The sequence below is a fragment of the Pipistrellus kuhlii genome, unplaced genomic scaffold, assembly GCF_014108245.1.
Source record: "Pipistrellus kuhlii isolate mPipKuh1 unplaced genomic scaffold, mPipKuh1.p scaffold_m20_p_4, whole genome shotgun sequence".
In the NCBI taxonomy this organism is placed as follows: Eukaryota; Metazoa; Chordata; class Mammalia; order Chiroptera; family Vespertilionidae; genus Pipistrellus; species Pipistrellus kuhlii.
This window is the reverse complement of record NW_023425540.1, coordinates 14,882,370-14,954,458: the sequence shown is the minus strand read 5'-3', so window position 1 is coordinate 14,954,458 and position 72,089 is coordinate 14,882,370. Positions and strand designations below refer to the sequence as shown.

Here is a 72,089-nt window from a genome sequence, read left to right as displayed (position 1 = left end):
ATTGGTATCTCCCCAGGAAAAAGATCAAGTAAAATTGTGTCATTTGCAGTCACTCACATAATTAAATTCATGTAAAATTAAAACCAAAATGAAATATTCCTCTTCATGTTCAAAGTAGTTCCTTTAAGTAGACCATGTACAACTGGCTACTTTCTCAGCACATTATTAAATGATTTAAAAGATTCATTTTATCACAAATTACAGTTTGGGTGATTATTATGCCAGCATTAAGCATCAAACACACTATGTGCCTCAGAGGAAGCTGATGGTTGCTGGACAGAGGGAAAGAACAGAATCATCTTGTTTGCCTAAGGCAGTACAATGGGTTTCTTATTCCTTGAGTCAGCTTGCAGCATGCATGTGTGTTTTTAAATCATGAAATATTAAGAGAGCACCCTTTTCAGGAAGTGAGAGTCTGAACTTGATAGACATATAATCTCATTGCGTATGACAACTGCCACAGGTATGTATTTTCATAATTTGTAATAATCAGCCACATGCATGCCAAAGCATTCTCTACCAAGCTAACAGCAGCAGACCCATCTTCTGCCCACAGCCTTTTCTACTAAACCCAGATCCATAATCAAATGCTAAGAAAATGTATGCCCTAAACTCTGCAACAACAATATGAATGCAAAGGATAAGGAAGTAGAGTTCACCCCAAGCAGATATGTGTAAATCGAGTTTGCATATGGAAATTGAGGTGGCTTTGCTTCCTTGCACAACAATATGACAAAACAAAAGTTAGCAGTCTTGGTCATGTGGCTCAGTTGGTTGGGTATCATTCCTGTAGAAAAGTGTTGCTGTTTTGATCACTCCCTTTCTCACCTTCTTCTCTCTCTAAAAATCAGTAAGATATATAACAAGCTCTTTGACCCTGAGTTCCACTAGCAGATAGGAAACCATCAATGGCACACTACTCTCAGACCTGGCCCAAAGAGAAGGTGATGGAGATGAAGTAAGATGATAAAGGAACAAAGGGTTTAGAGCAGCAGTGAGCAAATTCTTGCTGAAAAGGGTCAGATAGTAAATTCTTGCTGAAAGAGTCAGATAGTTGATGGGCCATTTGGTCACTGTTGCAACTACCCAGCTCTGCATTTATTTATTTTGCAATATGAAAGCAGCCACAGGCAATCTGCAAGTAAAAGGGCATGACTATGTTAGGATAAAACTGTGTTTATAGATAGACAATGAAATTTAAATGCTAGGTAATTTTTATATGTCACAAAATAGTATTCACTTTTAACCATTTATAAATATGTAAACCATTGTCTGCTCATCAGCTGTGCAATATCAGGCAACAGGCCAGACCTGGCCCCAGGAACATAGTTTGAAGACTTCTATGTTGCAGACACAGCATTAATTTTCAAACTTAAGCAGTATCAAAATCACCTGGAAGATGAACAAAACACTGATCCTGGGCCCCACCCCAGAGTTTCTGATTCCCAAAACAAAAACTACACACAGTTCTAATGTGCATTGAAAACCAATTTATTTTAAAGGGATTTTTTGCTGTTGTCCACCTTTCATATGTTGGTGGCCCTGTATTAGAGTGCTTGGATATTGAGAAAAAGAAAATATACTTTCCAGTACCTCATATTGTTTGGTCTGGGTTAGAGCTGTTTCCTTAGTCCAAGGAAAGATTTCATTAAAAACAGCTTGCACTGTGTAAACATAAATGTACAGCATTTCCTTCAGAATGTATTCACTCTGACACAGAAGCATGAAATAGCATATTCATAGTGCTCTGCACAAACACACATGAGCTTTCAGTCAAACACACCAGAGGATGGGGCAACCGTTATCAATCTTAAGAGTAGTAAAATTCCAGGGCAAATATATTAACTCTTTCCCTCCATCTGGGTAGCACTATTTTAGCTGGGAGTAAATCTCATGGAGGAGTGAATCAGAAAGAGGTTAACCTGAAAGAGTTCATTTGCTTTCAGGCCCTGTCAGTCCTTAAAACTGCAGAATTCTTTGGAATTGAACATATTTCAACTAATAGGGGTGAGGACACTACAATGGACTACACAAGCAGCCAGGCTTACCACATGAGCTAATGTAATGTTCTCAGGAACTTGGTTTCATGAGGAGGCCGTGTAACCTTTCTAAGGAACCACCCCATTTCTGATTGTGTCACATCAGTATGTGTACTGTTCTCAAATGGCAATGGCAATCTCAAGTGTTGCTTGTCACCACTCAGCTCCGAATCCTTCACTTCCATTCAAAAGCTGTTCAGTAGGAACTCTCTTATCTTTCCACTTACAACTTCTCAAAGAATCATGATCAGAGCAAACATGACTTCAATGAAGGTGATTGTGTTTGAGGGTTTTGAGGGTTGTCAGAGGTTTTCTAGCAGTTTCTTCTAAACCATCTTGCTCTCTGTTTAGTGTCACTCAAGATCTTCCAGTGATGTGGCAGTTTTGTTTCAGAAATCACATAGACAGTGGGTATAGCTTGGTCTCCAATTCAACCTCCAGTGGAAATTATCCCCTTTGTCAATCTCCAAACAGATGGGCTGAAGTCTCTGGATTAGTCCAATTCATCAGTTTAATCTTAGGGAGTATTCAACCTAGCAAGCAGGCGTCTTTAATGCCTTTATTACTGAATAACATGCAAAATGCTGCCCAGTTAAACATTTTATCTTAGGCTGCCTCAGGCCTGTAATTAATCCATGACCTCTATTACAATCTTTTAGATACATTTTGCATGTTCATGCAACTGAGTAAACATTCAATGTATGCTAATATAGGGTCAACTTAATAGACTGTCACCCCTCAGCCATCTGTGCCATATTGCCATTATTCTTTCTGACAACTCAACCAGGGATTCCAGCAATGAATCTAAGAGGTTACTTTTTCATATTTTACTGCCTATAAATTTTATAGAAAGGGAAATTGAGGCCTAGAGAATTTCACTAACATGCACAATTTAACAATAGTTGCAAGAATTATATAACCCAGTTCACACTCTCACTCTGCTTATTTGATCAAATTGAAGAACCATATCGAATATTCAGTCAGATTTCACATTGGTGGGAGATGTGAGAGAGTGGGGAGTAGATTCTAGTCCTGGGGAGAGAGGGAATTTATATATATATATTATTGTAAATAGTATGAAACAAATTATAAAAGTTAAAAGGTGGTGAAAATTATGTATATCTTAAAGAATGCAGAAAGATGAAACAAAATTACATTCTATATGAAAATAAGGCAAAAAATGTTTCTTAAAGGGAGAAAAAAGAACTAAGAACAAGAAATTAGTCATATGCTCATTGTATTTATACAACAATATTTAGACTTCTAAAAAATCCAACCTCATCTTTGTTTTTATTGCAAAACAACATGTGTCCCAGAGTATGTACTCCATAATGTTTGTTGAATTGAACTTGAATTACTTTAATTTGGCAAGATTATCTATTTTTCACAGTGCTCTGAGGGGGAAAAATCATTAAATGGATTTTTATCCAGCCTTTCATAAATGTCTCTACAATGCAGCCCCAGTTCAGGTTTTTCTTTTGCAAGATTATGTTTTGCTTTTTATCTGTTGTAACTCCCTTCTCTGCTCTTGTACTAAAACTGAAAATAAGAGAGAACTGCCGGGTTCCTATTGTCAAATTTCAAAAATTTCAGCAAACACGTTAAATGTTTTAAAGCCAAACAGTGTCTTCAAGGAGCCAGCGGAACCCTGACTTTTATTTTCATAATATTTCTGTTGCTGTTACATTTAAGCACTTGACACAGAGAAGAACAGAACTTTTGCTTGAACTTGAATTCCATGTTTGCATTTATTTAGAGTTTGCAAATGCTTTGTACATTGTTATAAACAAGATAAATCTTTGGGTAATTTCAGTAGTTTAGTTGAACAAATCATTGCAATGACATGTTTCACTGCTGAGTTAGATGTAAAGGTCCATTTAAGATCCTAACAACCTTGAGAAATTTTTTTTAATGGAGTGTTAAATGCCTTTGAAAAGTTTACATCAGTAAGTCAAACTTCATGAACTCTCTACTTTTCTAAATAAGGATTATTGGAAATAATCCGAAGGCTTAGACTATGTCTCCAAACTCCTTCTCACCCACCTTTCACAAAATTATAACTAAGCTACACTATTTCACTTTGGAAAGAGGTTTTTTCAGCTTTCTTCTTTAGACCTGTCATGGGATCAGGGTGTGGGGAGAGTAGCTGAAGTGATAACTGTCCCTTTTAGGGCAATTTTCCATTTAGTTAAGTGCACAGCACTTGTTACCTCTGTCACACATACAATGCGCATAATAATTAAAGTTTAAAATGGGTAGGAGAGGTCATCTGACCCCACCTTCTAAATTTACTGACAAGAAAATTGTGGCCCAGAGAGATTAAAATGCTCTCCTGAGAGAGGGGAAAAGCCAGAACTAGAAATAAAATTTAATTACTCCCAGATGATTTTTTTCCTCCACTGTAGCATCATATTGTGCTTCTGCATTGTCATTTAACTTTTGGTTCACCTATGTCTCATCTTGCCTACCAGGTTGTCTTTAGTTCCAAAACTACCCAATGAGCATCATCTCTGTTCTAGGTGTCATCCTAGATATTGGAAGTAAAAGATAATGATACCTACCCTCCCCCCATGAATCTGATGCTTTTGCGGAAACCCAAATGTTGAAGAAAATCAGGAATCAATACTGATGTTAGTTCATGTGTTTATTTGCCAAAAGTATATAATCTCTCCTTCAAATATGTGTTATTTTTACTTCTTTTTCCTGTCCCAGGCATTGTTCTAGATACAACAGCAAATAAAAATAATAAAATTCCTGCTCTTATAGAGATAACATTCAATCTAGAGGAGAAGCAGAAAAAATTAACAAGTATATGCCAGTTGGTAAAAAGTGCTATACAAACAAAAGGTAAAGGAGATAAAAATGATAAAGGCACTGTTACAGCTGGGCCAGAAAGGCCTTTCTGATAAGGTGATCTTGACCTTTGAACCAAGGCTGGAAGTAAATGAAACCAACCCAACTGCTCAGCTCATTTCCAGTGGACCTGTCAGAAGTGCTGAGAATTGGGAATGAAAAGATGTGAGAACAAGTGCTATAGGAAATTAGATTCCTTTGGCTTAATTTTGGTTTAGTCTTTTGAAGTTATTATTAGTGAGATGAAATTCACATAACATATTAATGTGTACAGTTGAGTAGTATTTTGTGCAATGACAGTGTTATGCAACCACCATTTATACCTAGTTCTAAAAGATTACCACCACCCCAAAAGAAACCCCACACCCAGTAGCAGTCACCCCATTCCCATCTCCCACAGCATCGCCACTGGTAACCACTGACTTGCCTTTTGTTTCAATGGATTTATCTACTCTGAATATTTCATATAAATGAAATCAAACAATATGTGAAACCTTTTGCATTGGATTTCTTTCACTTTCAAAGTTCATTAACATTGTGGCAAATAGCAGTACTTCATTCTTTCCATGGTTGGATAATATTCTATTGTTTGTAAAAATCTCAGTTTATTGATTCATTCATTGATCAACATTGGCCTGTCTCCACCTTTTGACTATTGTGAATAAATGCTCCGATGGATATTTATACAATTGTTTGAGGACCTGTTTTCAAATTTAATTTTTCTTAATCCCCATCTAAACCTGTTCACAAGTCATATTTGAAACTTTGAAAAATGTTTCAAAGGACCCCACAGTGATAAAGAACCAAATTTATGTAAGCCTTTAAATGATGCCTGCCACAAAAAAAAAGCCTAAACAAATGGTAGTTGTTATTATCAATAATAATTACAAGAACACTATACCAGCACACAGCTAAATGCAAACTTCATAGAGCATTAGTCCAATCTGCAGGGCAGGACAGAGCAAAGGACCACATTCTTACAAGGAACCAAGCATTTCCCAGTCTGCCCTAAACTCTTCATCTCCTCAGAACACTTCCCTGTGGTTGGAGAGAATGTCTGGAATTGTTCCCAGCGTTCATGTCTTTTATCTGCCATGCTATAAAATATTCACTAGTCCTCAGATTTGACAGGGGACCTGCTCTGGGTTTTGCCCTGAAGTTACACAAACCTTGTTGTGAAAAGCAAATGGAAAGAGATTGTTGGTTTCTGATTATGTACTTGGCATTAAACAAATCTCTTATTTATTTATTTAACATACTACTGCTGACATCACTGACTGAAGCAGTGTCAGGCAGGTCTGATCCCAGCTTGTTTGCCACCCAAAGTCAACACCATTTCAATGAATTGTGACAATAAAAATTTCATTTTTATCTGGAGCCAAATATTTGATCCTTGGTGATCATTCACAGTGTTAGGATGTTTAGAGATGCCCTGACCAGAGGTAGGATTATTTGAGATATTCCTCTTCTTTCTGTGACTTGTTCTGTGACCTCAGAGAGCACACTCCCTCCATCATTCTACTTCCCCATTATATTAAGGTTATTTTTATCTGACCCTGTGTACCTCGCCAAAGGTTGTAAGACTTATCCTGTATTTATGTTTACTTAATCTGATCAATTGCATCCAAGTGGCTATGAGTTGTACAAGAAATGAAGGAAATAAGGAAGGAAGAAAATAAGGAAGGAAAGAAGAGGAATGTTGATAGATCTGGGGTTCATTGAACTGTCATAAATAAGGCAAGGCGGGCTCTACTTACTTAAAATTTCTGAGAAGGGTTTATTGACACATGGATGACATGGCATGGATATAGGGACATTTGCTTTAACAATGTCTGACCTGCTCGGCTGGCATAGCTCAGTGGTTGAGCATCAACCTATAAACCAGGTCATGATTTGATTCCCAGTCAGGGCACATGCCCAAGTTGTGGGCTTGATCCCAAGTGACATGCAGGAGGCAGTTAATCAATGATTTTCTCTTATCAGTGATGTTTCTGTCTCTCTCTTCTTCCTTTCCTCTCTTTAATCAATAAAAATATATTAAAAACAAAAACAAAAACAAAAAAAAACAACAACAATGTCTGACCAAATTTGACAGTTCCTAAAAAGGGGAATGATTAAATAAATTATACCAGTATTCCTTAAAAGCACGAGACAACCCAACATGCCCTCATATGGTATGATCTCCAAGATGTATTGTTAAATGTAAGATAACTGTGATGCATTTCAACCTGCACAGTATCAACCCAAGGCCCCAAGGGTGTGAGCATCTCAATCAAGGAAGGAAAGGTTGTACGGTCTCTTCTATGACTCCCTGCAATCCAAGGCTCTTCTGCCCCGCCCTCCAGCCCAGGGAGGGCACAGGGCCGTAACAATCATTCCGGAGTGCTCTCAGAGCAGCTCTCTGCAGGAGTCTGGGCTAAATCTCCAGTGTGAGAAGCCCTCTGCATAGAATTTCTATGTAGGAGGAGCCCAAAAAGAGTATGCTTCTCCAGGGAACAGTTTACTCCAGGTAAATACCATAGAGCAGTGACAATAAAAGAGGACTCCTCAGCAAGAAGAGCTTGCTGCAACAATCCAGTGTTGTAAGACTGAACAGAGAAAAGTAGGTTTCATATCAGAATTTTTTTGGATTTATGCTTATGCTCATGAGTTTTCATTAGCCTGACCTTCACCCCTAGCTAAGAGGGGTATACTAATGCATTTACAAATTGTGCTATTTGAACTTCACAAAATATACTTATAATATTTTACTGGTTTTTTTGTTTGTTTGTTTGTTTGTTTGTTTGTTTGTTTTTTAAAGAAAGCATTTCTTTAGAACAAAAAGCTAATTTTTACTTTTGGAAATGTGCATGGGTATGGCTACTGAAGTGCTTCAGTTCTTAACTGTTTATGATTTTAACTCGGAATGTCTACTTATGAAGGATTTTTCCTCCAGCTATGAGTGATCCAAGATTACAAATACATTTTTCTCAATAGCTAGAAAATTTATAATAAAAACAACTTTGGGAGGTCTAATCTTGTTTCCATTCTTAGCGCTACTCTAGTTTTATGGAAAATATGCACAAACTCTTTCAGAAATTACCTTGAGTATAGCAATAATGCTTATTCTCCGCCCTTTCAGGAGATGTCACTCCTGTGCTGCACTGAATGTCATTCAACCCTTTCACAAGACCACTGATGCTTGGTGTTTATTGTCCATTCCTCCAACCTGTTTGTTTTCCACTCCCTATATGTACTTACATTCACATGCAAATGTACTTACAGAGATGTGCTCTCCACCAACTGCCACCTGTTTGTCCACTTATGTACTTAAAATAACCTAAAGGTTGAGTCTAAATATGCAATGCCTCAGTTCCATGGTTGGCAAACTGCAGCTCATGAGCCACATGGGGCTCTTTGGCCCCTTGAGTATGGCTCTTCCACAAAATACCATGGCCTGGGTGAGTCTATTTTGAAGAAGTGGCAATAGAAGAGATTAAATTTAAAAGTTTGGCTCGCAAAAGAAATTTCAATCGTTGTACTGTTGATATTTGAATCTGTTGACTAATGAGTTTGCTGACCACTGCCTCAGTCCAATTTTTATTTGCTCTTCCTATCTCTAATAAATATGGTGTATTAGCCATGCCCTTATCTGGATCCATTATCTATAAATAATAGCCCCTCCCAAACCACATTAGTACTTCTCCAGTAATGTTACCCTGTTAGAGGTCTGATTAACTCTACACCTGGAACTTCAGCCATATTTCTAGCACACACATACAAATAACCTTTTGTTTTAAGTTATGATTTTTTTTTCAGTTAAAACAGTGAATATATAAACCTTTGATGACCAAAGCATAATTCCTCAAGGCAATAATTGAGTAGCATCTCTTTTGCTCTGTAAGTCAGACTTGAAAAATCTAGCCTCTTAAACACATATATGAAAGCAGAAATAAAATATGCAATAGTGGAAAAATCCAGACTAGCAAGTCAGAAAGTATGCCTCACATTGTTCTCACTTACCAGCTGCTTGCTGAGTGGGCACCACACATGCTTATGCCCAGTACTCAATGCTTTCCCCTTGCACTAATTCAGACAAGAGGAAAAATTACTTTAAAATAAAATGGCAGCCCTAACAGGTTTGGCTCAGTGGATAGAGCATCATCCCACGGACTGAAAGGTCCCAAGTTCAATTCCGGTGAAGGGCATGTACCTTGGTTGCGGGCGCATCCCAAATAGATGATGTGCAGGAGGCAGCTGATCGATATTTCTCTCCTATTGATGTCTCTAACTCTCTATCCCTTTCCTTTCCTCTTTGTAAAACAATCAATTAAAATATATATATATAAAATGGCAATTTAACCAAAAACAAGTAAGATTTTAGGGCAGATTAAACTAAAATGCTATCCATAAACCCACAGATAATTAGGGATATTAGAAAATAGCATTATGAAAATTGAGATTTCTATAAAGTAATTTTTTTAAAAAAAGCAAAAATGTAAACAACTCTTACCAAAGGCCTGGCACTATAAACTGGTTCATCCCCACAAGAACCCCCCTTTTACAGATGAAGCATAGGGTAAGTCAGTCAGGATTATCCACAATTAAAGTCAGAACTCCATCTCAAACCCAATGAGTGAAACCCCAGCATCTATCATCAATCACAAGATACAACATCTGCTTTCAAAGCAGGAGAAATATCGCCTTTTCTTTTCGTCTGACAATGTGTTTTTTGTGGGGTTTTTTGCAAGGACTTTAAAATGTTAAAATATGGCATGCAGTGCCTTCCTAAAATCACATCTGGCCTTCTGTCTAAGAATTTATATTTTACGTGCAGGCCAGCTTCCCTCTGGTGTTTAAGCACACAAGCTGACTAATTATCATCAGGCAAAGATGTCTGCCATCCCTGCTATAGGATTGTAGCATCTCCACTTCCCAAGTATCTCTCCCATTCACCAATGACAGCGCCTAACATTGCACTCCCGGAACCCTGTGGGAATAGCCACATGTTCACAGTGTGAGGTAGATGTGTCTTCAGATTGATTTCTCCCATCCCAACTATTCCACAGCAAAGGGCACCAGAATGATGGGATGTTGTGGTGGTGGTGAATCCTAGATGGTCGTTTGATCACCCCTCTGTACCCCACTGCTAAGGAAGGGATTCCCACCCCAGTGTTATGGGGATGGCACCCAGCACTGGACAGATAAGACCAACAACAGTGTCTTAGTCACACATACCCTCAGCCGAAGGGAGGAGGACACTGCTGCTTGCAGGGCCACACGGGAGTTGAACTTGAAAGCAGAGAGAACAGCAGAGGCTGTGGGAGGTAAGCTTTGTCGCAGCAGGCGGATGAGGTGGTACCCATGGGAGGATGTGATGGGCTTGTTTGAACAGATCCACGGGCAGGCAGGGAAGTGAGCAGGACCAATGTCTGGTCCTCATGAGAAGAGGATAGAGCAGAAAGAGAGGAAAGCATGCTGCTAGGCCATTCAAGACTCCTCTCCCCATTTTCCCTTAGATGTTGAGGCAACACATAGTATTGGGCCCAATTTCCTTCCTTGCCCCAGATTTGGCTGAGCTCCCCTTCCACTGTCCAGATGCTGCCATGTGTGCTCTGGAACCATTGTCACCTTCTACCTCTGCTTTGCATCCTAGCTGCCTGTCCAAATTCCCAAATAACCACTTCTCTTTTATCTCCTTGGTATTCACCTAATCCTTCTCAATTGATTCCTTTACATTGATGTATACACTGGGCCAAATATCTCCCATCTAAACAGAGAAACCAAAAACTTCTTTTCTTTCTTGAAAAGGAAAAAAAAAAATCTCTCCATCCTATTGCTTTTCTCCATTCAAACTCAGACTTTCAGAAGAGTTTCTAGAAAAAGAGATTCAATCTCCTCACATCCAAACTCTTTCCTTGGGTTCCTATCATCTGGTTTCAGCCTCTATCCCTCTAACCTGACAACCTCTATTAAAGTTCCCAATGTTGCATTTTTTTTGTCATTTTATTTGACATCATAGCAACTTTTGTTATTTTTTTTCATCCTCTTTTCCTGAAACGTCTGTTCCTGATACTCTGTTGTCCAATGCTCTCTCAGCTTCCCTCCTTCGCTCATACAACTTCCCAGTCTTTGCAGGCTTGGGATCCTTCATCTGATCATCAACTAAAAGGCTCAGTCCAGGGTGCACTTCTCATTTCATTATCTCCTTGGTCCCTGCATAGGTGATATCAATCAGGCTCACATCGGTGTCAATTACCTTCTACTATTATAGTAAAGGATATAGACTTGCATTTCTGGTCCAGCTCCATCCTTTGAGATCCATGTGGCTACTCAGTCTGTCAACTTCTATGTCTATAAAACACCTCAAATGGAATATATTGAAGTATAAAGTCTTGATTTTTCCCTCTCAATCCTGATTATTTTTTCACTCCCAGGGAGTGGTGACAATAAAGGTTGGGAAACATTAGGGTATGATGTATAATGGAGGGTTGAGAGAGAGAGTTTCTCTTAGTTTCTGACTCGTCAAAATGAATGGGCAACCTTACTTGTTATTCTTACAGATAATACAGCATGGGGGGTGGGGATAGAGATAAGCAAAGTATGAGTACATTTCAGATAAATTACATTTGTTCTTCCTGAACAAATACTGGTAAATAAGAAGAGTTCTGCAAAGTCAGAAAGAACAGTACACTTAAAGGGTATTTACAAACTGCACATCAAAGTTTGTAGTTTTCCTAGTTCTGGTTTGGTATAAGCTGTTTTGCCTCAGTGTGAAGGTGATGGAAGGGAGAAAAGAAGGCAAAAAGACAGAAGGGAGATTATCACTTTAAAATTTAATTAACTGACCAAAAAATAGAAGACTTGATGGGAAAGACAAAATGCGGAGGAAACAGAATAAGGAAGGAAGGAAACAAAAGACAAAAACATTGTATAATAAAGTTCCACTAACATCAGAAATGTAAGCAGGCATTTTCTGAGGGACTCTAATTAGTTTGCCTCCTAATTATATTATTTTTGTTTTTGTACTTTCACTATGTTGTGTGTGTTTTATTTTGAAAAGGTAGAATGTGCCCGGACCGATTTGGCTCAGTGGATAGAGCGTCGGCTTGGAGACTGAAGGGTCCCGGGTTCGATTCTGGTCAAGGGCATGTACCTTGGCTGCGGGCATATCCCCAGTAGGGGGTGTGCAAGAGGCAGCTGGTCGATGACTCTCTCTCATCGATGTTTCAAACTCTCTATCTCTCTCCCTTCCTCTCTGTATAAAATCAATAAAATATTTTTTTTTTTAAAGAAGAAAAAAAAAGAAAAGGTAGAATGTGCTCTGAATATCAGGGCAAGTTCAGCTCCTGCAAGTGAAGGCAGCTGAATAGGTAGCAAGCAAAATATAGTCTCTATTCCTACACACACACACACACACACTACCCAGTGGGGAATTTGCATACTAGTCAGACTTGGTGTGCTGCCGGGGGCGGTTCCAGCCCAGAGGCAGCTCTATTCTTAGCCTGTGTCAGGCAGAGTAGGCTGAACACTGTTCGCTGCTGCTCCAGGACCTTCTCCTCAGCAATTTAAATGTGGTTCATCTGTCAGATCAAATCACCCAGCCCTGCGTAACAGGCTCTTATGATCAGACATGCCAGCCCCTTCTTTTCATGGCAAATCTCAGAACAGAGCTCTTTCTGTCAGGAATGTGCCGACATGTAGTCTTTCCCTTCCGTTAAGGGGATTGCTGTCCTTTTTAGGGTGGAGGGTTTTAGTTTCCATTTTCTTCCCCATTCTTTTTGTTCTCAAAAGTGTATTCGAAGTGGATATATTTTCCCCAAGCTTAGTCTCTTAAAGCCTAGACTATACAAGCAAAAGCGTATGTGAAGAAAGCAAATACATATATCTCTAACTCTAAATTTGTGCGTGTAGCTCCATCATTTTGTCCTTTGACCATTTACCTCAGTTAAAACAAAAGAAATGATACATTATATAAGGCCAATTAATTTATAAGTGAATGCTGTTAAAGGTGAAATTCCCTGATCTCAGGGGGAAACTCGGAGGAAACAAAAAACCACCTTTAAAGAAAAATGAGGAACAAATGTGATATTTGGCCTTGGGAAAATCTGAAGGTCAAGTGTAGAAAAGATAGAGGTAAATGACATTGTTATTTAATTTTTCTATTTCAATGTGTACAGGTAAACTGAGTATTCTTTTTCAAGGTCATAGGTCTTTTTCAAAAAATATTCGCTCTAGGAATTAGGTGCTGAAATATGTATGTGAATGGAAGTGTACAGCTTCAGAATGCAAATTGCTCTTAAAATAAAGACTGAGAAAACATGGAGAAATGTATGGGACTCATGGTTCCTGGAGATATCATACACTAACATTTATATCATTAAAAAGATATGAAATATATAAGCTTATGATAAGGAATAGCTTTTTAAAAAAATCAAAGACCCTAGTCAAAAGCTTCCTATATTGCCCTTTTTACATTTCCATTAGCAGAAGGTAAAAAAAAAAAAAAAAATCCTCCTGCACACACCCCATCACCACCATCACCACCCCCACTGGGGATTGAGCCCACAACCCAGGCATGTGCCCTTAACTGGAATCAAACCTGAAACTCTTTAGTCCACAGGCTGACGCTCTATCCATTAAGCCAAACTGGCTAGGGCTGATATATTCTTAAAATGCATCCAGTTCTCAATATTGTGCAGATTAGTTTAAAATAAAACTTAAAATAACTGCACTGTTACACCAAAAAAAAAAAAAGCAAAATAGAAATCAAAAGAATGAAGATTAACCCCATCAATACTGGGACAAGATGTTGGATAACACCCAAATAGTAAATTGTACAAATAGATTCTCCCCCTCATAAATGGAATGAATGAAATTTGCTGTGCTCTATCAGTATAAAGGAGCAACAAAAAATACGTGTACCAGAACCATATCTGACAGTAGGTATGTTTTGATGAGGACATTGTTTCAATATTTCTTGATGTTTCATTTAATGAAAATTAAGGTTCAGGATGCTTTTTGAAAACAAACTTTCTGTAGTTGCTGGCACCTAATAATTTACCCAACTTAGGCAGCTGAAGAATGTCTAGATCAAGTCCCTGTTGTGCACTAGACCTGGGTCTGGAGTCTCTTCAAGAATGGTGAGTGGTATGCCTGCATCGTGGTCATGTGTGACCTCTCCCTTAATGGCTAGGGACAACTGAAGATGTCTTCTCTTAGGGTTGACACCAGGTAAGGCCATTCTGGGATGCATGGTGCATCCCAACTCTTAGGGATTTGGGTCCATCCTCATCATGCAGAGCCATTGTCAGCTACTTGTCAGCACCTTCAGGTGGAAAAACAAAGCTAGCAACCTTGAACAAGCTCATTCTGATTCCTGTTAACTTTCTCCTGGCGGTATGCTCATAAGCACTTCGCAGATGTTAGACCCTGGAACCCCTTTAGTTTTCATTGAGATATATACTTGTGAGTTAGTCAGTCAAATGTGGTGGGTTCCCAAACAATGCTGACTTGCCTGTTAAACACAGCCTATGTATTGCCTTTCCTTTGTTTTAGATCATTTATGAGGAGGGCACGATCTAGGTTAATCCAAAATTAACTTGAATGCCCAACACTATTTCCTTCCTGGTGAACCAATCACCAATCACCCATGCATATGACATTTCCTGTTGAATATACAATTTCAAATTACATCTGTTTTTCTTAGGTGTGGTAAATTACATGTTGTGAGGCATGGTTAGGTTAAAGTTCTGATTTAAATACTTTGGTGACCATTTATGTACTCTTGTTTGAACACAATTCTAAGTGATAAAAGAAAAAAAAAATATATATATATAGCTCAGATTTTAATTCTCCTATACCCAACTCAATAATTCTAAGTGTAAATAAACTGAGAAAAAATGTTAGTTTTATTCATCCTTAAACAGTCATTTACAGTAATAAAATGTTAATCCAGGAGGCTGATTTGATTGTTCTAATCACCAAAATGTCTAGTGAATTTTTAAATTAAAGAAGTGAATGAAAAGACATTACTTGCACCAAGCACATTTACTTGCAAGAAGTGCATGCTATTTAATGTTAGTAACTGTATAAATGTCCTCCATGGTTCACTCAATCTGTTGTTTTCCTATCACCAACCTACCCCCAAGCTATTCTATATATTCTGGGACACACTGGTAATAATCTGGGCAGTCCTCTGCTGTTTTTCATACCTAAAACAGTTGCTTGGTGGTTTTGTGTTTACATATTTCTCATATGCTGTGCTTTCAAGCATTAAGTGGTGAAATTTTTTTCACTATAGAAACAAGAACCAAAAATTCCAAAAGGTGATCATAGTCATGAATGAAACCCACAGGTATATCTGCCTAATGTTTCACTTCTTCTTTCCCGTTATTACACCCCGGCAACGTCTTATGTATGGTAAAACTGCAGGTCACTCCAAAATTGGAATTTTGTTCCCCTTTATTTAAGCATGTGTAACTTAATGCATAAGAACAATTTCGGATTTATCCTCATCTACTGTATTGCTGACGTCCATTTGGGAATAAATTTCTGTATAGTGGCCCTTCTCAAATTCTATAGAAAATTCCCTATGACATTTAACTGATTCAAGCAATCTTTACAGTGGCTAGGGTTAAGTCATTTTTAAATGTTTTATATTCAAAATTTGGTTTCTAATATCCAATTAGAAAAGATCAAAATTACTACCAAGAACTAAGTGACAATTCCTTTTTGTCTTACATTAAAGAATTGATGTGCAAGCCTGGCCCCTCCCTAAGCCACTGCTTACACCAATTCTCCTACCCTTTCCCCATCTACAGAATCTATGTTACCTGAGCAAACTGAGCAGTGTGGGGGATAAATCAGGGTATGGGAGTGATTATCTGTCAGTACATACATACCCATCATAATATAAAATTGCCAACAGATATACACACAAGCAACTCAGTATTTCAAAAGTTGAAAGGAGTCTTTCCTAAGAAATCATAGAGCTTTTGCCCAGTCGTAGATAAGGCAGGGAAGTCTGGAGGTTAGAAGTGACTTAAAGGTCATAAGGAGTGGCAAAACCTGGACAGGAACCTGGTCACATAAAGGCCAGCTCTGTGCTTGCTTCCACACTGCTGCTTCTCACTGCCTGCTTGCAACACGGGGCCCCTTTCTAGGCTCTATTAAGAATGAATCTACACTAATAAATTTACACTAATAAAAGAATAAGATGCAAATTGACTGTATCTTTGAATCGCCCACCAGCCAATAAGAAGTGAGTATGCAAATTAACCCAACAATGATGGTGGGTTAATTTGCATACAGAAGCGCCAAGCAGCCAGGGGGCGGGTGTTCTGCACCTCCCCACCTGCTCAGGGCCTCTGGGCAGCGTGGGAAGGCAGAAAGGCAGCTCTGGGCTGGAGTGAAAAGGCAGCTCCTGCCAGAGCAAAGACGGTGCCAGCAGCCAGGGTGAGGAAGGCCCATTCTTGCATGAATCTTTGTACATCGGGCCTCTAGTCTGATGAATAAAGGGATACACCACCACTTACAGTACATACATATGATGTTTCTGTAAGATCTTAGGACTCTTTTCTTACCAACCTTCAAGATCAAATCTATTATCACTTGCTTATTTTATTCAAAATAATCCTGTTGAAGTAAATTAATCACACCCTTCTTCTATAGGGTGCATACCCATAGACAGTAGCTTTTCAGTTTAGACTCTTCCAAGATAACTTAATGACATTCTTGCAACTAATTTTTTAAACAAGTAATGTCCACAAAAACTTGAGGATACTGCCTTATTCTTCTATGCAAATAGATTCCAAAATGCCAGATACATTGCTCTGTGCTTCACTGAGGTTACCAAGGAGGAGGAAGGGGTGGCAAAAGAAAACCAATAGTCATCATTACTTCTCTTTAACTGTTTAACTTTATTACTGTTGCACCATTTATACAATTACATATAATTTCAATGCATCCATTGTACATTTTTTTGTTATTTTTTTTAAATTTTTTTTCCCATTTTCCAATGAGTGGTGTGTTGGTGTCTGTGACACAGGATGGAGGAGAAACTGGAACTGCAATGAACGCAGACGTTTTTATTTATTTTTTTTTTTTTCATTTCCACTGACCAATAAACAGAACTACAGGTGCACCCAACCACGGACATGCATTAACTCGTCATGAGAAATCTAGGGAGGCTAAGTTGGATGAGAGAATGTGTGTTACTCCCAAAAATACCTGGGGAGGAGGAATGGAGTCTTGGCATGGAGATACATGTGGACAGGCTCAGTGGGCTGTCTGAAAGTTGGCATTCATCCACAAACATTTAAAAAATATCAAAAGAAGGAAGGCTGCAAATTAAAAAAAGAAAACACAGAAAATACTGCTTTCATAAAGATCTGATTGCCTTGGAAGGGCCCTGTGGGCAGAATCAAATGCAACACCCCCTTTACTCCCCTTGCAGAAGACGGAGCCCATCTGAGTGGCGGAGTACTTTCAGACATTGACCTCTAGACTCCAGAACTGATTGGTAGAGTTGACCGAAGGTATATTAGATATTTCCCCACAAAAATACTATTTGGATTCTCCCCATCCCCCCTCCCTCCTTTGATGGGACATCTTTTTCATTTCTTTCCTCTTTCTTTTTTTTTTTCTTGGGCAATACATATCATTACTTCCAATTTGAAACAAGTTAGTATAGGAGAGAGACAGAGAGACAGACAGAGAGAGAGAGAGAGAAACAGGTTGTGTAAGCTGTGATCTCTTTTCCCAGAGGCTGTCCTTGTTACTCTTTCACCGCCACGGTTTGGTCGGAATTGATGGCCGGGGCCTCGGCGGCAGGTTTGACCTCCTCTGCGGGGGCTGCAGGGGCGGTGGGAGCTGCAGGGGCCTGGGCCTTGGGCGTGGAGCTGGGTGCTTCCGTGGCTGCTGGGGTCTCCTTGGACGAGGGGGCAGCCTCAGTGCTGCTGGGTTTTGAGTCTGAAGCTGCGGCCCCGTCACTTTTCGTTTCCTGCGAGGCAGGAGCCGCGGGAGCCTCAGTCTTTGCGGGTTCCCCTCCCTCCTTGCTCTTGTCATCCACCTTGGCTGGTTCCGCAGGGGCCTCGGCCTCGGGAGCCTTGGGGGCATCGCCCGCAGCAGTGGGGCCCGAGGTGGCCGCCTGCTCCGCCTCCTTCGGGGGCTCCGGCTTCCCCTCGGCTGCTCCCTCCGTCTGCTCGGGCTCTGCCTTCGGAGCATCCGCCTTGGCTGCCTCTGTGTCTTTCTCGCCTTCCTTGTCTTCGGGCTTGTTGGCAGCATCCTGGGCATCCTTCTCCGCCTTCTCCTCCTTGCCCTCCTTCACTGCGGGGGTCTCCCCAGCCGCCTGGGTCTCATTCTCCTTCGGGGTCCCTTCCTCTTCCGTGCCCGCTCCTTCGGCCTTCTTGTCCTTGTCCTTGGCCTTCTCATCGTTCACATTGTACCCCTTCTTCTTCTTGCTCAGCTTGCCTCCCATCTTGGAGTTCTGGAAAACACAAAATGGAACAGAGCGGTGTTACTGGTGGCTCTAGACTGAATATGTGTGTCCGTCCCCCCTGCCCCTTCAGAGCTTGAAACGGTAACTCTCAATGGTTTGGTATTCGAAGCTGGGGCCTTTGGTAGGTGACTAGGCCATCGAGACGGAGCCCTCAGGAAGGGGAGGAGTGCTGGCATAGAAGACACCCCGGAGGGCTCCATGCCCTCTGACACCATGTGAGGACACAGGGGGGAACCAGCCATCCACAATCAGGAAGCAGAGTCTGCCCACACCTCTATCTTAGGACTTCCCAGCCTCCAGAACCGTGAGAAATAAATTGCTATTGTTTACATTGCTATATGGTGATTTGTTATAGCAGCCAGAACGGACAAAGAAGTCTTTCAAGTTTGAAAACGAAAGAGTCCAGAACACTACTGAACAGTGAGCTTTCAAATGATCAGTATGGTGGGTTTTTTACATGTATTTTGCTAAAATTATAAATAAAACAGTGAAAGGTAATAATAATAATAATAATAATAATAATAATAAAGAGCTCAGTTATAGTGTCTAGTCATTGCAAGTTGAGGAAACAAGCTGAGGTCAAAGATTCCGTGATTAAAGACTAAGCTGTCAGTGATAAAGAACTCAAATACCCAATACTGAACATGGGTACAAAATGACACTAGCAGCCACTTCAGACCATAGCATAGCCAGTAAAAGACTTAATAGTTTTAAAATGCTTTCCAGAGAAAGGGTACATTTTAACAAAGCACAGTTCACAAATTTCAAGAAAATAATCTCAAACTACAAACTTCTTTCAAACACCATTATTCATGTATATGTATATCTATATCTATATATAAAAGTCAGGTGTTGGATAAGAGAGTGCTAACAGAATTCTGACTTTAGTCAAGACTTGTCTCCCCACTCTATATGCTAATTTCCTGTCTGGAGAAACTTTAATAGTTGGGGGAGGGGGGTAAAAAAAGCAATAAACCAAAAGATGTCTAAAATACTCGTTTCTATTCCCAAGAACGACCTCTGTCACGGTATCAAAGAAAGAATTTCCCTCACATATCTCTTTTTTAAAAGGAGTGATTTTTGGTCATAACTGAGATATGCAGTGGGCTCTGTTTGACTTAATCTTTAGCTATTTCTCCCTCAGATGTGGGAAAATAAGATGTAGAAACAATACAATTAAATCTATCTTTATCCTATAAGCCATCACAAAGGCCATAAATCAAAATATAAAGACAAAAAATAAATTAGATAGGTATTTTAAATTATAGTTAGAACTCTTTTATTGAATTCTTAATTAGCCAAATGCACAAATGGTATTATGTCAAAATAATTACAGCTCTTATATGTCACAATACCTAAGAAATAGAAACCCTGACAGGCCTGTTTTAGGATGGCCTACCAATTCCATAATAGAAACCCATACACCAACTTAAAATATCACAGAATAGCAGACAAGGTGTACATTGTAAATGTAACAGGGCCGCCGCGCGTTATGACACACACAGCATGAAATTCTATATGGCTATCCCAGAGGCTGAAAGCCATGCTGGCTGACAAACCTAAAATCTGCCTTACTAAAATTGGTTTTCTGAAACACAGTTAGGGCCACCTTCTATTCTTTGTTTCAGGCCCATCTGTGATTCCTTTCTGGGTAGGAAATGATTGTATATAATCCAGCTGTAAGTAAGAAAGTGTGTTTCCATTCCTGTTTGCTTTTCAAACACAAAAAGTTAACCAACACTTCTATCTTTTGCTAGTTTTTGTGTGCTATAGTGAGGTATCAGAGGGGGGCTTACAGAATTCACCAGAACCCTGGAAAGGCAAGATAGCTGGTTATTTCCCAAGAGATTATGGGTGAAAACCTTGCCTACAAAACCTTACCTTGCCAAAGGTAAAATAAAATAATTTCAAATGTATTAACTGTTTCATGGATTTAGGCACCATCCTAATCCTGAACACAGTTATTTTATTTTCTCAACAGTACCATAAGGTAGTAAATATCCCAGTAGCATCTTCCTTTTACCCAAATGGAAATTCTAGCTAATTTCAAGGAGCAGTAAAAGCAAAAGACTGAGTCCAACAGAATTAGGTGAAGCAGGAAGGCACCATCTTGGAGGTTAAAGGGAACTCTACTCAGAAGCTTGCAAATGGGCAGAGTTCTCATCTCAGGAATGTTACCCACCTGGGGTTGGTACAGATCTGAATGAATAAGAACTCAAGATATTGACAAGATAATGATAAAATTCAGATCCTCAGGTGCTCTCTATCCCTAAACATTTTATCACCCATTTGCCAGTGCAGCCTTGTATCATGATCCTAAAGCAATTACAGCGTGTGATGGGCACATTTTAATTATTGTTCTCTTTTTATTACTTCTAATTTTGAAAGAAATCAGTTGATGTGAAAAGTTGGAACTTCTAAGTTAAAAAAAAAAGTGAGAGAGAGAGATAGCAACTAGTAATCCACCCTGGAAATCCCTTAAACCTAAATCTGACGACAAAAAAACAACAATCTTTGCATTTTGTTCATTCACTAGCCACAAACACCCAGACCAACATTGCAGCACAGAATTCTGGGTTGATATAATAACTAAAGTAGGAAATATGACCATTTTTACAGAGCTGTTGGGATGTGACATTTTAGAAGATTTTTTGAGTTTATAAATTGGAAGAGCTTCAGGCCAGTTATAGGTTTTAAATGCCAACAGCTTAGCTTTGGGACTATCAACACAAGGTCTTTTCAGCACAGTAAGAACAAAGATTCATTAAATCACATAAAGGGGGGAGAGAGAGCTTCTCATTTTGAATAAAGTCTCTCCAAATCCCCTATATTGCTTCTTCTGAAAATCTAATTCTCCACTGGATACAACATATATATATATGTTGTATCCAGTGGAGAATTAGATTTTATATATATATACACACACACACACACACACACACACACACACACACATATATATATATATATTTTTTTATTTTATTTATTTTTTATTTATTTATAGAAACTGAAGCCAATAGTCTATTCCACAAGCTTATTTTACACCCACAGAGGCACACAAGAATGGCATTATCCAGCAGAGTAGGACTGACACCTTGACTCCATTTTGCACCAAAGCTCAAGCAACTGTATTATGAATCAGGAAGCCCTCTCCTCCCACTCCCTGAATAATCTCTCTTTCTCCAGTGCTAAGAGAGGAGCCCAATTTGGCAGACTCCCATTGCTATGGTGAGTGGAGCCATTGCACTGATTGGTCCTAAGTAGTCTCTTGAAAGGGCAGACAGTTCTACCCCTTCCAGGGACAGAGGCTCTCAAATCCTATGACTGCTACCAAGTGAAAACACACGGTGCTCTCAGCCCCACTGTCTTTGGTTTCAGTCAAGAAAACTGCCAGTATTTTAAGATATAGGAAGGCACAGCCCTACATACCCATATAGTTGTCTAATCAATATTTTAACCATTATAGAAGTTATTTTTATGGCTTTTCAATGAAATGTGAAGTTTCTGGAAGCTATCACTTACTGTTTCCTTTCTTTAGCCCTGAGATATAACACTTATTAAATAGTCTAGTTGCATGTAGGTGAGAGAGAAGAGGGGACACATTGGGTCAAAAGGAGGTTGGATAGGAGAAACAAGAGCAATGTCATCACCAGTTTTAAGATTTTAGTCCTTTGAGGCAGGGCTGAGTAGTAGCATGCCATCAGGCATCCCAGAGATCTGGGTCATGGGTTAGCTTTAAAGAACCATTCTGCCTCTTGGCAGCAAGCAAAACTATTGGTAACTAACAGCCCACATACAGAATTTTAAATGTTTTGATATGTAAGCAATCACCACTTGTAATTGTTAAATCTTCATTTTGATAGCACATTATTGGTTATATCCATTAGTTAGTGTTACTCAAGTCTTTGGATGAAAAACACAAACCACTGCTGTAGCATTTTCCCCCTTCAGAAAAAGGCAGCATTGCATAATTAGAGTTTGTAGGCATTAACTATTCCAAAACCATGAGGGCTTATCCTCACTGTATTCTGCCTACACTTATACTCCATGACACCTCTCCATTCTACAGTATTACAGTGAGTGAGCAACAAGATTTTGAGACAATGAAAATTATTGGTGTGCATTAACTGGTGTATAAAAGAAAACAAGAAAATGACTGATACAGAATTTCTCTTATGATCCCATAGTTACTATGTTTATGGCTTCACATGATATTTTTATGTCTTCTGTCTCTCAATAATAATTTCTAGGTACTTACTATACAGGAAAGTTTGAATTACACCAAGATCCAATCCATTGCCAAATTTCCACTTTGAAAATACAAACCCAGATAAATTATTTCAACTAGAAACAAGAGAATATAATTCTTAAGGATATCAAACAGATGATAATAAAGATCACTGCAAGTTTATAGAAAAACCCAACATGAATATACAACAGTGTGTGTCAGAGACTAGAGTTATTTCTGGTTTGATTGTTGCTTCATGATGTGATCAAGACAAGAAATAGTCTCCTTTTGCTTCTGTTTCCATATTACAATAATTAGAAAACATACCTGACTCACAAGGATGCTGAGAATGGATCAATGTTTCTTGAAAGTTAAATATGTGGCTGCAGTATATGAACTGTACCTTGAAAAAGCAATTGTTGCTGCCAATTCAGGGCTGCAAAGCTTCATGGGTTTATATACAAGGCAATCTATATTGATATTTTAAAGGTAACATACAAAGTTACATCTACAGACAAACTCATCATAGACAAACTGGGTTTATTAATTATTTAAGCCAAAAGGACCCAAGTTATTGATCAAACCTAGCTGAAGCACATGTTGCGGTAAGACAAAGAGAATGAATCTTTTTTTTAACCTTAAAGAAAGAATTTACACCGATTCTTTTCACAAAGGAAAATAAACAAATTCAAGAAATATTTGCAATAAGAATGGAGGAAAAATTAAAACATTTGGTTATGTCCAACAATTTCTATTTTCAACAAATGGCTGGCTTTTCTTCTTTTAAATGGTCAAGACTTTTATTCTAAAGGAGGGAAATGAAATAAAGATAATGCAGCCTGTCTGTATTTTTGGTATTCCTACAGGGATGTGTTCAGTCACAATGATTTGCTGTCAAGTTTCATCAATGCCTGGTGGTAATTTTCATTGTTCTCAGCATCTGATTCAGTCAAAGCTTCTATTCAGCAATTGTAACATCACCAACATTTAGATGAGAATGTCCTTTGGGAAGAGAATTGACAATCCTGAGTTTCTGAGGCACACCTATTAAATACCATGAGTAAAATTGTAGAGAAAACATTTTCAAGATAATTTATTCCCTTGTCACAATAAAAATGTTCACTCAGCATTGTAAAAAAAAAAAAAAAAAGTACTTTAAAAATGTGTAAGATATATTTTAAAAAGAGAGCACATACACTCACACTTCTATAACCCAATTTTCCCCAAAAAAGTTTCATTAAGTTGATTTGGATCTTCAAGGTCAGAATGCCCTCCAATACAATAGAAGACTAATCTCAGTGACCCCTTCATATTTCTCCTTCAAGAAAGCCCAGGTTAGCCCTATAGAAACACTGTCTGAGTGTCTTTGGGAATCTCTCATCAAAATCTAACATGTAGAGTGGCCCCAAGAACTTCAGATGTTCACAAATTATTCTAGAAAACTGGACTTGATCTTAGTGGGAAAAGAACCTTTTTGAAGTGGGTACTAAATGTAAGTAATGACAGGGGATATAAGTGAGCAAAAAAAAAACTTACTCCTGCTTAGCAGGAGGGATAAGACATACAGAGATAATTAAAATTAGTCAGTTAAGTGTCATAATATAGTGAAAAATAAAAGTATTCCCAGAAGAGATGGCCTTTTGTTGGATTCATGGGATATGGGAAAAGTTTTATAAAGAAGAGGAACTTTGAGATGGTAAGAATATCAACAGTGCTTATACCCACAGTACTTATTCTGCCTAGGACTGTCTTATTGTTTAGTCTTTACATTGTTGGCCCATTAACAGTCTCATCAATCCTACAAGGAAGAAATTATCACTATCTCCACTTTACCACGAGGAAACTAAGGCATGTTGGAGATAAATAATTTACCCAAGACCATTCAACTAGTTGCCTGGAGATGTGGGGTCAACCAAGGCACTCTGCCTCTTGAGTGAGGTCTGTTAACCATCATGGTAAAGTGCCTTAAAAATGGCTAAGCTATCTACAGATGAATATGGGGAAGTGGAAAAGTGTTTATGTCAGGGTGAACCAACAGGAAGGGTCTAATCAGGATTATAAGAACATCCTGTTTACATTAGGAGACAGGTGAGGGCACATTGACCTGGAGGAAGAAATGATGGAAGATCCATTTATAAGGTTTGCCTAACAGAATGCATTAAGGTGGTAGAAAGCAGAAAAACAGCTCTTAAAGAAGTTGGGGGAGGGGGGGTGTTTCAGAAATCAAGAGAGAATTTTAGAAGCATCTTGAAGAAGTTATTTCTGCTGCCATTAAGGTTAAGAAAGATAAGAACAGAAATTGTGCAATTTTATATTGTGATGAGTTGTCCACTACTGACCCTGTAGTGACACAGGTGGAGGGGTGAAGACATATGCCTCCCTTTGGAAGGGCTCAGAGAGCATATGAAGAGCCAAAAAAGAGATCCACATAAAAGATTGACATAAATGACTGTAAGCAACATGAAGGCAAAAGTCAAGGTTCTGTAAGACTCAGAAAGTACACCAAAATTAAGCTTGGTAAGGAGGGACATGCATTTACTATACAGATGGTGGGAGGGAGAGAAAGGAGGGATATAAATTCCAAATCCACTGGTTGTTCCCAGTCTCCATGTCAGCATCACTCTCTTTCAAGTGAATCTGGTCATATCTGAATTATTCCAGACCAAAGACTCACTATAGTAAATATTAGGTCACATGTCTTTGAAGTAGTCCTTTATCTTTTAGTACTTTATGTCTTTATTTGTCCAGTTGTTTATCATCTCAGTTTCTTTCATATTACAACACTTAGGATTTCTCAAGTACTGGGAGGAAAAATACAGACATTTCATAAACTAAAATGTTAGAGAATTAACATAGTGACCCAAAGTGAACCTGGGAGGTCTTCTTGTGAGACGGTTTGATGTGCAAAAGTAAAGCAGATAGGCTCATCACTATACAAGGGATTTAAGAGACAAGGGAATGCACAGGTACTAGCCATAAATAGAAAAAGAGCCACGCTTCTTAAGAACTCCTCCACTCTCCTTGTTCCTTTCCTTATTATGTAATCTGGTGTTGTCTTAGACAAGCCATCCAGCTCTGGTTGTTTATTTATATCTTTATTGCTTAACCTCATATATTCTGTTGAATTGTACTGGGAGTTTTAGCAGTAAAATAAACCTAGCCTCACTTGAACACTGACCAAAAGCCTTTCTTCAGATTTAGTCAACATATATCTGATGACCTCAGAACAAGAATTTTGTTTTATGGTTATTAATGCACAATGGGTTCTTGATAAACACTGCAGACTCTGAAACACGCAATTTCCAAATTATAAACTTGTACGAGTCAATACAATCAGGACTGTAAACTAAGTTATGTAAACTCAACTTCCAGTTAGCAGCAGAAATAAGCTGGCTAAATTATAACTGAAATTTCCATTCCACTGAATGAGACATGGACGAATTCCAGGGATTATCATGATATGGCCAAGACTATGGCATGGGACCCATCCCATAAAGATGAGAAGGCAGACATTGTCATATTGACAAGATATTTTTCCTTGAAGTTATTATGTGCATATTATAGAAACCAATTTTTCAAAGTCTAGCTCCTGATTGGTTCTTCAGGTTTTAACCATAAAACTCTGAATTGATGCTGCTGCTTTAAATCAGGCATGTGACAGTTAAGCTTGTCTTTGACTATAAAAGAAGACTGAATGCAGACCTTATGTAGAGGGGAGAATGCAGACCATTTAAAACATCCTGCCACATGATGCAAACACTATCAGAAAACATGTATTATTCATTCTCATCAATAGTCTAATATGCTTTTAGATTCTTCCATCCATTCACATCGTTATTTATTTGTACCTAACGGGTAGCCCTTTCAAAAGCCCTAGCTGCAGCATTCTAACATATGACTTTGTGTGAATCATCTTCTCTTTCAGTCAATAAAGTGAGTAGGTGAACTACAACCAGCGCAGGAAATGCAAGTTGCCAAGATCACCTCTGAACCTTCCTTTCTCCCACAGACCCAGGAAACTAATGTCTTATCACCGCAACTAATTTAGAGCTCTTGAGACAGAATTAAAATAAATCACAGGGAAAAACCTCTGGCAATTGAGATATTTCTGCTGCTTAGACTAATGGACTAGACAGACCATCATGGGACTGGAGCCATAACAGACCTGCACAGTGTAGCCCATCCAACAAAGACAAATTGGCCAAGGAGAAGGCAGGGGCCCACCTATACCAGAATAACTGCCCCTTATTCATGATGTGACCTGGAGTGAAGTCAGTCATATTCTTTCATTTGCCAATATTTTGATGCATCTGAGGAGCTAGTTAAAGTGAAGATCAGGGGTCTCCTTCTGGAGATGAATGAGTCTAGAGCAGGTCCCCAAGAACCTATTTTTTAACAAGTTGACCAGGTAAAGCTCAGGCCTTCGGCCCATGAGCCACTCTGAGAACTGCAGACACATGGAGTTTTCAGAGACATTGGGTCAGTTGATGCTTCCGCATTATCTGTAACAACTGCAGCATAAAAAAAAAAATGCTTCAAAACCAATTTGTTATTGGTGGTGACAACACTGAACACAAGCAGGGAAGAACCCCTGGCTGTGTGGGACCTGGAGGTAACAGTGAGCAGAACCCCAATGGAACCTCATCAACCAATGCACCATTTAGCCTGAGTTCTCTGCATCAGAATCACAAGCACGTTATAATTACCTGGACTTATTCTTCCTCCCAGACACTCCCCAAAAGCCAACTGCCCCCACTACCTCTCTACCACCCTCCTCACCTATCCCCCGCCCAGTCCTCTCACTAGTGCCATTATTTAGCCAAGAAAGGGGCATCCCACAAGCAGCCTGCATAGAAGAGCAAGTCCCTGACCAAAGAGCAATTCTACCAGCTGCTGAGGGAGAAGCCCCCATGCCTACATCAGATCTGAGGTGACCTCCTTACTCCAGCAACTTCGGCCACTGGTGGGGAAACACAGTATAGTGGTTATTCGCCTTTATAAACTCCCTTTTTACATCATGTGGGGCTTCAATTGTTCAAGATTTACAGCCCGCCCTGTGAGACAATACTGTTTTCAAAAGCATGCATTTTATGTAATTAGAGTTCACATTTCAGAAAACAGGTTTTTCTCTTTCAGTTCAAATGGAGCTTTGATGGCTTGCCAATGAGTTTTGAGCTCTGATCTAATATACTCTGTGGGAGAAAGCATATGGGCAAATGAGGCCAGCAGGCCAAGTTCAGCTATGTGAACTTGGTCAGGGAAGTGAGCCTCAGCAATTCAACTTCACCTATAAAAGAAAAAGGAGTGGAAAGAGTTTGTTAATAGCATTAAATGGAGTATTTTCAGGAAAGGCTATGGTTCAGCTCATAATATTCGGTAAATTTTCATTGACCTTTCTTTACCTAAAAATCATTTTTCTCAGTCCTATTAATATGTAATAGAGAGTAAATCTGATTTTTAAGATTAAGTAAACATATAGGTGGAACAAATTACTGTATTTAAACAGCAAACAAATGGAAATTGATTCAATTATATTCAAAATAATACTTTCCCTACATATCAAAATCCTAGATTAGGTTAAAAATTATAATAGCCAGCTCTAGCCAGTTTGGCTCAGTGTGGACAGAGCATCAGCCTGCAAACTAAAGGGTCCTGAGTTCGATTCTAGTCAAGGGCACATGCTCAGGTTGTGGGTGTGATCCCCAGTAGGGGGCATACAAGAGGCAGCTGATAAATTATTCTCTCTCATCATTGATGTTTCTATCTCTATATCCCTCTTTCTTCTTCTCTGAAATCAATAAAAATATTATTTTTAAAAATTAAAAATTATAATATTATATAATCTGTAGATTTTTAAAGGGAAGTAAATGTTACTAAGTGGGAAAGTTCTTATAGTAGTATGAACAGAGGGCAAAGATGAATGATTATCAGAAACACCAAATGCTGAGTGAGCTCCGCATATATGAAAAAACATTACATAAAACATGAAAAGGAAGAACAGACCTTTAAAGCAACCTTTTGGGAAAGACAGTCTTTTCAAGACTCTATTTCCATCTTATTTGCTTCAGGGAAATTGCGAGGTTGTGGTAAAAGGCCATCCATAATAATACTCTGTTCCGCCCATTCCACCTGTTTGGAGTTCAATTATGGTTTTAAAATTTAAAAAAAGACCAATAGACCTTTCCCTGCAAATATTTTATTTTTTATCTACACTATTTAAATAGTATGTTCAAACACAAAGTAAAGAATTACCAGCCAGCCTTCCTCACTTTCAGCATAAAATTCAGGTGAGAAGTCAGCCACATCTCTATTTTTCCCACAGGCTTAGAAAAAGCAAGTCAAGTAAACCACAATCCATGAGCACTTTTCTTGGAATCAGGGAATCAGCGACTAGGAAATGTGGCATTGCATTCGAAGCCACACCAATATCGCCTTGGTACTGCAGTCTGATGGCAAAGTGTTAAATACCATGCCAACACGTGGAACTTAAAACAGGGTACCCACGTAAGGCCCCAATGGCATCCCTCTCCAGGTACTCAGCCACTCAATACCTCACCTGAATTACTCTCCTTAGAAAAAGAACTAATACCATTCATTGGCCATGCTTTTGTGAATTTGAATCTTTAAATAATACCTGTTAAACTTGGACTTGAATCTCACCATAGCCATTATCAGCTGCTTATGTTAATCAAGCCACTTTTAACTCCCCAGTGCTTGGTTATTTCATTTGTATATAAATGGCTATAATTGTATTGCTTTGGTCTATAATTTTTAGTCTTCATACAAATCTGCAGTAATAATGTATATACGTGTTTCCCCGAAAATAAGACATCCTCAGAAAATAAGACCTATTTACAGGTTTCCTTCTGAGTGAAATATAAGGCATCCCCCGAAAATAGCCCCCCCCCCCGGCTAAACATGAGAGATTTGGTCCACTGATTCTGAAAGAAATGGAGTCACAAGAAATTCACCAGGAAATTCAGGAATTGGATTGTTATGATGATGTTCCAGAAGATGATGACATGATTGTCATTGAATAAATGAGTAAATTCTTGATACTGTAGGATTCAGTTTGTCTGGTTTGTGTTGACAACTAATGTACTGTATGCAGGTAATAAATTTCCTTTATTTTCATTTAACAATAAATGAGTACCGTATTTTTCTTCGTGGAAAAATAAGACATCCCCTGAAAATAAGACCTAGCGCATCTTTGGGAGCAAAAATTAATATAAGACACTGTCTTATTTTCGGGGAAACAGGGTATTTAGCTAGATTGTATTGGGCACTCAAAATTCACTCGTGCATTTATTTCATAAAGGCCACAAATGTCCAGGCACTGTGTTAGACCCAAGGCACCCAATGTAATACAAGGTTGATTCTTACTTACCCACAGACCTTTCAGGAAACAATACCCCTTAATAATGTCAAAAGTAACAGCAAATACTAGCCTGTAGGCTACATTCTGATAACATGGCTTAAACTATTTTAACAAGTACACTACAGCAGAAACTCAATTTACTTTGCAAGAGTTAGAGCAGAAAATACATAGGTAGGGGCCCAAATCTTTCCTAAGGAGGCCTTTTGGGTTCTACTCGATGTTCTCAAATGCTTTATGTACCTTCTGAGATGAGGACCAAGAGTGGAGTTGCTAAGAGTGGGGTGCTGAATGACAGGGGTAGAAAGTCATGCTGATACCAGATAAATAAGGAATAAGTGGAACCTCAGATGTCAATAATAGACACTTCAAGATTCTCTCAATCAGGTACAAATTCCCTCTGCTTAATAGATCAAGGGTCCTATCCTATGCACTCAAACATGTGGGTGCCTGCAGCTTACTGTATATAAATGTGCTCTGATATGTAGGGCATTGCTAAATGGAATTTACCAGTGACAGCGTGAGTTTTGCATAATCCTGGAGTTGTGACAAACACATGAGAAGAGGTGCATTGTCTTAATAAGAAAAGTGAAGGCAAATACATCACCCAGGTAGAACAGAAGGTGGAAGTGAAAGATGTATTTATAATATTACGACCAACTTTACGTGACTTACCCAAGCTGGCAAATTCAACCTCAGTAGGGATTCTGAAGGTTCCACTCATTCCCGCCACCAACCTTGCCCTCCCACAACTTCCTGTTTCAAGTTACATTTCCTGGTTGACACTAGGCATCAGTGTGGGGCAAGAGATTTCAAAACACACAGCAGCCTCAGACTGGCCAAGATACCACAAGTTCCATATGACTTAGATGTAAGGTGAAAATAGAATAAAAGCATGGAAGGCAATACTAAGCAATAGAAGAAAACTATAGTGAACTTATTTTAGTATCAGGTAAGTAAATTGTTTTACTATGTTGTTCCCACCAGTCCTAATACATGTTCAGTTGAACCAAAGGGAAAAAGCATTTTTGTTAGAACAGCATCCCCTCGCTTCTATGACTGTACACCTATCCCTCACATCTCTGGCCCTACAAAGATTTCCTACAAAACAAAGGAATTGAGCTATTTCATCTAAAAAATCCCGAGTCTAAAAAAACTAATACAATACTCACCAACATAGAAAATTGCATGTCCCAACCCATTTACATGTTATCAACAATGGGTTCAAATAAATAAAATAGATATATTGTGGGTCAGAACAAATCAAAGCTGTCCCTGCAGTGAGTTGGAAAGTTAAAAAGCAGCAGCGAATAAAATGAAATTACAGAAAACCACCCATAAACAAGGGCGAATTTATTAAGATAAAGATCAGTGACTTCCTTTGATGTCAAAGTGTTATCTAATGAAATGAGGAAATCCAACCTAATGCTTTAAGTTGTATTCTTTCCATTTTTATGTTGGGTCTCTTACTAATTTAAGCCTAAAATGTCTTAGGGAGCACTACCAAGCACAGCGGATAGTAAATATTCTTTATTCTAAATCACATGATTCAGTGTGTGGTAACTTGAACATAGGATCTGCAATTCATATCGAATTAAAATCTGAGAAATAAATACAATTACCCAAAACTCTCATTGAGTTTATCACATCCTGAAAATCCATGGCAAATAGAATGTTTTATCAACTGATCTCGCTTTCCTATGCACACGGTTTATTCCATTCATAAAGTAGCTTTGAAATGAGACCATCTTATAATCCTAACCATCCTCTCAGTTAGGCAAAAGTGACTCTTTTTACCTGGGAATTAGTGAAACTTGACTGTCATAGATGACTATCATAGATTTATAGGGTTCTCCAAACCCAGCCAGGTCTTCTCAGCTCCCCCAGTCAATCTAACTTCAAAAGACCTTTTGCAGAAGCAGAAGTATTTTATTTCCTGTAAGCCATGAGGAGAGCTAAGGTCAAACAGATAAACACCACTCAGCAGCAGTGAGAGGTCCACTCGCTAAAGGTGCATCCTGTGTTAAGGCAGCCTCCCCAGGAGGGAAAGGGCGCTTCTAAATGAACACAAAGGAGGAGTAACAATTATTTTAGTAAACATTTGCTTTTTCCACGCAAATGAGAACTGCTAAAATTTCTTCCACAAATTAATTATGCTCATTTGCCATCATCTGCACTTATTTGCACACCAGGTGCTGAAGTCCTCCTCATTTGTTCTTTTATGAGATAAAAGGTATTTCTCCAAAAATCCAATCTAATTCCTATTACCCAAAACTCAACTACAGTACAAATGCAGATTTGCAATTTGAACATATCAGGAAACTAGAAACATGAAAATTCCTCTTAGCATGCTTTTCTAAGATTGCTATAAGTATCTATATAACACAAATAATAAACACCAGATAGTCACTAATACTGAAGGATTTTTCTACTCCATGAAGTCTCCTGAATGTGCTATGTCTTATCAATGGTGAGTAAGATGCATGAAACTTCTCTGATTATTGGAGCAGCTAAGCTTTCTCTGAGCCACAGATTCCAGTCTGTAAACCCCACAGCCATGCACATTCATGGTGATCAAAGCAAACACACAGCTCAGCTTGGAAATCAAGGCTCGCTGTGATTTCAGGGCTGGTTTGAAAGATATGGATTATGTTGAGACATTTGGGAGGATCTTGATAACTCAGAATCCCATCCAGACCACATAGGAGAATATAAAATAGAAATGGGGAATCAAAGTTCATGCTCGGCCACTGTTCTCCAGAAAGTGTCCTTACACTCATAGAAAAATTATTGCACAAATAAGTCGACGTTAAAAACAATATTAGCTAGATGTTTTTGGTCCTGAAAAAGAAAAAGTAAAATGGGCTATTCTCACAATTTTGTCACATGATTTTCTTGCAGGATTAAAAGCAGAAATTCTAGAATCTAGCTTTCTTTTGGATCAGGGTGTCAGCAAACTGGGCCACCAGTTTTTGAAAACAAAGCCTAATTGGGACACAGCCAGGCCCATTCATTTACATAATGCAGCCGCTTTCCTGCCAGAGTTGAGTAGTTGTGACAGAAATTGTTTGGCTGGCAAAGCCTACTGTAGTTTCTACCTGGTCCTTCAAGGAAGGTTGCTGACCCCGGCTAGGACCTTAGATGGACATACTTAGCCAGCGACTCACTTCCTACTGTGTCAGATGACTGTCTGATTCAAATCTAAATGATGCTGCAAAGATTAGTCAGGCTCTTTTTGGTTGCAGCAATATCATCAGTAAAAAAGAATGTCACATGGGAATGTTTTAAGATTAGGAACAAGACAGTTTGGGGGTTTTTAAAATTCTTATCACCTACTATGTGTATTCTGACTGCCTGAGAGCAAAGAGACTTAGGTTGTTGTAGTATCAACACAGCACTTACCATGACAAAAACTCTAATTTCTCAGGAAACGTGATTGAATAAGATAATGAAGACTACTTACATGCTCCTCTTGAGCCAAGGGTGTGCTCTTGTGGCATCCTTCAGATTAGACTGCGCCTGACCTTCTCTGAAGTTAAAAAGCTCATCTTTGTGACACTTTCATAATATCAACAACAGTCCAATGGTGAAAGGGAAACTAAAGAAAACACAGCTGTTCCTTCCCTGTAACTATCCCCAGACCTGTCATTTTCAAGCCCAACCTAAGTTCACTCTTCTGTCCATGACTTCCTTCAAAGGTTCCTCACGTCCACATCAATTCAGTCACCATGCTTTTCCTAGGACATACACCCACTTGCACAGTTTTAAGAGCCTTGTAAGATGCTGAACATCCCTTTGTCTAATGTCAACAGCTTACTTATAGTCATTTCCTAAGCTTCAGACTTCTGCAGTGTGTAATACCACTGACCCAACATGGACATTCCTTGGGTACTTCAAATTCAAGGTTTTCCCATGGGGGCTCATTGCTGCCTTTCCCACCTACCTAAATCTATTCTTTCCTGTATTACCATCCAAGACACCAAAATCACCACCTATTGCCTAGGCAGGAATATGAGGGTCTTTGTGGACCAACCTGTACAACCACAACCACCACCACCACTCTCTCATCCAATTGCTTATGTCCTTCTTCCACTTAAAATCTGTTCATAACTCCACTTCTAGGTGCTGGCAAATATGATCTAATGTGTTATATGTGCTTCTAAAGGAAGACGGCTTGGAGCTCCAGCAGCCATTTGAACCAGAAGGACAGACGTCAATACTGAGAATGGAAAGGTAGGAGCCTGGTTCCTTGACAACACCAGAGAACTGCCACAGCAGCCCTAGAGCCCATTTCTGGGATGTCAGGTAAAGGAGAATTACATTTCCCTCTCATTTAAGCCTTTAAATTTTGGATTTTTTGTTGTTGTTGTTGTTGTTCTGTCTACACAGCAACAGTACTATCAGAGAGTAAATGTCTCAAAACCACTCCTCAAGCACCAAAAATTTTAGGTTGAAATGTCTCAAGCAATAAGCCATTCTTATGAATTCCCCCAGCTCCATGACCATCTCTCGAACACATACATTTCTCAATTATGAAATGTTCAGACTATGATACTAAAAAATACCAAGTCTGCTCAGTGATTTTTCCATATAAAATATTATTGATGCTGTAAAAAATAGTAACAAAGATTTAAGTTGATTTTTAATACTGACTGTAAAGTCAATGCAGCTAATCTCAAAAAAGAATAGACAAGTTAATCAAAGAACACACTTTCTATAAAGCCCAACATTTTTATAAAGAACAGTCAAAACCGGTTTGGCTCAGTGGTAGAGCGTCCGTCTGCAGACTGAAAGGTCCCGGGTTTGATCTGTGTCAAGGGCATGTAAGTTGGTTGCAGGCACATCCCCAGTGGAGGGTGTGCAGGAGGTGGCTGGTCAATGTTTCTCTCTCATTGACGTTTCTGGCTCTCTCTCTCTCCTTTCCTCTCTGTAAAATAAATCAATAAAATATATATTTTTTAAAAAGAACAAAGTGACTTTTTATAGTCAAAGAGAACACAAATTAAAAGATATTTTAATATAGGTGGGAAAAACAGCTCTAGTGAGAGCCTTAGCAATTAAAAACAAATCAGACCCTAAAAACACATTTGAATGGGAGGCCTTAGGGATGGTCAAGACAAAAGACTTGGATCAAGCTGTGGGCTGAAGAAAAATGGATAAGGTAGGAAACACAAAGCAAAGCAAAGATACAGAACTGTTAGTATATGAAAAAGGAGCCATTCACAGAGAACATAATAGAGTCTAAATCTGGGGTGGGGAACATCTGGCCCTCGGGCCCTATAAGACCCTCAACTTCATTTGACCTGGCCCTGCCAAGGCATTAGGGGTGAGTTAATTGCATATTTGACCAAATATAGCAGGCTAATTTTTAAGTTGGTAATTTTGTATGGCTCATGAACAATGTTATAAATATCCAAATGGCCCTTGGCAGAAAAAAGGTTCCCCACCCCTGGTCTAAATTGAAGTTTAAAAAGGGAGAGAGGCTGTGTGTAACAAGTGATTTTATGTAGGATTAGAAAAAATGTCTGATACAAAAGTGCCTCAGCATTGGTAGAATGAGATAAAAGGTCCTGCGGAAGTAGTAACTGCATCTGGCTATTCAAATTCTGAGTCAGATAATCAGATTCTCTAGGGCTGTTGTTAGCCAGGAAGTCCTAGCGAAGGTCCTGAATAAGGCTGGCTGCTGCAGGGATGCACAAAAGGAGTACGTGGCTTCTCACCTTGGACCAAATTTTTTTTCTGAGTTAAGAACGAGGCTTAGGGAGGCTGACATGTACTGCACCCCATCTAGGTCTGATCTGCCCATCCAGAGGGAAAGGACTGCAAGGTCAGCAACAGGAATAATTCCTGGTGCAGGCCCACCATGCCTGGGGCAATGGTCTCTGCGCGGGGAAAGTCCAAAAGTTTGGGATCTTCTAAATAAAACAGTGCTTCCAAAATACGAAAAGAAGACCTCTAGATTTTAATTAGCAGTGTTGCAACAGACTGAATGCTTGCAAATCAGTCCCCTCTCCCTCCAGTTTATATGTTGAAACCTGATCCCCAATGTGATGGTATTTGGAGACAGGGCTTTTGCAAGGTGTTAGGTCATGAGGGCAGAGCCTTGATGAATGGGATTAGTGCTCAAATAAAATAAAACAGGCCCCAGAGAGCTCCCTGCCCTTTTCAGCACTCTGACATTACAGCAATGCTCAGTCTTCCAGGAACCAGAGAGGCCTCACCAGATACCCAAGCGGCTGATGTCTTGATCCTGGACTTCTCGGCCTCCGAAGCTCAGCAAAATGAATATTTATTGAGTAAGACACCCACTGTATGGTATTTTGTTAAACAGCATGAATGGACTAAGATATGTGTCTATAGTAGTAGTTATGCCAATGAGCTTCTATGGCTCAACACCTACAGGTTTATGGTTATGCAAGTTATCTTTAACTTGTGGTTTCAGTGTTTTAATGTTTAACATGATGATGAGGAAGGCCTCCTTAATTAAGAGACACCAGAGTCCATGGAATGGTGGTATGTGAATAGGAAAGAGTAACTGAGGAGACATAGAACAAGAGCAACAACATGTAAAAGTGCTTTAAAATGACAACAAAGCACAACTGCAACGTGACATGTATTTTTATTAATAATTTTTATCGACATCATGGTGTTAAGAGATATCCAGCCCCCATAAACATGCTTGGTTTCGGATGGCGTGCTATACTGCGGATTGAGAACTAGTCACACCCTACAATGGACACGTTTCCTCCTTCTTCCGAGTTTGAAAGAACACTGCTGTGTCTGAACTTGGTCAGCAGCTGAACTTGGTTTTATTAGTACTCAAGTTTATGCAACGGGCATGTTCAGTTGTGGAATAAACATCAAACTGCCCTTATGGTGATGATTACCAACACCACCATACCCCTGGAGTCATGCCAGCTTGAGCTGAAGATCTTTTTTTTAGTGGTTCTGCTGAAGTGTCCTCCCATTTAAAAGTATACGTCAGACTCAATCACAGAATTAATGCCACATAGGCGCCAACATTCACAAATAATTTTCAGTTGCAAAATCCTCATCCTGCACACAGCAACAGTTTATGATGAGAAAAACAATCTTTTATTTTAAAAGTATGACACAATTGTTTTTACATCAAATCAGCAGATCCAGTTCACAACGGAGGCTGCCCTGACCCGCACACTTATCGGTCACTTTCTCCAGATAATGGATGTGAACTTGGTTCTTTCATTGCAACAGTTTACAAAGAGCTGCTCCATGTAAGTGAGTGCCTGAGAGATGGCTGCAGTTAGAGATGAAGCGAGAATTTAGAGAATATGACTAAAGCAATCCTATAAACTATATTTACTAGAAAAGTATGAAACCATCTGTTCCTGATCCCACAGCTGGAGTATTTGAGTGTTTGGATTGAAATCATCATAAGCAACAGAGACAGAGGGAGCCTCGTGACCCTGGGGCGGCAGAGCAGTAAATGCCTAAGAGCTTCATGGTGGCCCAGATGCAGAGATTTCTCTGCTCACTAGTTGCCCTTTTCCAGGAAACAGTGGGGAGCCGCTAAAGAGACTATGCTCGATATTTCCCAAATCCTCTGCAATACATTTACCCCCCAATTTCCATAGTATGAAGCCCACCATGTCTTGTGAGTTAAATCTGAAACATCTGAATTACCAAATCCATCAACTTTCTCCTGCCACTGACTTATACTAAAAGGGATCCAGTTTCTTAAGTTTGACTGGGGGTAGGTCCATCAAAGGCAGAAACTTTATATGGGCCACATCAAAGGTGATTCCCAACCATTGGTACTGTTTGAAGCAGCATTCATGTTAAGAATTACAGCTTTGATTCTGTTTCAAAAGCCTAAAAGTATATGGCACAGACATCTATTGGGCAGCATGGTACTCAACTGACTTCTACTATAGTTGAAAGAACACACAGTAACATTTATGCCTTCCTATCCCCTAAATGAAATGAAAACATCACAGCAACATAACATAGCTGTATATGTGAAGTCAGAAGCTACAACCTTTACCATGGAAGGGTGGAGGCAGTATAATACAGGTATTCCAGATGGTCTTTCTTCCTTTACACACATGATCCACTTTCTCATACTTGCATTTTAGGAAAGATGCAAATTTGCTGAAACCAGCTTGGTTCAGTAGAGAGAGCGTCGGCCTGTGGACTGAAAGGTCCTAGGTTTGATTCTGGTCAAAGACATGTACCTTGGTTGTGGGCACATCCCCAGTGGGGGGTGTGCAGGAGGCAGCTGATTGGTATTTCTCTATCATCAATGTTTCAAACTCTCCTTCCTTCTCCTTTCCTCTCTGAAAAAATCAATAAAATATATATTTTTTTAAAAATTTATTTTCAAAGACCACTAAATAAAAAGCCTAGATGGTTGCGATTTTGAACTAAGTTGATTTCATATTTTTAGTGTGACTTAATATTTCACATGACAATATTTTTAAAAAGCTGAAGTTTGAATCTCAGAAAACCCCACTTTGCATGCTGTCTCCATGTAGTAGTTTTGCAGCCTTGCTTGTCCCCTAATCCATTAGCTCCTGGTGGGCCAGTGAGTCAGGAGCCTTTGTTTTGATGGATTGACCCACAGCCTGACACCCACCCAGTGCAGTCCCAGGGACTGGAGAAGAAGAAGGCATCTGGGAGCCTGTGGCCCTCAGGAGCTCACAGGAAGAGCGATCACTGTGCACACTGGCTCTGCTCCAGTTCTGGAACTGATCCTATGAAAGTCTCAGAATCTCATTCACTTCCAACAAACACAGCTAACGCATGGCCCTTTTTTTAAAAAAAAGTCAAAGAAAAGTTACCCTGATTGGAAGCAATAAAGTAGCTTTTTTTTTTATTAACTGGGAACAATTCAAACAAGTTAAGAGCATGGAATGTGGGCCAAGAAGGGCTGTGTCACACTGGTTACGTGACCTGTTGCTTATTTCCCTGTGCCAAAGCTTCCTCATTGCACAATGGGGAAACAGCCGTACCTACCTCATCAGCTTGCTGCATCTCAACCTGTTAATCTTCGTAAAGCTCAAGAACCCCCTCTTAGTACAGGGTAAGCCTGTGTTCAGTATACTAAAAGGTAGGGTTTTCTGCAATTTATAATTAAGGGAGATTACAAAATGCTGTGAAATGCCATTTTAAAAATAAATCTTTGCATCGTTTCGCCTTCCTTGTAATGGTGGTTTTATGTTTTCAACTTAGTTCAAAACCACCCAGGCTTTTTATTTAGTAGACTTTGAAAACATATCTCTTAACTGCAGGTCTATAGATTGAAAAAGAAAAGGCAAACACCACTACCCTACAGGGCTGGCATTTCCAAAGACCTGATTACCACCGGTAGTGGTTACCAGTAAAGAGGACTTTGAATAAACACAAGTTCACTGATTTGGGAGAAATCTGGACTAGAAGAGTTTTGCTTCACTATTTGAAGCTTGTTCTTTCAACCACAAGAGGACATTGTCAGATGCAGATATGCCACACATGTAAATTCCTAACTGGGTACCAACTAGGATCAACCTGACATTTCAAGGCCCTGCCTGGGAAGATCATGGAAGCTGTAACTAAGATCAATAACTTGGGCTGTCTCAACAAGTCTTGCAGAACACTGAGGCCCAGACCTGGGGGGGGGGGGGGGGGGGGGGGGGGAGTGGTGTCAATATACAGCCTTCTGTTACCTGTGCAGTAGTCTCCACTTATCCATGGTTTCACTTACCCACAGTCAATAGTGGTCTGAATGTATTAAATGGAAAACTTCAGAAATAAACAATTTGTAAGTTAGAAATTTTGCACCATTCTGAGTAGCATAATAAAATCTCACTGTCCAGCTTAGCCCTACCCAAGATATGAATCATCCCTTTGACCAGCATCTCCTCCACCTATCAGTCACTCGGTAGCCCTCAGGTTATCAGATCAACCATCTGAGTATCGCCATGCAGTGCTTGCGTTCCAGTAACCTTTACTTTACCTAATAGCCGGAAGCACAGTGCAGGGATGCTGGCCGGCAGTTTGGATCCGCCAAAGAGAAGTCATAAAGTGCTTCCTTATTGTGAAAAGGTATAGGTGCTCTCTGAAGTCTCAGGCATCTACTAGAGGCCTTGGAACATATCCCCTGAGAATGGGGAAGGAAGTGGGGATGACTACTGTACTAATGTTGAACTATTTTACTTGGACCCTGATTTTGGAGACTTCAGAAAATGGTTGACAAAGAAAAAAACAAAGTGAATGAGGGGACTTTTCATAGATGCCACACCTTCTTTCAGAAAGGGCTAGAGACAGTGTGTGCTATTTAGTCAAGTTTGATTGATTATTCAGGGAAGGATAAGGATTTCTGTAGCTTTACTCCCCAATTCATTTATGTGTTCTATTGAATGAGCCAGCTAACGTGCTTTCTTAGAGGGCTAAAAGGAGCAAACACTAAATCAATTCTCATTTTCTAGGCACTTACTCAGGAGCTGGGTAGTCCTCAATTGAGTGGAAAGATACTTAAAAGCTTACCAAAGATAATCATATTTGAATAGAATGCAGGAGATTAATAGCTTACCCTCAAAAAGAAATGAATACATATTCTTTGAAAAGTCATTGTCATATCAATATTTAAATACAATCCATAATGAGTCCTATTTAAACAGTCATTGAATTCCACACTTCAGATATTGACCAGGAATTATAAAAGTTCACAGTGCTGGGCAGTAGGATGGCAAATTGAAGATGGCGTGATGCAGGAAAAACAGGTGGCAGAAGATGAAGAAGAAAAGATGGATCAAGTTCAGGTGCTACGATGGCGGTGGCTACACTTTGGTACATTCAGTTGAGACTATTTGGGGGCCAGGCAAGCATTTTTACTCCAGGCTTCCACGGTTTCTATAGAAACCCTGACCTCAGAGTATCAAATGCTCAACACAGACTAATAAAGGTTTCTGCACACGGTTCTAAGGCTTGACATTGGTCTCCATTAACACTTAACTACATGTTTCATCAAATAAACATCAAATTAGTTCCAAGATAAACATCGGTAGGTGTGAGTTGAAAGGGAGAGCAGGGAGGCTCAAGCTGCTTCGGTGTCTTTGAAGTTTTATTTTGGTTTCAATAAAAACTCAGCTAGCCAGCTATGGAAATTGAGTGGGTTGAAAACAGTGACCAGTTTTCCTGGGCAGGAGACTAAGATGATGGGGAGATCCAAACGAGCCTGGAATGACTGCAAGGAGACAGTCCAGGGCTGTTCTGAACAAAGAGGGCAATTTCAATGGGGAAGAAATAGAAAGGCAGTGGGGCAATAGGGTAGGTATAATTCACAAAAATATTTCAAGTTCCAAACGTCGCTAGGAAAATGTCACTGTTAAAGACAAGAACCCCCCAAATAAGCACCTATATAATGAAATAGCCTCCACTCACACATCATGGTCTGTTCTACTTTGGAGACACTATAAGGAGCTTGACTTTAGAAAGCAACATCGGGAACATGTAGGGTCCAGGGAACAAGATCCTCATTTACACCCCTCACTTCCAGAGCTCCAGACCTGGAACGCATGTAAGTCCATTCAACCACAGGCTGAGACAGTCTTCCTTCTTCAAAATATAAACCATTCAAGTCTCTAGGGTTAAGAACAGATGTTTTGTCTGTGTCCTCATCCCAACAGCAGTCCAGATGAGCTCAAGGAGGGTTCTTGATGCCCCTGTCAGACAGCCTTCCTGACATCCATCTTCCTTACACCTCCATGAAGAATTCTTGGTTGTTTACCACAGCCTGGACTGGAAGATTCCACTAACAAACTTTCAAGATATACAGAAAAATTCCAGCTTTTGAAAATTTCAGGGGAATTACACAGCAACACAAACAGCTCCTTTGATACACAGAATTGTGCTCTATTAACAATCAAGACTGCCTACTGAGAATTTTTTCTTATGATATGGATCAAGTTAAATTGTGTATTACTCACCACACTTGAACTTCTCAACTTCTAGATATTGGGGTCTATGAGAACTTGATAGAAATATTTAATTCCTATTATTAAAATGTTTCTGTTGCATAAACATTGAATGAAAACTAAACTCTAAGGGCATGCTCTCAGTCATGAATTTCATATTCTCAAAAGTGTTATGTACATAAAACTAAATAATAGCCTATTGAACTTAGAATATCTCACATTGCTTAGACAAGTCAAAGAGGAGGCTCTGACAGCAAAACAGAGAAAGAACAGACGTAATGACTGATGATCCAAGTAGTTAATTTAATGACTATCTGCTGGTTAATACCTCTATCCCATGTTATCTACAGACTAACACTTGTCTCACTGTAATTACTGGTGTACTTGTTTGCCTTCACTGACCATAAGCTCCTTAAAAGGAAGGAAAACAGGTCTTGGCATCTATCTCCCAGCTCATTCAATAAACAAACATTAATTGTGTAATATCTTAATGTGGTTTGTGTTTCCCCACATTGCATTTAACAGGGAAGAAAACCCCCACATTGTTTGCTTACTTGAGCTGCTCTTAAAAAGGCTTAGTCCTAGAAATATGCTTACAAAGGCCACTGATCTTTAAATAAAGAATGAATTCATCGCAAAAGCAATACTTGTACCTTTTAACTATATAAAATGATTATTTAGTTATGACTTCAAATGAATAATCATGAGTGTCCAACCCAATGGTGAATTTATAGAGCAAAGTAATGTCAGAATCTAAATATCTACACCAATTATGCCTCCAGCCACAGCAACGTTTCTGATTATATCTTCCAATTTCGAAACCAAAATAATACCTTTGCCCTAGCAAGTCACATCAGAGGGTTTAAAAATAATAATAAAGGAAAATATCCTCTAGTAAATTGCTTGGAAATACACATCAAAAAGCATATCAGTCACCCAGTTATTCATTTGTGTCATAAATGGCTGCTCAACCATCAATACCATGTCATTCCAGCTAATTACATATTCTAAGGATGCAATCTATGACCTGAGCCAAGCTTCAAAACAAAACATGAAGTTTGTATGTGAAAGGTCAGCAGTCAGTATGGCGAGTTAGGGAGGCTGAATGGTACATAAAATAAAAAAATTGCCAAAAGTTCTTTTATTCTACTTAAATCACAGTGACTTGACCCTATGGAGCAGATGACCCACCCCTGTCCTGATGGCCAGCTCCTTTAGATCCTATGGAAGTATCACCTGTATGTTGGGGGAGGGGCATCAGGGGAAGGAGGAGGGGCAGAGGAGTCACAGCTATAGACAATGCCATTCATAAACTGATTTCATTTTAAAATGAGACCACTTTAGGTACTGATTTAACAATAAAAGTAGCAAGTGTTTATAGTGCATATGATAAGAGATTGTCTTATACCCCAACACATCTCACAGATGTAGACAATAAAGATCCTGCAACCACCTCAACTATAACTAGTTCTAACATGTAAAAAAGATGCCTCCTAAAATAAAACTTTTACAAATAAAGCATCAATATTCATTTTAGAATGAATCAACTGTATTGCCAAATTAGACTTGCTTACTGGAACTCTGCATTATTATTTAACTACAGGTTACTTTAGAAACCAATTTCATATTACAGTTTTAAAAAAACTACATTTTTAAAAATTTAATAAGAATTCCTTCAATAAGAACTGCCTCTAGAAAACTAGACACTGATCTGTGAAGGCCAGTAACGTCAAGGGTGAGACAGCGAAAGACAAAAAGTACATGAGCCCTAGCGAGGTTGGCTCAGAGGATAAAGCATCGGCCTGCAGACCACATGGTCCAGGTCCAGTTCTGATCAAGGGCATGTACCTTGGTTGCAGGCTCCTCTCCAGCCTGGGCCCCGGTCAGGGCTAGTACAGGAGGTAACCAATCAACATGTTTCTCTCACATCCATGTTTCCATCTGTCTTTCCCTCTCTCTCTTCTACACTCCCTAAAAGTCAATGGACAAATATCCTCAAGTGAGTATTAATAACAATAAATAAAAGTACATGAAAATATGGCGACAAGATGTGGGGCGGTGGATCACAAATGTTATTTCAGTTCTGTTCCTCTCTCCCTCCCTCTGTAAAACACTGTGATGTTTGTAAAAGGTTTATTACAAGCTGGTTCTTGGATATGAAAATAAAGGACAACACTCGGACACATGCATTATTCATATAGCATGATGCAAGGGTCACTATGAAAAACATGTCGTTCTGTACCTTCATCCCAATACTGGACCACAGGTTCTCTCTGGGAAACTGACACCCAAACATGAACAAAGCAAGGTCCTGGACTGCAGGAATTCACAATTTAGAGTAAGTGTCACAGCACAGAACCAGGACTAGATTCCTATTTATTTGGTTAGGCTTGTAATTGACTAATGCACGAATTAGATTTTAAACCACATGCTCACCTGGTGGCTGAATACGCCTGGCTTCACCACTGCTGTCATACAAATGCACTGGTCTGCAGAGGACCTACAGCATTCAATGGCTTGGAAGTGGGGTGGGGAATGTTAGGACAACGAGCCCAGCTTTCATTCCTTGTGGCTCACTTCTGAAAAGATTCACAGTGCAATACTATGTTTCCCACAAATAATATACAATACATTCTTCCTTTGAGACTCTACCTTGGGAGGAAGCTTAGATGCATGAGCCATTAGTACTAATTACTCATAATGTCTCAGGGATTTAAAACAATTACTACTAAGGTTATGGCCTGGAAACAGAATAATTACACTAATTGGAATTCATCAGATATCCATCTTCATAGTAAGCACAACTGATGAGGTGAAATTTACTATCCATAAATGGAAATCATTTAAACTTCCTAAGGTGACTTTCAAAAGACAGGAGCCCTCCATGAATGTAATGTACTGTAGGCAACCTTTGACACGGAACAAATGTGGAGAGCTTGGTATGCAGCAGAACTGTTACAAAACAGTCATGGGTCAACTAAACTAGCACATCCCTGCCTCCTGAGTCTTTTTATCTAGAGACATTAAAAAGTCACATCGGTTTTGATAAATGTAAGGACAAAAAAAAAAAAAATGGCAAGTGCTATGGGAGGTGTGGGGACAGCCAGGAAAGGCATCTCTGAGAAAAGTGACAGTTAAGCTGTGGAATACTTGGACAGTGGGAAAAAGAATATTCCAGGCAGAAGAAACAGTAGGAAAGACCTTGGAGCATTGTGCAGTTGGTGTGGCTAGAGAACAGAAGGTGGGTGAGAGAGTAAGAAAGAAAGGAGGCCAAAACTGGTTTGGCTCAGTGGATAAAGCATCGTCCTTCGGACTCAAGGGTCCCAGGTTCGATTCCTGTCAAGGACATGTACCTTGGTTGTAGGCACATCCCCAGTAGGAGGTGTGCAAGAGGCAGCTGATCAATGTTTCTAACTCTATCCCTCTCTCTTCCTCTCTGTGAAAAGTCAATAAAAATATATTAAGAAAAAGAATGAAAGGGGGTACAAGAGGAAAACACGTAGTGAACATGCAAGACCTTGCAAATCAGTGAAGAATTTTATTATTTTATTCTAAGGGTAACAGAATGTCATTATATAAAGTCTTAGGCATAGGAATGTCAGTCTTAGATTTAGATGAGTATTGGGCTGTAATCGAGGACAGGAATGGAGGCTTTGACAAGATTCATGGCTTAGAGAGTGGGTGAAGGGGAACAAAGTCCACCACCACAAAGTGCCTCTTTGGGGTACTGGTTATTTTATGTTAGTTGATTTTAAGAAACAGCAGGTCTGGGAGAAGCTCTAAAAGTCATGTAGAGCCCTAACCAGTTTCGCTCAGTGGATAGAGCGTCGGCCTGCAGACTGAAAGGTCCCAGGTTCGATTCCAGTCAAGGACATGTACCTTGGTTGAGGGCACATCCCCATTAGGGAGTGTGCAAGAGGCAGCTGATCAATGTTTCTCTCTCATCTGTGTTCCTAGCTCTCCCTCTCCCTTCCTCTCTGTAAAAAAATTTAATAAAATATATATTAAAAAACAAAACAAAAAGTCAAGTAGAAGTTATCCTTTGTAAAAGGGTCTTTTTGAAGAAATAATTTTTGGAAGGGTGTTTCCTCATTGTATCAGGAAGTTATCTAAATTCCTAGAAACTGTTATCAATCAAAAAGGCATAGACTTAAATCTGAATAACAATTTTCCCTTGTTACTGTATTTTTTCTGGTAACTTCCCATAATTCATTCTCTATACCCAACATCTTCTTTTGTCTTTAGTTGAAGGTGGTATACCTATTATTAAAATTGAATTTTAATGTCTCAACTTGATTATTAGACAAGCTAGAAGAAACTTGAAAGGTGTAGGAAAAATTTTCCTCCCCAACAAGGGAAATGGACATTTATATGGCCTTTATTTTTAAGCCAATGCCCACGGTCTACTTTCAGTGCTCACTGTCTTGGTCAATAGCCCTTTTTCCATTTATTTTAGAAAAAAAAGTAGTGGCTACCTAAAGTACTGTGTTGAGAAGAATCCTCAGGCTTCAATGTGTGAATTAGTTATAAGGTTGATTTGATAGACCTTTGTTACCAGGAAGAACCCTTCTTTCTGGAATAAATGGAAGAAAGTGCTATTGACCAAGACAGTGAGCACTAAAAGTAGACTGTGTGCATTGGCTTGAAAATAAATGCCATATAAATTAAAGAGCTAAAATAAGATATTCTACACTAACTCACATGTTTCATGCAGAAAATTTGCCAGTGAAAATTTTTATGAAATATATTGAACGGTATCAACTTTTCATTATTTTTAGGGCCAGTGGTTTATCTGAATATATTGTTATATTCAAATGACTGTGGAAAAATGAAGCTAACACAATGTGACACAATCTGAAATTTGAAACAGAAAGCAGTAATTGCATCATTTGAGAAGGCACGTCAAAAGTTGTAAATTGCTTTTAAAAGGATGTGGATGTACTCACATCCACATTTGTTGAGAGTGCCCCTCAAAGAATCCCTTCAGTATCACTATTTTATTGCCTGGAAAGACCCCAAAATTCATTAGCCTCGGCTTTTATGTCATCAAAGACTCCTGACACATGTGATTCCTGACACACCTTCCTTCCCAATACTTAGTGTCCCACTGTTTAGAAACCTAGACCTCCACCTATTCCTGCCACATGTGCTTTGATTAAAGTGTCTTCTAATGTCTCAAAGTCTCCATCCATTAAGACTTGCACCCTGGTAACATTCTGTATGGCGAGTCCCTTCCAATAAGAATGGATGCTAGAACAGAATTTTAAACAGGCCTGCACATATGATCAATTCTTCCATTATTGGATGGGAGATTTTAAAGTGGGTTTTCTCAGAATAAACTCTATTTACTCAAGACTAGCTGGTCCTTTACACTATATGTGCTAAGACAATCCTTCTTGCTTCCTTTATGCACTCTCTTGTAAAATTCAGGTATATTAAAAAAATAAAATTAAATTTAAAAAACTAATGAAAAAGCTTTCAGGCAGAGGAAAAACATGGTAACATACTTTATAGTACTAGAGTGAAAACTAGGTTTCACTATGTTAGTGCCTATTGAATAGTGGTGGCTACGTAAAGTACTGTGTTGAGAAGGATCCTTAGGCTTCATCCATGTCCCCATCCCCATCATGAATACAACAGAGGGAATGATGCCTGCACACACCCTTTGCACCTCTGGGGAACACTGGAGCACAGAAACATGGCTTTGAATCCTACACTAGGCTCTACCTCTTCTAGCAATGTGAACCTTATCGAGATTAACTCTCTGCATCTAATGTGTCAGATGAGGTCACCTATGCTTGCCCCTCCTGGATTCAGGAGCATTAAACCAGAGGTTCAAGGGTTGGGAGTTCCTTCGTGAAGCAGGAAGGCATGGAGCAGCACTCTGCACAGAAGCTTGACATTGTTCTTCAGTATAAAATACCTTCCTTGGCATAAAACATAGATTGTGATGAGCTGAGTGGTATCCACCAAAATTCCTTTGTTGAAGCCCTAAACTCCAGCACCTCAACATGTGCCTGTATTTGGAGATATGGCCTCGAAAGAGATGATTAAGTTAAAATGAGGCCATTAGGGCAAACCTTTCATCCAGTAGCATGGTGTCCTTATAATTAAAAAAAAAAATTAGGACACACTGGAAGAGACATCTGGGATACAAGTGCACAGATGAAAGATCGGGAGAACAGAACAAGCAGTAGGCCATCTGCAAGCCAAGGAGAGAACCCGGAAGAAATCACACTGTCAACGCCTTGATTTGGGGTTTCTAGCCTCCATAGCTGTGAGAAAATCAATTTCTGTCATGTAGACCACCCAGGAGGGGTGTTTATAATGGCAACACCAACAGACTAATGGAAACAAAGTGCAGTGTCTTCCACCAACTCTATTACTATATATGTATCTGAGCCCTCTCCTACCCATTGGCTTCCTCCTCTTGCCGGGCTATGTTCTTCTCACCCTGGGAACACAGGGCTCCCTGAGGCTCAGAAACAAGAGGTAATGTTGACTGCTGACCTAGAATAATGTAGTTTTGCTTCCTGTATTGTACTTACCAGAAACCCTGCCCACACAAGGGGAATACAGACACTCCTGGGAACAGAAAGGAACAGTGTTCCCCTCTCTCCATCCAAACACATGGCTGCAAAATTACCATGCTGAACTTCCCTCAGGCATGGCCATTTCCCCCTTTTAAGGGTTTTTTTTTTTTTTTAATAAAAAAAACCACCTCAGTATTTAATAAGAAATTCTGTTGCTCACAGATGCCCCTCCCTCTCTCAAGGCTGAACTGTTTAATTGGGTAGCGAGGTAGTTAAATGTGTTATCAGAATCCAATTTAAATGGAAATACGTCCCGGCCAATTAAACCTCACACTAACCAGTACATGCATATTAGTGCTCTGAAACATTTGTTCTAGCAGTTAGATACTTTCTCTACCAAATAAACTATGCAAACAACTGCCAGCCTGTCAGGGCCTGCTGGTTTGCCATGCGACGAGCTGCTCGAGGTAAATACCCTAAGAGTTTGGGTGTCATCTTGCCTTCTAGATAGATCTCCTCCAGTTCACACCCTCTTCCAACAGGAATCATGCCCAGCTCAAATTTGGCTTGAGTTTTTTTCACTTCCCTGGGAAACAGAAGTAACATTTCTTGCAGCCTGACATCATCCTGGACTTCTTTGCCCTTTTTCTGAGAGTCCTGGCTCCCACTACGGAAGGGACAAAGGATCCTCCTTTGGTCATCTGCCCAGCCAAGGGGGATCAATACAAGAACGAGACCCACAAGTGGTGTCTCTTGGTCTAAAGAAGGCAAATGAAAGGGGTTAGCATGAGTGCATTTGTCCTGATTTGCCAACTGTTTCCCCTAACCACCACTTCCCCCTGAATGTTCCAATATTTGTTGTTGGGAAGAAGGATACAGAAAAAGTGTTAGTATTGCAAAAAAGCAAAAGAGTGATATTTTTTAAGTAGAAAGGGCTAATTAACATGGTCAGTTGGATGAGGGGGAGATATGTAAAGACTGCTGAAAATTCATTTTGTTGTTATTGTTGAATTCACTTTTTTATTATATTCTCTACATTCAGAGTTAGTAGTCAATTAAACATAGTATCTTAGAAATATTACTAGAATGCTTTTCCCATTTAAAATTACAACTCTTACCTTAGTGAAATCTTGTGCTGTGATTCCATTGTGTGGTTACTCCTCTGCATTGTAGCCAGTTGTGATCTCCTAAGACAACCACCTACCAAGGAAACTCTTGTACAGCTGAAATCAACCCTAAACTCTCTGGATGGTGGAAACAAAACCAGTTTGAATAGAAAGGATAAAAGTGAAGAAGGTGAGCTACTAATGTTTGTCTCCCTTCAAGGAGGCTTTATTAGTCAACCATTGGACTCGATTTGGGAGAAGAGATGTGAGTCACACGAAGAAATACACACCTGGGAAACCATTATCCATCTTGTCTTGACAATGTTTTCGAGAACATTGGGACAAACGCTTGTTGCTATTTGTCTGAAAACCAACACTGACATTTCTGGAACCTGGTTTCTGAAGTCCAGTTGAGTGAGGTCTCAACAAAAGATAACCAGTACTACTGAGGAAATGCTTTTGCCACAATAAACCTGTCAACAGGGTGGTCTCCACCAGATTGGGTTATCCCAAGAAGACCCAGAAACTACTTGTAACTTCCAATTGTTAGCTAAGATCCTTTCTTTTTCTCTCAGAGAAATGAGTCATTCAGAAAAGATACCAGAACACCTTGTTTAACCAAAACCATGTATTTAGTAAATACTCTAGCAGTCATATAACCTTACTCTACCTTCTTGATGAAATGCAGGATAAAGGGAGAAAATCACCTCAAATCTCCCTACCTGGAAGTCACTGATTTTTCTAGATTTTCCTTTCCCCAGATCATCTTAAATATGCCCAAGGCAAATATAGTTCTCTGTTGAAACGGCTGAGAACATTTTGTAAAGGTCAAAGACAGCAAATATTCCTACAGCCCCTACTGTTTCCAAGATAGCTCAAAGAATCTTAAGAGAGTTTTCTGTGAAGACCCAACAATTCTAAGGAGAACTATTTCTATATATCCTGAAGAAATAGGAATGTTCTGACAGTTACTAAATGGTTGCTATTGTTTTCCCTTTTAATATACTACTTCCACAATTAGATTTTGTTACTATTTGATTTGGCTATTACATTAACCTAGGAAGTAATGGTGTTTTGAAGGGTTGTCAACGGGTAAATGATGTGGGTCTTTCCAAAATCACTCTGCCAAGCAATTCAAGAAACTTGTAATGTAGAAAGTTCAACCAGGAGAAACTATTCTCTAGCACCTATTCTTCAGAGACTTTAAAAAAAGAGGTTTTAATTTGAACTTATTTTAGGAATATATTTTTTTCTAAACTAAACCTGCAAAAAGTATAAGAACTTAAAGTATTATAAAAACTGTGAGGTCATTAAATTCAGCAAAGCTTATTCTCTATTGAAATGTCTAAAGATGATCATTTAAAAATATGAATGAAATATGTGTCTTATCTAAACTTCACTACAGTTTCACCAAATACAAATGTAAACACTTAACATTGCTAACATCAGTTTCAAACATCTAAATAACAAGGTTTGGAAAAAATTTTTTTAATATATTTTATTGATTTTTTTACAGAGAGAGAGTTAGAAACATCGATAAGAGAGAAACATTGATCAGCTGTCTCCTGCACACCTCCCACTGGGGATGTGCCTGCAACCAAGGTGCATGCCCCTGACCGGAATCGAACCTGGGACGCTTCAGTTCGCAGGCCAAACTGGTTAGGGCTGAAAATTTTTTTAACATTTACCTCAGTTCCATATTTTAATGACTACTTCAGAAACTTAGAGCCCTTTAAATCCTCTAAATCAGCCCAAATACTGTAAATGATCGTTCTAAAGAAAAAAAGATTAAACCTCGTGTATTATGCAGCTCTCAAACCCAGAAGCCAGATGACTCTGGTAATCAGCATAAAAGCTCATGTCCACCCATCACCTCCCACAATGCTGCACTGCATGCTGGATTTCCCCGGGGCATTTAGAGGGCCTGAAGTTTGATGATCCCACTTGCTCTGTAGTCCCCTAATTCGTCCACAACCAACTGGCTTATTTTCAAAGATGTAACTTCCATTTACAGCTCCCAGCCTTGTACCACTATTAAGTTTAGGTGGAAAACAAAAGGTATGGCACTAAGATTTCGTTTTATGAGCCAATTTATTGAATACATGCCATGAATTCTTTGGCATCTGAAGGAAGTCAGGGGCCTATACTGTAAGAAGCAAAGGTCTGTTGAGAAGGAAGATGATGCACAGATAAAGAGCAGGTGGGCGCTGGGGACAAGGGGCACAGAGATGTATCAACAAGTAGTTCTTTCTGCGAGGTGGGGAGGAGCGCGGGGGTAGGCAGGGCTGCAGCAGATACACATAGACTCCAATTTGGATTTTCTAAAAAGTAGAAGGAAGGAATGCTTTTTTTAATATTGCAGACAGTAAGAGGTTGACTCAAATTGAAAAAGAGGGACAGTAGGAGTTTTACTGGGAAATAACCTGGGTGTCAACTCAACCACTAAGCAGTTCATGGGACCTTGAGAAAGCCACTAACTTTCCTAAGAACCTTTTAAGTTCCCAAATCAGTGTTTTGGTCATGGGTTTTCAAACCTTTTGTTATGATGACATGAGTATTTACAAAGGACTTCTGTTGCAGTTAGGATAGTATTGAAAACAGCCACGGACTTCTGCAAATGAATCCTGCCCACACCCATGCAGAATGAAAACCAGTGAACCAACTTTGGGCTTGGTCTATTCTAATCAGGCAACTCTACTACATACAGTAGCTGGAAGAGGGTTGACTGGTATTTCAAAGTTAGAATTACAGGTATTTGAATGACTGCCTCCACCTATGAGGTGTAATGGGGAAAATGAAGGGAGTCAAGCAAATAAATGCACAACATTCACCCACAGTCTTATTGGGAGCAGCCATCATCATCAGACTCAAAAAAGTATGACTTAAGGATATTAGCCCATGTTCACTGTGACAAGAGCACATCTAATCAATAAGTGACTTAATGTATCTACTGATCAAATATTTACTCCGCCCTGCATCTTCTCTATAATACATAGTTATTCATTGAAGAGCTTAGCACAACTCTCTGTAAATAATAATGAAGATGTTAATACCTTAGAAAGTTGTCCATATTACATAAGGTACATATTGGACTTCCAAGGCTTATGGAAGTCTAATATATAATAGCATTGTGGAAAGGAATAGGGCCATCAGACAAAGATTTGAATTATCTCTCTTTCTATTAGCTCTAGAATATTATGAACATTATTTCACCCTTATGGATGAAAAAGGGGCCACATACTAATACTGAGAAGCTCAGGGGTGGCCTGCATGGGATAAAATTCAATGAGAGTATATGATGTACAATAAACATCCAACAAATGTTCAATTTCATCTCTTAACTTCTCCAGATTAAAAAAAAAAAAAATTCACCAATGAAGGAAGTTTTAAAAAAGATGCAACCACCCTGTCCCAAACCTATTTTCTACAGTGAACACCTAACAGGTTAGTAAAATGTCATTTCCCTCCCAAATCCATAAGATTCAAAACATGTTTAAAGAAACTACTAAAAATGATTTAATCAAAATAAGAATGACTTTCCCTTCCCTCAACAGCATAAGCCAGTGACCAGAAGGCCAAAAACAAACCACATGGACAGATCCCTGAATTAAAGGCTGGAACTTTCTGGAGAAGAATGGATCAACCCCAAATATCTAAAATGCCAAAGAAACAGGTTTGTTTGTTTGTTTGTTTGTTTTTAAGAGACCATAGTGACAAAGTCTCCATGCAGATATTTACTTGTAAAGATTTTGTCAACAGGTGACAACACCTTTCCATTCCTACATGATTCAGTTTGTGGGAAACTGTTTCATGGAGATAGAGGGGATGTGGGAAAATGGAAGGGTATTACCATATGCGTCCTTAGAATTTTAAATATATAAATTGTATTATATCAGTCTTAATACTAATGATTATGACACTCCTTTCAAATGCCAATCAATGCACCTTGATTCAGAACACAACAAAAGCCAGTACTTTGAGGAATTTTTAAGTCTCTCCCTAACATCATACAGTGAGCCTTTTTCTGAGCTTTCCTAAGTTCCAAGGACTTTCACCTTTTTTCTTCTTCATTTTAATGCCAATTCAGTGTGGAGGCTGGGGTTGTATTAACCTACCCGCTCTAGACTTTTGAAACTAGGACAAGTGTCCTGGCCACATATTCAAGGTACCATAGGACTTAACTATGCAGCCAGGATTATCCTAAACCTCAGACTTTAATGTCCTATCAACTACTCTCTTCAAGGCACCACCATGGCCTATCTGGCAACAGGGCCTCAGAAACAAGCCTAGGAACAGCTCCAGAGGTGGAGGAGAAAGCAGAGCCTGGCTTCTCCCCACTTTATGGTGAATGTGCTAAATAAGATGGACCGAATAGGTGTGAGGCACTGCCCTAAAGTGTTTGAGGGTTTCACTTAACCCTTAACAATAGCTCCTTGTTGTAACCCAGGTTTTACAGGTGGGGACTGAGGCACAGAGAAGCTAAGCAACTGGCCAGAGTTCACACAAACAGAAAGTGGCTGAGACAAGATACTTCAATTAACCCAGTGAATCTGGCTCCAGAGAACAACTCCACACACTCCACCCTCCAGCCCATGCTTTCTAGATATCATTCTCCCTTCATAATGTACAAATAATAGCTAAAATACACATTTCAGAGAGATATCCAAAAAACAAACCAATAAATCATCCCTCATTCAAAATGAACAACCACCACAACCAAATCAATTCAACAAAGTTCAAAAAAATGTTTAAGTGGTAAGGTGAAAATACTGTGTGAGTGGTTTGCTTCCCCACACTGAACACCATTTTCCTATATTATCCTGAAGTGTTTCCTTATGCCCTGTGTCCCTGTGGTGCTAGCAGATGGTTTCTATTTCTCAATATCTGAAGCTTTCAGGAATTTATTCCTAGACTACGAAGCCTGCTCAATCACACTCTCCCCTCATGATGGACTTGACTTGGCAAGAAATCTCTGCTTTCCCTGGGTTTGTTAAAAATAAAAATAAAAAAATAATAATTAATTTAAAAAAAAAAATCAGATGCCTTTAGAAAGCCTGTTGTGTGTTTTTTTAACTTTATTTAAATCCTTAGAGTTCAGAAGAAAAATACCCTATCAGAATCTCTCAGCATCCTATTTCACCCCATTTCTGATCCCCAGAGGGAAAAGAGAATCCTGTTTAATCACAGTGCTTTTTGGGCTTGTGTCTCTTGAAAATTACAACTTAACCATATCCTGGTAAGAATTTGGCTCTATGTTGTATTTTACTCTTGATAAGACTCACTGGACAAGTTTTCTCACGTGACAGTTACCTAGATGTCTCTTTTATCAGCTGTAGAGGAAATGGCATTTAACAGAATGGCATTTCCTTTGCCAGGCAGGGAATTTCCGTGATTTTAAGATTGCCCCTCTATTTTCTCAAAAGAACTCAAATGCCATCTCTTGAGTTAATAAGCAGCCCTGGGGAATTCACTGGGAGTGGTCATCCTGGCTCCATTCAACCCACTTTGGGCAAACTCCAATGCAGTGTCTCAGAATTCCCAATATGTACATCCATAAGGCCAGAAATTCCGGATTGGGATATATTCACATCTATGAGAATGAGATCCTGTTTCTCACTGAATGCTCCCAGAGCCCTCAGATCTTGACTAATCAGCATGAAACTAAAACACAGCTCAATATACAGAAATTAGTTAGTGATGTCAATCACATGAATTATGTTGAATGTAGACTGAGAGGTCCAGGGCCCGGCCCCCCTAAGAGCCAGCTATGGTTTTTACGCACTTTTTACACAGATGTGTGGTCCTTCGTATAGCCTGAAAATAGGAATTATTATTCTAGTTGTTTTTTTAAAAAAAAAAAGGACTTAAAATCCAGAGTAAGTTGCCCAAAGTAATTTGCCCAAAGTGGCCCAGCCAGTACTAAGATTTTTTTAAAACCCAGTTGGTTTCCATTATTCTCTAGGAAACCTAAGTAGGTAAGTAAGTAAATAAACATTTCCCCAAAACACACCAAGAGTGTGCTCTTTTTTAACATTCTCACTATTCACAACTTTAAAGTCATTCATTGATATTAATCCACAATAATTAAAACAAAGAGTGTTGCATTAGGACCAGCACGGCTTCAGCGGCTTACGGTCCGGCTGGCTGGGCGGGCTTCGTGGCCCTGCGAGGATGCTCCCTAGGCTTGAGAGAGGAGGGGAGGTTATCTCAAGTCTTAAGAGACAATAAATTAAAAGATTCAGTAAGTTGAGAAAACTTACTGAAGATTCCGCATCATCTCCCCGTGTCTACACGTCTAAGTTGTTTTACCTGGTTTCCAGTTTACCAGCTAAGACTATCACTAAGATGTTAATCTTCTGATAAAGAAGGTGCAACAATGAGAAGGTAAAAAGAACTACACATAAGAAAAACAAAAGCCTAAGCAAACCAAAGCATGTCTTTCAATGAAATCTGACACCAAAGGCAAATGCTTTTAGCAATAACTGACAGGCCTTTGGGGAACATTTTCCAAACAAAATTGTACAAGAGATCACAGAAATAAGACAAAACAATTTTTATAAATCCTTTATTTAGAAGGCATTGTTTATTACCGTTTTTATAATTCAGCAGGGTTTAATATGAGTTTTTAAACTGCTAAATAAACATCTTAATGTTCTATGAAACCCATTTGTTTAGGGGTACACTGGTAGAAATTGGAAATGAGTATCTTAGTACACTAGCTAGTCTCTCTCCCTTTTACATACATATTTAGAAAGAAAATTATTTTCCAAAGACAAATATGAAGCACTATATAATAATATTCTAAACCAACTGGCTTAATTTCATATCATTAATAAGATTTATCTCATTATATATCTGGAATCTTAATTGCTTTAACAATGGTTTTGGGGTTTGCAATTTTTTTTTAAACTACAATGAAAATCATAGACATCTATTTTACAGTGATCAAATTTCACCCAAATGTAAGTTTTTCATACTCCATTTATTTTGACCATGGAAGGAAAATAGTTTTAATTTGTTCTTAACACACACACACACACACACACACACACACACACACACACACGGGCAGTGACATCTCTAAGAACATGGAGCTGAATCCCTTTGAGCTGAGCTCTTCCATTACGTTTTCATTTTTATTCGCATGATCTGGGGAGAGAAAGGGCTCTCCCCGGGCCACAATGAAAGTGCGAGCACTAGTTAAAGAGAAAAATGCCCCTGTCCACGTAGTCACTATTGAATTTTTGTCAAAAGGCCCAATTAGCTCCTTTCTCCACCTGCTAAGGCTTGGCAAAAATCGAGCTAGTTACAAAGTAAGACAACCGATCTTTTTGAAAAATTCTACTTTAAAATGATTTTGCTCAGAAAACTAAGACTCATTGAACTTGGGTTTTATTGGTATATACTTGCTATTGAATTTGGTCTGTATTTCAACTCACCTCTCCCTTAAAAACACAATCTACGGGAGGGGAGGGGGAATAAAACGTACAGAGAGCCATCTAAATCATAATCAGTCATTCAATACTAAGGAATAGAGCAGGTAACCAGGTAGCTAAAATACTAATATAGGCTCTTTTACATAAGGTCCAAGTTTTTATTAGAAGGAACAAAAGAGGTGATTTCCATTTTCCTGCCACGTGTTGTCTTATCAGGGTGTGCTGAAGTATAAAATTTTTATAAGTATATGTATCTGCAAAAAATATACTTAGCTCTATTTTATGATACACATGTTCCCTTTTAGATGGTAAACAAAGTAGCCCAAAGAGAAATCTAAAATGTCATAACCTGGATGATTCATATTGGAATCAGCCAAAAGTGTATGCATTATGGCTTCTGTTAAATATTGCCAAATAAAATAAATAAAAAGAAGAAGAACGGAATGAAGGAAGAAAGAGAAATGAACTTAACCACATTCACCCCACCAGCTGGGACAGCCTTCTCCCTTCCCAAGAGTGGATTTCCATCTCCATGGGGTTTGCCTTGGGGGATTCCTACTGAAACAATGAGGTAGGAAGCAAGAGAAAAATAAAAGGGTTAGGATCCTGACAAGGTAACCATTTTCTCTGCGCTGGGTTTTCTAGGCCATCTTGTTCCCATAAAAGCCAAGATGTCTCAATTTTTCCTAACTAGTGAGACCAATATCCCTCAGTCAAACGACCAAAAAAAAAAAAAAAATTCAGTTAATTGATGCAAATTAAGAGTGACCATTTTCTGCAGTGTTATGTTATTGGGAAAAGAACAATGGACAGTACTAGAAAGTAAAATCATAGTGTTCTCTTTTAAAAAACAAAAACAAAAAACCTTTAATCCACAATTTGCTCTCATTATAAGAACTAATCTTATTTTTTGGTCATTTTAAACCACTAAGAAAGAAAAGATGAGAGATAGCCGGATAAACGGGGAAACACACACACGGGGGCAGGGGTGGAGGGGAGACTGTCATTTTCACCCAAGGGTTTCATGCAACATTTAGGGCAACCGCCTTTGTTCCTCCACCTCGGATGGGAGTGGATGGGTGGGTGGGTGATGGAGAGATCAGACGCGGCTGCCGAGGGAGCCCTCCACGCCCAGCTCTCCCGCGCATGCGCGAGGCCAAGACAAAGGAATAGGTAATTACAGTCCCGATTCATTCATTTCGCCCGCAGCACCGGGGATCGCTTAGCCCAGGCTGTAATCCCACGGGGGCAAGGGGCCGAGGGTGCTGGTCCACACCCCTTTGGCAGGAAGACCACCTCGATCCGCTAGGGTTGGGTGGTAACCTGCCGCGTGCGTGCTGCTGGCACCGCGGGAGACCGAGGTGTGTCCACCCTGCTCCAGGTATAAAGCTGAGCTCAGCGGGGTGGAAATCACACACCCAGGGACTGTCCACCGAGTCCGTCCCCAGGCGGGAAATATCTCTGGGGAAACAGATAAGGAGCCGAGCCAAGCATTCGATGAATATTCATGAAAAGAATGCGGTCGGTCTGCAGCCGCAGGTAGTGGGTGCAATCCGGTCCAGGGATTCCGCAATTCTCCATGTTTCGGAGGTGGGTGGAGGGGAGGGACAGGAACCGGGGCGTCGGGTTTCAGGGTTCGTGCTTGAGGCAAAAACCTGCTAAACCCCAAATCTGTGCTCACAGAGGGGCCGGGCAGGCCGTTCGGGGGGCCAAGCTCGGTCAGGTTCAAGATCACACCCTCTTTCTTGGCTAGGGCTGAAGACTCCAAAAAATGTAAATGCTTGGAGGGGCCCACAGGTTAGCGGGGAAAGCAAGGCAGCCCCGTCCATCCGAGGCTGGGGCTCTGATCCGCTCGGATGGGCTTCTGCAGGCACGTTGTCCTGTGGCCCCTGCATTCCTTGGCCACTCGGAGCCAAGATTCAGGAGTCCCACTGGCCAAGGAAACCCATTTGATAAAAGCCAAAAGCCACCTCCTCCCTTCCCTTCCTCCGATCAGACCAGATTCCCCGGGTTCTCTGCCCCCTCGCTCCCGCCCCGCCCCACCCCCACCTCCATTCTCACTGCTGCGCCCCTCGCCCCGGGCGCTTTCCTCCCGCGGTGGACGGTTCTGATGACAGACACGCTCCCTTCAGCCCCACAAACCCGGCTTTTGGGGACTCAGAGGGCTAAAAGGGTTTCTGCATTCGGCATTTTTTTCCCCCCAATTAGCAGCTTCTCTCCCGCTAACCACCATCATCCCGCCCCAACTTCGTGGATCAGACTCGCCATCCCTCCCCAATACCTCCCCCACCACCACCACCAATCCTTTCCACCAAGTGCGTGGCTGCAGCCTCACCTGGGGGGGGGGGGCAGGGAGCTGCACCCCACATCCCCGAAGTGCGATGGAGCCCTCGTGGAGGACCCCATGCCGGTTGGAAGGACCCCAGGCCAGGCGTTGCCTCACCCGGCCCTGCACCCCCACCCCCACCCCAGCTGCAGGCGGAGCGGCAGGGAGGGCCTGGGGAGCCGGCAGGGAGGGCCTGGGGAGCCGGGCGGGGTGCAGCGCGGGGAGACAGAGACCCCAGGGTCCTCGGCTCCTCGGGTGGGTCTGCGGTGTCCACGGGGCCAGGGCCACCTGGACGCGCCTCCTTACCGGCTCTGGGTGCCTGTGCCGCCCCTGGGGGAACGGTGCCGCCGAGGGGCCGGGTCGCTGGTGTCGTCTCTCCCGCTGGACGGACGGCGGAGGCCGAGGCGAGGAGGGAGCTGGAGCGCTGCCGCCGCCGCCTCGCCGCTGCCGCTACTGCCGCCGCCGCTGCAGCCGCTGCATCTCTGGCGCTGCTCCCCCTCCCCTTCCTGCCCAGCGCCCTCCCCCGCCGTCCCCAGCCCAGCCTCCCTCCGCTCCCTCCCCTCCCCTCAGCCCGGCGCCCCGCCCGCCTCCCCTCAACTCCCTCCACTCTGTGCGCTTCCCAAGTCCCCCCCTCCCCTCGCCCCTTCTCCATCCCCATCCCGGTGCACCCCTCCTCTCCATCCCTGTACCCCTCCCTCCTGCTTCTCTGGATCTGCCCTCTCTCTGGGTTTCCCCCTCGCTCCCACCCCTCTCCATTCTGGGGCCCACCGCCCGGTGCCTCCCCTCCCCCCTGCGCTGGGCTGCCCCTGGTGGGTGGGTCTCTCTCTCTCTCTCTCTCTCTCTCTCTCTCTCTCTCTCTCTCTCTCTCTCTGGCTGGATAGAAGTGCTCCGGCTATCGATCAGACGTATGGGGCTGCCTGGAGGGGATGAATCATGCCCCCTGCCACCTGCTACCCTGCTCAGCACCCCATTCCCGCCAGCTGGCGACATGGGCTGAGATGCTTACGCCCTGGCAGACAGTGAGGCTGGGGGTGACCCAGTGGCTTCCCCTCAGCCCTTAAAGACAGATGTCGGCGAGGTGGAGGGGGACCCCCATCGCTGGCACTTCGGGGAGTTGCCCTGGGTGGGCGGCTCCCGCGGCCCCAGGTGGAGCCAGGACCAGCACGGCTTCAGCGGCTTACGGTCCGGCTGGCTGGGCGGGCTTCGTGGCCCTGCGAGGATGCTCCCTAGGCTTGAGAGAGGAGGGGAGGACGAGAACCCGAGGAAAGGAGCCATGGGGATTTGGTGTCTGAGTGCCTGTGATTCAATGGAGGCAGCCCGTTCTGGGGAGACTGGGGGAGCCGAGGCCACCCGCCCAGGAGCCACCAGTCACAGGGGGGCCAAGTGGGGAGTCCCTGGGACCGCCACCTGGTTGGACCCCAACCAGAACACAAATTACGACCAGGGTGGGGAGAGGTGCTCACCTAGCTTATCTGTTGGCAAGAAGCAAATACAAAAGATAACACGATATGGCTTACAAGGTGGCTCTGGCCTTAGACAGCCGGTTTTTACCTCCCTGCACACCCCGCTGGAACTCTGGAACTTTCATTCGCGGCATTCTGGCGCCCTCTGGCCGTGTGTGGATTGCTCTCACGCTCGCCTGTATCCCAGCAAAGAAAGGACTGAGTGGCAGGCTTTCCTCCCCGGTGGATCTGCCCTCCTGACCTGGGCCTCCATTCCATTCAGGGACAAGGGTGTCCTCCAACATCCGGACGACAAAACGCATGTTTAGGGGGACCGACGCCAAAGGCAAGTGCATCCGCATTCAACTTGGAAAAGGTAAGCCTATCCTTGATTAACAGGGGGGAGAGGGGAACACGACTTACCCGAATTCAACTGCATTTCAGTGGGGTGGCCATGGCAACCCAGGACTATGCTAGAGGTTTGCAGTGGAAATACCCACTGAGCAGGTATTTACAGCTTACATGCGGCTGCACCAAATGAGACAAATGCATGCAAGCTGGAAATGTTCACATTTTTAACCAAAGATCGGTAAGAAAAAAGTAGGGATTTTGATTTGTGTTTTTTCATTTTTTCCTCTGTTAGCCATTTAAATGAATAACAAATACATATCATACAAGAACAGGAAAGCAAATTGCAACTAGGGTTGCCTTCAAGCTATTTTACTTATTTGAATATAAATATTGATTCATAAGTTAATATGTTCAATATGAGTCCCTCATTCCAGCACACTATCTATGAAGCTAGATGCAAGGTTTCTCAACCTCCGGCTGATCATTTTCTGTTGTTGGGGGCTGTCCTGTTTACCGTGGGGTGTCTAACATCATTGCTGTCCTATCCACCAGTTACCTACCAGTCACACACACCACCACCACATACGTTCCATAGTTATGATAATCAAAAATATCTCCTGGCATTGCTAAATGTCCCCTGGGAGGCAAAAGTCACCCCGAGTTGAAAAATACTGGGCTAAAAAATCTTAAACCATTGTGAGCAAGTCTCTGAGTTTTTACCCTGTCCTATTAGGTGAGCATTTGCAATTTTATACTCAAGGCATTTATTGAGTATATTTGTTGGGGTATCATTTAGCATTTCATTTTTAGCCCTGTGATCTTCCAGGCACGTAAATCTTCTTACAGTTAGTAAATATATATGGTCTTATTGTGTGTTCATAATATATATGGTCTTATTGTGTTTGCATGATAGCAAGCCACTGGATGTTATGTTCTGTATTCTCTTTTATCAATTTTTCAAAAAGAGACAACATAAAAATTAATGTTTGGTGTACCTTCGGTGCTTCTGGCTAAATTTTCACGATGAGGAAGACAAGCCTTTCAAGGGTGTGATTGGAATACAGGTCACGGGTTTCCATTGAAATGAGAGGCAAAAGCTTACACCAGGGACTCTGTGGTCTCCTCAGTTTTGTCTTCCATCACATTTAGCTGTCCTCTTAAGATATCTTTAAGGCATTCTGCTTTAATTAAATAATGATGAAACTGGCTGACAATGCTATTAGCTTAAAGAATGGAACCTTTTCCAGAACTTATAAACAGGTATTAAATGGTAGGCAAACTGTTTCATTGCAATACAGTACTCTATAAAGTCCAATTTGATGATATTTTTAGTTGCCCATCTAAGATCTTTTGAAAAACACACCTAAGGAATTAATGACTAAGCATTTGAAGCTCTGTAGTCTAGAAAATGGTTTATATTAACTAGCGTTGATGTCACTGCCTGTTGAGATTATGGACTTGGGGGCACATATTAAAGATGCAAGTTCTAATAAATTGAGTTACCTTTCAACATTATATCATGAAAATAAAAACTGTTTTACTCTCCAAATGAAATAAACATATTTAAATATATCGAAGCTGGACATTCTGGGTTATGAAGTGAATTCCATTGTCATTTTCAATTACCTACATAATTGGTTTTAGTGAATCTTGGCCTGCACTATGAAAGTATTTATCAAAGAGGATATATTATTCAGTGACAACTGATTTTGATAAAGTATTCACCATAGAATTACTTGCAATATAATGGACTTTTCATCACCTAAGCTACTAGTCAGTTTAGCAAAACTTTGGTGTGTGTTCGCCTTTTCAAATAGTCCCTGGTATGTGTCAGTTGAGAGTCCACAATAATCCTTTAGAGCTCATCTCACCTCCAAAACTCACCCACAACTCCCCTTTCCTATTTCCCATATCACCCACTGAGGCCTGGCATCCTCCTCAGCTCCCCATACTGTCCTACTAAATAGTAAAAGAGGGTTAAAGTCCCCAATAAAAGATGCAGAACAACATGAATGAAGCAAAAGCCTAGTGACAGCACTGTCACCCCAGTGTTACCCCGGCCACCTTTGCTGGGCATTGTCCTGGCTGGCTCTAGTTTAAGGCCAGTGAATTAGCTCGGACACCCTAGACCCATGCAGAGAATTTAACAGATGTAGCTCTATGGTAAGTGTTGACTAGAGGACTGAATTGCTGCAGTTTGCTCACAAGATCTCATCTATAAATTGAAAGCTCAAGGCCAGATAGCTGTCTTCACTAAATATACAGCTTTTCCCCACTAAATATATTTATAATTTTAATCAAAGACAAATATTGAAATCTGTATAGTCTTTATTCCATCTTTTCCCTTCTTACAACTACCTTTCCTTGTCCTACCTCTTCCTCCCCCCTCCCCTCCTTATTATAGTCTCGTCATTCACATAGCCAAGAGAAAGGACTCCTCAGGTTTACTCAGCCATTCCCAAGCAGGACAGTGGTAACATCTGGAGGCATTTGGAAGGAAGGGAGCATAAGAGGGCAAAGTACCACTGGCCTCCGATGGATAAAGATCAGGATGGCTATGGAGCATCCTACAATGCACACAGAACAGCCCCACACCAGACAGTTATCCAGTCCAAAATGTCAAAATGAGTGGGAGAAACCTTCGCTTCAAAGCCCATGCAGTGGGGAAGCGCCTGGGTTTTGTGCAGTGCTGTCCGGGGAATCGCTGATTGCTGTGGGGCAGGTGTCTTCAGCAGGCAGCTGGTTTGGAGGCACAAAGACAGAGCAGAGTTCTCCTCTGCCCAGGGGCCTGCTTGGTGCCCTGAGCTCTCTACTGGGCCTGCTGTGCGCCCTGAGCCCTTTAGTGACCACCTTCCTGGACCGGAGCCCACATCCAGGCAGTCCCCCGAGAGCAGTGCCACAGGCTGACACCAGGGAGTGTGAGTTCCACTCTGTTACTACACGCTGAGCCACTGGAGGAAAACAAATTAATCTGGGTTCCCTGTTTCACGTTCCTCTTTGTGCTCCGTGAAAGGAGAGCAGGGAACCTGAGCAAACATGTGTTTACTACGAAGCGTTGGCCTTGAAATGGAAGGAGCAGCCTGGCCTTGGCACAAACACTAGGAACATATTTGCCCAGGATAAAAGGCGGATCAAGAGCAACCTTAGACTCTGCCTGAATAGTTCTCATTCCCAACTCCATTCTCCCTGCCATCGACCCCCATTTCCCCACCTACGTCTTCAGCCCCAAAGCACTTTCTCCACCCCCAGGGCTTTCTATTAAGAAAAGACACAAAACCAGCGATGGACGGATGTTTGCCTCACTCACCAGCAAGGGCCCTTTCCAGGCAGCGCCTACCTGTTTCCATGGACACAGGGCCTGCGATTAGAGTGAGGAAGCTCGGTGTTGGGAAAACAGTCCTTAATACTTCAGCTGCCCTTCCCCCGTAACCCCCACTAAACCCCTCAAAGAACAAGTGACCTTACAGTGGTTAAAGAATGCTGTAGAACAATTGTTCACATGGCTGTCGTCCTGAATACATGAGATTGTAGAGGTTCCGGTGCTCGATAGCTCTGTCTTGCCCCATTCCTTATTACTACCCCGTTCTACCCTATTCTCTCAGATCAGCCCTTGCTGGTAATTAAAATGGTTTTAACTGAACTCCAGTGCAGGGAATGGCGCCCAAAATAAATTGGTAAATGCACGAGCACGTTGCCAAACAGAATGCAGAGGATGCATCATTTTGGCTGTGAATTAGTGAGGGGTACTGTTTTCCCAATGACTTCATGTGCAAAAGCTGTCCAAATTCCCACATCTGCTTAGCTCTGCTCTGTGGCAAGACTCCCAAAGACTTGCAGATGCTTGCCCTAGCCAGTTTGGTCCAGTGGATGGAGCACTGACCTGTGGACTAGATGGTCTTAGGTTCAATTCCGGCCAAGGGCACATGCCAGGGTTGTGGGGAGGGGGAAGGGGGGGCGGCAGGGAGGGTGAGCAGGAGGCAGCCAGTCCATGATTCTCTCTCATTGCTGTTTCTATCTCTCTCCCTCTCCTTTTCTCTCTGAAATCAATAAAAGAAATATATTAAAAATAAATTAATTAAAATTTTTAATAAAAAGACTCACAGATGCCAGAACCCAACTGCACTCCAATCCCAGGAGCCTCCTCAGGTAAGCTCAGCTCAATGTCAGAAAGAAGCACTTCTCGCCAAACCAAAAAAAGTAAGATAGTGAGAAAGGAGAGAGCCAAGCTTAAAGTGTACTAAGGGACAAGCTGGCATAAACAGTTGAAGATATCTAAACAAACAAACAAAAAAGACACAGGCAAAGCAGCTATTGTGTCAGCAGCTTTCAGGGTAACCCAGTGCCATCTATGAAAAGGAAGCAGCCTGTCACAGGGATCAGCCATGGTATTTGACACAGAAAATCATGGTTCTTGTCCCTGTTCCTAAAGGACTTGGAACAAAATTAAAAAAAATAATGATAATAGTAAAGCAATTTCATTGCAATGAAAACATTTATTTGATCAAAATCGAACAACAAAGAAAAATGTCAAAAACAACTTTTTAGGTGCCTAAAGCAAGTTGGTGAACAGATGGTACGGAATTGTCCCATTGTGCTCTAAATCAACACCTGGGGAAGTGTCTGCAGGATTTTAGCCCCAACTGTTGTTCTCACTGAGAACTGGAGTCATGCCAGAGGTGGGATAGGTTGCTCAGCTTTCCAACACCATGAATGAGTGTTTTTGCTATGACCATTCATTACTTTGAGAAGAATATATAATTTTGTACGTTGTTCAGGAGACCTGTTCTAGGCTGAGAAATCACTGCTTAGAGATTGCCTCCTCGCCAGCTTTCTCTGCACTCTGTATTTGAACACTACATTTCTGTTTCTTGCATTTTCCGCTTCTTCACCTTTAAATGAGTGGAAGAAGAATGTGGCCTTGGCCCTGGCACTCTTTGGGCTGTTGGCCCAGGTCTCTGAGGCACCCACTCTCATCCACTTCTAATGCCAAAGACCTCCCCACTCTTGATGGCAAGAGCAAGGAGATGTTAGCCTATAATTAGCACCTTTGTACCATCCATAGGTAAACTTACTTTTTGCATTGATGGGCCAGTAATCAACACCAAGTTCTGTTCTCTATACAACATTGGTTTTTGTCTTTCTCGATCTATCTGAATGATCTAATGCACAGCTTTGCTGCTGAATCAAAGGCACTTAAGCATTTTATCTTCTATGGAAGGCCAATTAACTTCCTTTATGTTGTTTTTTTTTCTCCTAATCACGCTACTGTGACAACTTTAAACACATAGTTCTCATCTTTTAAAATATTTTCTCAGTTTAAGTTTCTAGCAGTGGGATCCATCAATCATTGTTATGCTGATTTTTATGGTTTCTGTCTTCCACTGAGATTTTAAAATTCGGTGCAACCAGAAAAATTTAACAAAACCTGTTCCCCCAGCAACAACGCCAGTACATGTCACATAAATGTTTAGGTGCAAAATGGTTTTAAGCTGCATGTATTTAATGACCGAGAAGAATTGACTTTGTTTCTCCAATCCTGCTTTACTGTTTAGGTTTCTTCTGGAAAAACTGATTCCCTTCTTACAGATTAGTCCTCTGACATCTGCTGAACTCTATTGGACTATGACCAGGAGAAACAGAACATCTTAGTGGCTGAATTGACAAGCTTGATTTTTAGTTAGTAATGGTTTCGAATCCTAATTTTCCTTCCACTTTCTAGTTGTTGTTGTTTTTTTTTTTTTTAAACATAATCCTTCCTGATTTTTAGCCTTAGTCTTTTTCATCTGGAAAATGGGAAAATTCCAACCTCCCTGTGTTGTTCTGAGGATTCTATAAGAAAATGTATTTAAAGCTCTTAGCCAATTCATAAAACACATTCAGCAAATGTATCTTAGGAACCTGATTGTAGAGCGCCACCAGCAGGACCATTAAGGAAGAGCTAAAATGAGAGTTGAGTACTGTATCGGACTGCAGGAGGGCACAGCTAGTTATAATGAAACACCCGAATAATACAGCTACGTTTGCTCAAGGAATTTAGCTCCAAGCTTCCTGGCAACCAAAAGAAAAGATGAAAATATTATGGACTATTAATTTATCTAATAAAAGCAAACATTTTCATGTGTCAGGAGGGGCAAGTCTTTCCAGCAATCAGCTTTAAGAGGAATGTGTTGCTAGATTTTGTTATGTAAAGGATACTGAATTTCATAAAGGACAAATTTTCAATGATTATTTTTACTCCCACTGACTTCTTCAAGTCCTGTGTTGACAGAAAAATAATAAGAAATATTTGTATTTTAAGGTCTTCTCCCTCTCCTCCTCCTCCTCCTTCTCCTCTTTCTCCTCCTCCTCCTAAACTTAACTTGTGTTTTGGTCCAAGTAAGGGGTTTCCCCATTTGTGTCTAAAGGAGTTCCATGGGAGTCTGGCAGTGGACATCCCACATCTTAAAATCAGCTCAAGGGCCTGCAAAAGGGAAACCCCAGGGGCTGGAGTCAAAGGAGCCATAAGTGGCTCCTGGGGAACAAGGGGAGAGGAGGGAGGGAGGTGATAGGCATGAGGTCCTGCTGGGGGGGGGGGGGGGGGGAGACATTTGCTGAAGTACCAGGTCTGGGAGAGAAGCTGACACAAACCTTTTGCCAAAAGCTGAGAGAAATAGGCTTGGCCTGAAGGACAAATATAACAAGTGGAAAGTTCAAAAATATTAGCCACGGCATAAATCTATTTTCATACTATATTTCTTAAAGTTGTTATTACCTGATCATCTCAAAGGTAGTGATGCTTTATTTAAAAAAGAAATTTTAAACTAAGATAAACATACAGCCCCTGCCTTCAAAAATATACAATCTAATGTGACACTTATAATTTAGAAAGAGCCAAATAGTGACTAGTTTAGGTTTTGCAAGCCATGTGATTTCTGTCGGGCGCTAGGCAACGCTGCCATTATCTAAAGAAAGCGCCATAGATCATGTGAAAACCAGTGGACATGTCTGAGTTCCAATAAAGCTTTATTTACAAAACAACACGTGGCAATTCAGCTTTGACACAGAGCTACTGTTTGTGCACCGCTGGTCTAGATTAATAACAATTTCCTCCTGCTAAAATCACCAATCCCTATCTTTTCTTTTCACTAAGCTAAACTCTATACCTTCTTTCAAATCTTCAAATCCATTCAATTTTTTAATTCCTTCAAAACATTTATGACTGTCTGACACAAAAGGTGACGAAAATTTTGTACTTAATCTCAATTTCCTTTAAAAGAAGCTTATGCTTTCTTCTGAGCTTTATTGTTATTTAAAACTCATAATTTCATACGTATTATCCCATAATTGAAAGCTAGCTTGAAATATTTGTCAGTCTGGTCTTGAGTTACCTTTTTGTAAAAAACAAAATAGGAGTGTGGGGCGCAAATGAAGTCAGCCAATCAGAAGAGAAGTAGCCATAACACATCTTAGAGGGAAATATTACGCATTATAAATTCCAGACTTGGTGCAGACATTTTTCTGAAAGGATCAGTTTTAAATATTACACAATAAAAAGGTTTTCCTTCATGATACAGGATATCGGATGAACTCTGGGTAAATACATAGACACAGATCTGTTTCCATTTATCTTAGACTCTTTCCTGGAGATTGCAGTTTATAATTTTTAATCTGAGTTTAATTTCTGCTCTATTATTAAATGTTGAGGACTGTTTAGAGGTTAAGCTTACTTCAAATCTAAAATGTAGTTGAAACAACTTTTTGAGACTGTCTTTTTTAATCGCTGACATTTAGAGCAGGAGGAAACTACGTGACCCAGGAATACACAGCCAGTACCACCTCCCATTTCCAGGGTGGACATCACTAATCAATCAATACCATTCAATCACAGCATTTTTTTTGTAGCCAACAAATTCTTTGTAATATTATATACCCAAGATACCTCTGCCAATTAAATATCCCCCAAGACATCTTATATGACATTGAACTGTCATTTCCAGTGTAGTCCAATCCTCCTTTTACAGACTGGGAAGTCCTAGGTAAAAGAATCTTCCCAAGTACTAAGCACAATTCTCATCAATATAATGCCCTCTCTCTCTACTTCCCAAATACCAGATATGAATTCATAGGCAAACTAAACATACTTATGGAACACGTGCTAAATGCCAGAACTGTTTCTGAGTGTCAGTGATTCAGCAATCAACAAAACAGATGAGGTTCTTGTGGGCACAAGGGATAGAAAAGAACATTTTTGATAAGTTTTATTGTGATGGGAAGCAAAGAAAGAATTTGGGATTCATGAAAAAAACATTGTTTTTAAAATAAAAGCCATTTGTTTAAGTATTTATATCTAATGAAATGTGCAAGGGGGAGGAAGCCTTTGAGAATGTAGGAGAAAGAAGGGGGATCATTACAGATGCAAAGTCCTTGGGCCCTTGAAACAGCAAGAGGTGGTTCCCTTCACTGAACAGAGAGAGAGGAGCTGGCTTCTCTAGGAGCAGGGATATTTTACTCACATGTAGCCTACAGGGAAGATGGGCACACAAATATTAGGTTAACAGGTTATGAAGGTGAACCACATTTCCAAATTTTAACTTATATACATGGCCCTTCTGTTATAAAACATAAGCTCCAGGAGGTTTGGAATTCTTGTCCACTTCGTTCACTGTTATAAGCTAGGACATTAGGCGCTCAAAAAAATATTTATTGAAGAAAAAGCACTGTAGGGCAACTTACTTTGCCAAGTCTGATTTTCCAAATAACCACTAGGTGGCTGGCTCGTTCAAGAAGTGTCAGCTGGTTGGCTAATTTCTGTAGTGAGATAAATGCTAAATCCTGAGAAGTTATTTTTTTTTATTTTTTTATTTTTTTAGTGAAGTCTTATAAACTAGAAACAAATGAATTAAAGCATTGGGATGTGTATGTACTTACTTGTCTTATGACAGACAAGACTTTATGCAACCACGAGAAAGAAAATAAAATGCAAAGACTGGCTAGGTAACCATGCTTCCTATGAAGTGAAATTATTTCTTCTTAAAATTATGTCCCCTTAAAACAATCACTCTTACTACGTCAAGCTATTTCTCACATGTGGTGAGTTTCAGAGTCACAAGATGAATGTAAAATGCTAAAGAAGCCCCAAAATGAAACAGGCTTCCTAGCCCTCTGCAGCCTGGTGTTCACTGGCCTCTCCTGCTCTGATGCTTGCATGTCTCCAGCATGACCCCTGGATGAGTCAGTTAGACTTTAGTCTAAATAATCACTCTCTGTTCCCCCCCTTCCCCAGCACACTAGCCTCTAAAAGAGTCTATGACTGCCCTCCCCCCATTCAAGTAGACGAGCCTATTTTTCTAAGAAAACTCAGGCAGATCTCACCTCTCCACTCTTCCGTTATAAACTCAGGGCTACAATGAGCAGTCCACTCTGACTCTGAAAATAGTCTTTTGGCAATTAGTCAAATTGCCTGGTGAGCTATTGTCAATTATTGTCTTTACCTGCTATTGGAACTTTCGTTATAATTATTCTATTTTTATATGCTTGTGTCTTTTTACAAAATTTATTTTTCAATTTACAATATATTATTTTGGGATGTAGAACATAATGATTAGACATTTATATAACTTACAAAGTGATCAATCTTGTAGGTCTAGTACCCATCTGACACTATATATAGTTATCTATTATATATATATGTAAAAGCCTAAGTGACCATCTGACCATTTGACCAGTAGTAATGATGTGCACTGACCACCAGGGGGCAGATGCCTAGTGCAGGAGCTGCTGAGCTGCGGTGACTTGGCAGCTGTGGCTCTCAGGTGACACCCCTGGAACCAGAGAGGAGGGAGCCCAATGCCGGGGTGTGTCACCCGAGAACCACCCTCTTACAACCTGGGACCTCTTGGGAGATGTTAGAGAGCTGGTTTCAGCCTGATTCCTGCAGACCAGGCCAAGGGACCCCATCTGTGCACAACTCTGTGCACCAGGCCTCTAGTTACAATATAATTGACTACATTCTCTATTACACACACACACACACACACACACACACACACACACACACACAAAACAAACAAACAAAAACCCTGGTCCTGAACCACCTGTTTGCTCTGGAGTCCTTCCCACCCATCTCCATTAGTTCATGTCGCAAATTTCTTAAATACCTGACAATCCCTGGTTGACCTTTTATAATTAAGACTTAACCACTTGAAAGCAATTTGCAAGCTCTCTGTGTGAGGGCAGAGCTGTGGACAAGTGGGCTTCACAATAAATGCCCAATTAAAATGTTGACTAGGGGCCAACTGGCCTTTTCATTAGGCACTCACTTCTCCAGAGAAGCTTCCAATCTCTTGTTGGGGGCTATTTTCCTGGCTGAGGCATTCTGGCATCAGGTTCTCAGAAATGGGCTGGGGAATCTACCATCTTTAGGCAGACTTTCAGGCCTGTGTCTCTCCTCTCAGTTTTTCTGAGGCACATTTCCAGCCAAGGGTGGGGCCAGAGAGCATGGAGGTGGTGGCCTCTATTAAATGGCGGGGAAGAGGGGGTAAATCTGGAGGTACATTCATTCTACATAGAAACCTTCCACCAATCCCTTGCACTGCCCTCTGTCTTTAAGTCCTGGACCTCAAAAGGTTTTGCAGGTCAAAGCTTTCAAACCCTCTCAGGGAAAAATTACAGTTTAAAACCATTTTCTTTTTCATTAAAGGGGCCAACCAAAGAAATAGTATTGTGAATTGTCTGATGGGGTGGAATTTGTGACACCTGATCTGGGTTGAAAGAATCAGCAGGAACTGCAGGTCAGAACCTATGTCACTCGGGAAGTTAGCTGATGACTGGCAAATATTCAAAACTGTATTAAGAGCACTGAGTTGTCATCAGTTTGAAAGGAAATTTGTATTCTTTGTGACATTCTAATGTATTCCTGCAAGAAAGGACTCTGGTGTTGGCTTTTGTTCAGTTCACAAGGTTACTGGTGGGTTAAGGGAGCAGCTTGGAGGTTGGGGGAAGGTGTGAG

The 72,089-nt window shown here is 40.5% G+C and overlaps 1 protein-coding gene across 1 annotated transcript; it reads right to left on the bottom strand.

Annotated features, from left to right (window-relative positions):
- Positions 1–16,772: 16,772 nt before the first annotated feature.
- BASP1 (brain abundant membrane attached signal protein 1) lies at positions 16,773–59,767 on the bottom strand. The gene is made up of 2 exons (XM_036410336.2): positions 59,616–59,767; positions 16,773–18,360 (listed from the first exon to the last, which is right to left on the bottom strand). Exon 2 carries the CDS (start codon positions 18,349–18,351, stop codon positions 17,650–17,652), a length of 702 nt encoding a protein of 233 aa, XP_036266229.1. The 5' UTR covers positions 18,352–18,360; positions 59,616–59,767; the 3' UTR covers positions 16,773–17,649.
- Positions 59,768–72,089: the final 12,322 nt, after the last annotated feature.

Coding starts and splice junctions, on each gene's coding strand:
- BASP1 (XM_036410336.2), bottom strand. CDS start 18,351: ATGGGAGGCAAGCTGAGCAAGAAGAAGAAGGGGTACAATGTGAACGAT.